The sequence below is a fragment of the Rutidosis leptorrhynchoides genome, chromosome 5 (genome assembly GCF_046630445.1).
Source record: "Rutidosis leptorrhynchoides isolate AG116_Rl617_1_P2 chromosome 5, CSIRO_AGI_Rlap_v1, whole genome shotgun sequence".
In the NCBI taxonomy this organism is placed as follows: Eukaryota; Viridiplantae; Streptophyta; class Magnoliopsida; order Asterales; family Asteraceae; genus Rutidosis; species Rutidosis leptorrhynchoides.
The window spans coordinates 458,216,450-458,288,538 of NC_092337.1; positions in this window are offsets into that span (position 1 = coordinate 458,216,450).

Sequence of the window (72,089 nt, forward strand, 5' to 3'; positions counted from 1 at the left end):
AATTAGGTTATTTATATTATATTAATTAGTTTAGTTATTTTATTATTTGTATTATTTAGTTAAATTAGTTTAAATAAAATATAAAATTAATAGTTTTATAAAATAAATAATATAAAAATAATATTTTTATAAAAAATTGTACTTTTTACAACTTTTAGTATATTTTTATATTTTGTCCCTTTTTATTTGTTTTTAGCATAACTTTTATATTTTCCATTCATATTTAGTTTTAAGACATAGTTTTTGCCATAGTTATTTTTACTTCTAGATTTTTAGGCTTTGCCGTAAAATTCCTTAAGTACTTTTTCTTTAGACTAAGATTTAGGTGCTTTAGAATTTTGTGACATCTTTTTAAGTTTTAATACCTTTTTAAGATATTGCCATTTGGGATATATTTTTACTTGTAAGCTTTAATAGTTTTAGACGCAATTTTTAGTTTTTAGTTTTTAGTTCCTTTTTAAGTTTCAACGCGCTACTTTCTTATTTTTATTTTTCGACGCCTTTTACCTATGTATCAATTATCACTCCAATTAGTAATCTCAATTTGCGATTATAATTTTAAGTTAGTGATAGTAATAAGGTTGGGCTAGTCGAGTGTTTTTAAGTTCTATAAGTCATTTTTTTTATTATTTCTTATTTTTCGACGCCTTTTATTTTCCAACCCTTTTCTTTTTCGACGCGCTCTTTTTCTTTCTTATTTCTCGCTATTCTAGTTTTAGGACATAGATTTTTATTCTACTTCTTATCTAAATTTCTTAAAATTACGAAAATTTATTTTAAGTGGTTAAATTGATAGACATCAAAATTTTCTGGTTCGTTGTAATAGTTGGATTTGTACGTGGACCGAGTTATTGGAGCCAAACAGTACTCAATTATATTGAGACCAAACGAATCCTGCCCCTCTGCTGCATCTTTTGGCTATTCGAAACGTGGGCAAAATCAGAAAAGTCTATTAATTGGATAACTTATATAATTTTTCTTTCCTTTTAAAAACTAATAGGATATTCAGTGAATGCACCGAGCAAGACGTTCACCACCTTTTGTACGTTCACCACCTGTAACTAGATCAAGACATCTAGCAAATATTACCGCCGTTGATTTTTCTTTAGAATCGTCATCCAGTCAACCAAGTACTCCAAGTTAAATTTTCGATAATCCATTTTTTGAATCCGATCTCACAATTGAGAATCCGGAGAATATTCAGGGACGATTCGTAGATCCTGAACCATTAATTTTTCCTCCAGAACCACCAATCATTCAAACAGTGATTGTTGAGGAACGAACCATTAAATCAGAATCCTCTAGTGATTCCGATTCAACAAATTCAATTATGGAGAATCTGGAACCTTTAAGTATGGAAGACCGAATGAGAGCTAAACGCACTGGCCAGGGTCACGCAATTACTCATCCAGACATTAATGCGCCAGATTATGAAATCAAAGGACAAATTCTACATATGGTGACTAATCAATGCCAATTTAGTGGTGCGCCGAAGTAAGATCCAAATGAACATCTTCATACCTTTAATAGGATCTGCACACTATTTAAAATCAGAGAAGTGGAAGATGAACAGATATATCTCATGTTATTTCCCTGGACTTTAAAGGGAGAAGCCAAAGATTGGTTGGAATCGTTACCTGAAGGGGCGATTGATACATGGGACGTTTTAGTTGAAAATTTTCTTAAACAATTCTTTCCGACATCTAAAGCCGTAAGACTTCAAGGAGAAATTGTTACGTTTACACAGAAACCAAATGAAACTCTATATGAGGCGTGGACAAGATTTGGAAAGTTATTAAGAGGATGTCCGCAACATGGTTTAGACACCTGTCAAATAGTACAAATATTCTACCAAGGATGCGACATCACTACAAGGAAAGACATCGATATAGCAGATGGTGGTTCTATTATGAAGAAAACCGAAACTGATGCTTACAAAATTATTGATAACACTGCTTCCCACTCACATGAGTGGCACCAAGAAAAAGATATCGTTAGATCATCTAAAGCAGCTAGAGCCGATTCTAGCCATGACTTAGATTCCATTTCTGCAAAGATAGATGCTGTCGAGAGACGAATGGAAAAGATGACTAAAGATATCCACTCAATACGAATTAGTTGTGAGCAGTGTGGAGGACCACATTTGACAAAAGATTGTCTCAGTATTGAACTAACAATGGAACAAAGAGAGAATGTTTCATATCTAACCCAAAGGCCTGGAAATAATTATCAGAATAATTATCAACCGCCAAGACCTATTTACAATCAAAATCAGAACTATAACCGAAATATTCCATACAACAACCAACAAGGTCCTAGTAATCAACAAGTATCCAACAATACTTACAACCAGCAAAGACCTAATTTTCAAAACAAACCACAACCCGATGATAAAAAGCCGAATTTAGAAGATATGATGACGAAGCTAGTTGAAACTCAAACGCAGTTTTTCACATCTCAGAAACAAACGAATGGACAAAATGCTCAAGCATTTAGAAATCAACAAGCTTCTATTCAAAATTTGGAACAAGAAGTAACCTAGCAAGGTTAATAGGTGAAAGAAAACCGGGAAGTTTACCTAGTGATACAAATGCAAACCCCCGGAATGAAACAGCTAAAGCCATTACCACAAGAAGTGGTACAACACTTAAACCACCTGAAATACCTGTAATTTCTGATGAAGCTATTCCTACTCCACAAGAACCACAATCTGAACAAGATAAGGAAAAAGAACCGATAGTTGAAAAGGTTAATGAAGATAACACAGTTAAGGCTAAACCTTATGTTAAACCATACCAACCACCACTTCCTTACCCGAGTAAAATGAAAAAAGAAAGACTTGAAGCCGAGCAATCCAAATTCTTGGATATGTTTAAACAGATAAATATAAATCTTCCTTTCATTGATGTGATTTCAGGAATGCCTAGATATGCTAAATTCTTGAAAGATCTAATCACAAATAGAAATAAAATTGAAGAACTCTCGGCCGTTACTATGAATGCTAATTGTTCAGCAGTGCTGTTGAATAAGATACCAGAAAAATTATCTGATCCAGGAAGTTTCACAATTCCATGTTTTCTGGGTAGTCTTAGTTTAATAGAAGCATTGACAGACTTAGGTGCTAGTATACATTTAATGCCGTATTCATTATACGCTAAACTAGACCTTGGAGAATTGAAACCAACAAGAATAGGCATACAACTAGCCGATAGATCAATAAAATATCCTAGAGGGATAATGGAGAACATGCTATTCAAAGTTGGTACTTTAGTATTTCCAGTAGATTTTGTTGTTCTGGACATGGAAGAAGATTCTCAAGTTCCTCTCATATTAGGAAGACCATTCTTAAACACGGCTAAAGCAATGATAGACGTGTTTGGTAAGAAACTGACCCTAAGTATAGAGGACGAGAGTGTTACCTTTTCAGTTGATATAGGAAAGCAACAACCGCAATCTGTAGATGATACATGTTATTATATTTAAACTATAGATTCGCATGCAGAATTGTTAGAAGAATTTCCAGAATTACAAGGAACAGGAGAATGTTCTTTAGGAGAAGGAACTGAACCAATTGATGAAGCTGAAATGTTAGCTACACTAATAGCTAATGGATATGAACCAACAACAGAAGAAATTCAAATGCTAAAAGAAGAAGACAGATATCGATATAAATCATCGATAGAAGAACCTCCAACATTAGAGTTAAAGCCACTTCCAAACCATTTGGAATACGCTTATTTACATGGTGAATCTGAATTACCTGTAATAATATCGTCTTCTCTTACTAAAAATGAGAAATCACAACTCATTTCTGTGTTGAAAGCTCATAAACCAGCCATTGCATGAAAGATTCATGATATTAAAGGAATAAGTCCTTCATATTACACACATAAAATCCTTATGGAAGAAGGTCATAAAATGTATGTGCAACGCCAATGAAGACTAAATCCGAATATGCAAGATGTAGTAAAAAAAGAAATTATTAAACTGCTAGATGCAGGTTTAATTTATCCATCTCTGATAGTCCATGGGTAAGCCCAGTTCAATGCGTGCCTAAGAAGGGTGGCATAACTGTCATTACAAATGAGAAAAATGAGCTTATTCCTACTAGGACTGTAACAGGATGGCGTGTATGTATTGATTATAGAAAATTAAATGACGCCACCAGAAAAGATCACTTCCCCTTACCTTTTATTGATCAAATGTTGGAAAGATTAGCCGGAAACAGTTACTATTATTTTCTAGATGGTTTTTCCGGATATTTTCAAATTCCAATAGCACCCGAAGACCAAGAGAAAATCACATTCACATGCCCTTATGGTACTTTTGCTTACAAACGCATGCCATTTGGACTTTCAACGCCCCTGCAACCTTTCAAAGGTGCATGATGGCGATTTTTCACGACATGATAGAAGAATGCATGGAAGTTTTCATGGATGACTTTTCAGTCTTCGGTGATACTTTTGAATCATGTCTAGTTAATCTGGAACGAATGCTTATTAGATGCGAACAATCAAATCTAGTACTTAATTGGGAGAAATGCCATTTCATGGTTAAAGAAGGCATCGTTCTTGGTCATAAAATTTCAAAGGAAGGAATTGAAGTGGATAGAGCTAAAGTAGATGTAATTGCTAAACTTCCACATCCCACCAATGTTAGAGGAGTTAGGAGTTTTCTAGGGCATGTCGGTTTTTACCGACGTTTCATAAAGATTTTTCTAAAATTGCCACTCCTATGAATAAACTCCTAGAAAAGGATGCTCCATTCATCTTTTCAGATGAATGCATCAAATCTTTTAATATTCTTAAAGATAAACTTACTAATGCGCCGATCATGATAACACCAAATTGGAATCTACCGTTTGAACTTATGTGCGATGCAAGTGATTTTGCAATGGGAGCCGTTTTAGGACAAAGGATTGAAAAACGATTTCAACCTATATATTATGCTAGTAAGACGTTACAAGGAGCACAAACAAATTACATAACTACTGAAAAAGAACTCCTTGCTATTGTCTTTGCTTTTGACAAATTCCGTTCATATCTCGTTCTAGCTAAAACGGTGGTCTATACCGACCATTCTGCTCTTAGATACCTATTTTCGAAACAAGATGCCAAATCAAGACTAATCCGTTGGATCTTACTCTTACAAGAGTTCGATATTGAAATCTGAGATAAAAGAGGAGCAGAAAATCTCGCCGCTGATCATCTTTCTCGTCTTGAAAATCCCGAATTAGAAGTTCTAAATGAATCGGCCATACAAGACAACTTTCCTGATGAATATCTATTGAAGATAGATTATAATGAAATTCCATAGTTTGCAGACTATGCAAACTACTTAGTATGTGGATTCCTTGAAAAAGGATTGTCGTACCAAAAACGAAAGAAATTCTTCAGTGATATAAAACACTATTTCTGGGAAGATCCACATCTATTTAAAAGTTGTCCAGATGGAATAATACGCCGATGTGTATTCGGAGATGAAGCTAGTAAAATTTTAAACCATTGTCACACAGGACCAACAGGAGGGCATTATGGGCCTCAACTAACAGCAAGAAAAGTTTATGATGCTGGATTCTATTGGCCTACAATTTACAAAGACGCACACCTTCTTTGCAAATCCTGTGATGCTTGTCAAAGGGCCGGAAAAATAAGTCAACGTGATGAAATGCCACAAAATGTCATTCAAGTATGTGAAGTATTTGACATTTGGGGTATTGACTTTATGGGTCCATTTCCAAAATCTCATAATAATCTCTATATTCTCGTAGCCATTGATTATGTATCTAAATGGGCGGAAGCACAAGCTCTCCCAACTAACGATGCACGAGTTGTAGTCAACTTTTTAAAACGTCTTTTTGCAAGGTTTGGAACACCGAAAGCTTTAATAAGTGATCGGGGAACTCATTTCTGTAATAATCAACTTGAGAAAGTTCTTAAAAGATATGGAGTAACTCATAAAATTTCCACCGCATATCATCCACAAACAAGTGGACAAGTTGAAAATACCAACCGAGCTTTAAAACGTATTCTAGAGAAAACCGTAGGATCAAATCCGAAGGAATGGTCCATTAAATTGGAGGATGCACTATGGGCTTTTAGAACAGCCTACAAAACTCCAATTGGAACCACACCTTTTAGACTCGTTTATGGAAAAGCATGTCATCTTCCAGTTGAAATTGAACACAAAGCATTTTGGGCTTTGAAGACATGTAATCTTGATTTACATGAAGCTGGACATCTACGGTTAAGTCAACTAAACGAATTAGAAGAATTAAGACATGAAGCATACGAAAATTCATTAATCTATAAGGAAAGAACGAAGAAATGGCATGATAAAAGAATCAGAAGTTCAAAAGAGTTTAAAGAAGGAGACAGAGTTCTTCTTTTCAATTCACGATTCAAGCTATTTCCTGGAAAATTGAAATCAAGATGGTTTGGACCATTCATAGTGAAAAGAGTTTTCCCATACGGAACAGTAGAATTGATAAATTCAAATGGGATTGAATTTAAGGTTAATGGTCACAGAGTTAAACACTACATAGATAGTCCGATGGAATTCGACAACGTAGTTAATCACAATTTCGATACCACAGCTAACTAAGTGTGGGGAGAATCAAGTCTTTAAAGGATAATATGTATTTCTGTTAGAGTTAGATTGTCTATTTTCGTGTAGTTCTCGAAAATGGAACCCGAATGGTCTTTCCCTAGCAGAACCTAAAGAACTAGTCTTCTCCCCCCATTCTGAATTTTTATTTTTTTTAGATTTTTACGAAATGAAGACTTCCTGTGAACTAAACCATGGTCTAATGCTACACGCTTTGATCATTAAACGTAATAATGACACACTTCCGAGTGAAATAGTATCAGTAATCAGAGAAAGATTGGACGGAGTAAGAAAAGAATCTAGATGCGAAGATAATAAGTTACAATTTGGTAAAGGAAAATCAAAATCTGCAGCGAAAAGAAGAGCACGACACCTAGAAAGATGTCACAAATGCGGAAAATGGTCACATGGAGGTAAATGTTCAAATAATCAAACCTATTCAAACACCGAATTTGTTACTTTATGCAGAGACGGACCGTTCATATGTTTAGAAGAAAAAACACTGAATGCTCGAGGTTACGCCTCTGTAGCCATGGAAAATCAATTAAACCGACTATCATATGAATGGGATAGATCATATCACTAAGAATACTATCTCACAGGTAAGTCTGTACAGTTTTTATTTTTTTTTTTTTTCATTTTTAACCTTTTGATAATAAACGCTAATTTGTTCGCTATAAAGTATTAAATTGGTATTCAATAAAATTAGGTTTGGCGACCGAAATTGTTCATATCATAAAAAAATTTATTACATCACTGCGAAATTTAATGTTTATTCTTAAGGTATAAATATCTTTAATCAATCAACCCAAAATATTTCAAAAATTCGTCATGAGTTAAATTAGGTCATGGAACCGAAATTACTTTACCAAAAAGAGGGGCGTATGTTTTTGATAATATTTGATTGATTAAAGTGGGATAAAAAGCCAAAAAGATTTTTAATTTTATTTTTACCATGTTTTAAAATTAATATATAAAAATTAAAATAATATTGTAAACTTTTTAAATCAATATATTTAAAATTGTAAATATTTGAAAAATTAATATTTTTAATATAAGTTTGTATGTATAAAAAAAAATATAATATAAGTTTGGTGTGAATTTATAATATGAATTTTTAATTAAGTTTGGTGTGAATTTTTAATTTTATGCATTTTAAATTTAAGTTTGGTGTGAATTTAAAAACAAAAATTTACTTTATGTCACTAAGTTAAAAATATGATTTTTAAAATTCGTCGTAAGTTGAAGACTAGGTCTTTGAACCGAAATTGCTTTACCCGAGGGAGGGACGAGAACTTTTATTATCATTATTTTTAATCTTATTGAATTAAAGTATGCCAAAAACATTAAAAAACCCAAAAATCTTAGCTTTTAAAACAATCGCTACAAAAAGACAAATTTTAAAATTTTGTCGAAGGACGGACTAGGACATCGATCCGAAACGACCTCGTCCTAAAACAAAGGAAAACAAAATTTTAAATTTATTTTATATTTGTTTTATAAGTTAAGATTTATAAAAAAAAAAAACACCGCGACTCGCGGAGTTTGATGGGCAAAATCACCGCGACTCGCGGAGTTCAGAAATTACAGAAAAAAATAAAAATGCTAGAATCAGCTCAGTCCACACACAACACCCACATAAACTGCGAAAAATACAGAAAAATTACTCCCAAAATCGAATTTTTTCACCGAAAATCATCAAATCTTTTACTAAAATCATGTTGAGAAGGATGCTATCAAGGAATTACTCAAGAAAAACGGTAAATTTCTACACCTAAACACCATTTAATCCGAAAATTAGTGTTCTTGAGCAATTTTTTCCCCAATTCGATTTTAATGCTTTTTAGTGTAATTATGCTTAAATTGCTTGTGTATTATGCTGGTATAACCTAGATTGATGTTATTTAACATGATTAGAAGCCTTAAACTTCAAATTTTGAGTAATCTAGGGTTTGTGTTCTTGAGTAAATTTGGGGTTTTTTGATATAAACAGGTTATGGCCGATTTTTGCCATGAATTATTGCTAAATTAAATAGTGTAACATGTTTAGGTAGTTAAATGATCCAAACTTTGAGCCTAAACATGATTTTGAGAATTAAAGTGGACTTTTTCAAGTCTAAAATTCATGAACTTGATTTTTGAGAGATAATGCCATTTGAAACTTGTTTAATTGCTAGTAATGATTATTTTGACATGTTATTTGAGTTGAATGCTTATGAACTTGGTGATCATTTTCGTATATGCTTATTTAAAAAAGTGTAGATTTGATAAAAATATGAAAATGAGCATAAGTTTGATATAAATTGGACATGTCATTGTAATTATTTTGATTGATGATTTTGCTGACACTAATGCATATTTGGATGCACAAAAATTGTGTTTGATGTGTTTTGCAGACTGAAAGGGGTGAATCTTCATCCCAAGCTCGCAATGCTCCTCCTGAGAATGCGGAACATCAGGATGTTGATAGCTATTATAAACAAGATATACCTCATCCAGTTATGACGTTTTCAGATATGCACTTGGAAGATTTGCACCCGAACCTGAGATTTGACAGACTTTGGAGAGATTATCCAAAATACCAAAGGGGCTTGCATACTCTTCATTCTAAAGCTGTTGAAGTACCTAGGGTAATAGAATGGGAACCGTTAGAAGCTGTAGAATTGGCCGGGTCAATTAGAGAATTACTTACACAGAGGTATGGTAATTCTACTTTTAACGATTGGGTACGATTATTCAGCATGCGTAGACCTGTATATAAAGTATGGTGTGAAGAATTATTGTGTAGTATAGAAATAAATGATCGGGTAGTTAGTTTAACCGATCGATCTTTTATTAGATTTTTGTTAGGAGGTTCGATGCGCCACATGTCTCTACTAGACATGGCTCAGGCCTTACGTATATATACGCCTGAGGAGTTAGCATCTGCCGGTTGTAGAGGGTTGATATTAAATGGTAGAAAGATTGATGAAAATTTTGATACGCATGATGTATGGAGTCAAATGACTAGCCATCACCGATTTAAAGGGGGAAATTACTCTTATTTGGATATAGATAGAGCAAAGTTAAGAGTAATTCATACGTTTTTAGCTAATTCGATTACACAAAGAGGTAAGAATAAGGAAAAGGTAAATGAACAGGATTTGTTTTACCATATGTGTATTTGAGACCCACAAAGCGCTGTAAGTATACCGTATTGTGTGGGTTATTATTTATCAGCTATGGTTAGGGGGATGAGAGCGCACAGTATAATAGGAAGTGGTATATTTATTACACTAATTGTTGAGTATCTCAATGTGGATATAAGTCCGGGGGGGGGGGGGGATTATTAGTCGAAGAACCAGAACCCCGCGATACAATTGGTTTAAATGTATACCATGGTACGAAGGTTTTGAAGAGACGAAATAACGCCGCAGTACAATACCATGGTAGACATCCACAGGTTGAGAGAAACCAACAGCCAGGTAATGTGGGAGGAGGAAATGAAATGACAGAAATGCAAAGGTTTATAGCTTCACAAGAGTATGAAAATGCTAGACATCGAGCATTTGAAGATTGACAAGTTCATCAAAACCAAATCATAGCTCATTGCCAATATGTAGGTAGAAACTATATTCCTACTCCATCGCCCGTATTTCCTCCCTGGTCTATAGAGATCCAACCACCGTATCCTACGTATAACCCAGCCGAAGCATTTTATAACACATATGGTTATGCATGGAACCCCTACTGGTATCAGTATCATCCCTAGTCTACTTAGTTTTATTTATTTTATTATTTGTAATGTTGATACATTTAATACTTATGTTAATATTGTAATAGTTTTTATAATTTTCTAATTTTTTTTTATTAGATTTTAATAATTTTTGAATGTGGGGTAATATACCAAACTTCAAAAATATGTATATATGTTTGCAGTTTATCTTATGTACACAACAGGGTAAAACAACGCATTTTCAAAGACTGGCATTAAGTTCAGCAAAAGCAACTAATTTTGAAAACAAGATGCAAAATATATGTGAAATAACAACAAGACGGAATGAACAAATGATGTGCACCATTTATCATTCAACACAAACAACAATATGTTTGGAAACTTTGGTAAAATTTAATCATTTCTACGCTAATCACCCTCAATAATTTAAATTGTTACTGATTTCTTGCAAATGAGGGCATTGCAAGATCTTAAGTGTGGGAAGGGGTTAAATTCTTTCGGATTTTTAAAAATTTTTATCTTAAACAATTGGTTACCATTAAAAATACTAGTAAAGCAGTAGTTGTATTAGAATCTAGTGCTCTCTGATAATAAAGAACAGCCCTAGTCTTATATACTGAATACCCAATTCTAGTAAAAATTTTCAAAATTTTCAATTAAATGAACTCAAAATCATATTTATACATATTTATGAATGATAAAATTAGGTATTAACACCGAAATTATTGTTACCTCGGAAAGGACATAAATTGAGAAACAAACCAAAATGTTAAAATTCATTTAAAATGGAATAGAGGACAATAAAAAGGAAAATAAAAGCCAAGTGTGGGAAAAATTACCAAGTTATCTTAAACATATGTCACATATTTCTGTAACAAATAATTGAAAATACTTTTGTTTTGGACTAAATTAACTGTTTTACCCGATTTACTGTAATGAAAGATGGATCTACACGATGAATCAATTCCATCATTAAAAGGAAGTAAAGTCTTCCGAAAAAGACACGCGCTTCTTGATTTAGGTCATGAAGTTGTCGTCCAGACCAGCTGTAGGTTGATGAAAAATCTAGAAAAGTCATCTCTAAAATCAGCAGGAAATTCACGGACCTCAGCATAAAACAGGGTCGCCAAGTGGTCAGATTTATCCTAACCATGAGAAGGATTTATCTCGTACAATGGGGGGCACCGTGCAAATTAGCTGGATAAGACTAATGAATCAGATCTCCAGAAAGGATAATCTCCTTAAAGATCAAAAATCAGCTTTTAAGACTGATATTACTCAATCCTTGAGATTGACCTTAAAGATTGAGAATTCAAACTCATGGAATTCAATGATATCTAAACTCGAGCTTGAACGAGAAAATATTTTGATCAAATTATAAACTGATTTGTTTTCTGAAAACCCATTTTCAATGCGTTCATTACCTTTGAACGTAAAATCCTAGGAATTCACCTGGAATTCATTAGGTCACCTGAACCAAATCGGGTGTCAACCGTAAGAACGGTGGTTGCATAGCATGGTCAAAGACAGGACCTTGTGCCAGACCGAAAAATTATAAGGGTGAGCTTTACTATTGCTCCTACCAAGGATAGTAATTGCGTCCGACACGTTATAGACCATAATTAAAAGCATGTCAGGGGACATTGCCTTAACAGTTGCTTGTTCAACGCTTTCCTTTACAACCGGACGGTAGTTTACCAAAAGGTAATATACGGAGCAAGTATACTGGACGTGTTGCTTTCTTAATGCAAGGTTAGCAAGTGGGTGACACAAAACCACAAGTTTTAAGCTAAAATTTTCAAATCTGAAACCCACCAAACCCACAAAAAGAATTTGCAAACACCGGTGAAGGGTTATTCCGGAAAACTTATCTAGGGTAAAAACTAGATTTAATTTTCAAAAGATCAAATGTTTTCATAAAGATCCAATTTCCTTAATGGATCTAAATTTTTATAGTCATGTGAGACTGTAAACCATATCGTTACTACCATTGTTTATACCGCCGTATAGAAATCACTGATGTACAAAGTGTGAAGAATAAAGAAGTGATTCTAGTATTTCAAGACTATATTGCTTGAGGACAAGCAACGCTCAAGTGTGGGAATATTTGATAATGCTAAAAACGAACATATATTTCATAGCATTATTCCTCAAGAAAGACAAGCTTCTAGTTGCAATTGTTCTATTTACAAGTGATATTCGTTTAAATAATAAAAGGTGAAGACAAAAGACAGATTCGACGAATTGAAGACGCAAATGACCAAAAAGCTCAAAAGTACAAAATACAATCAAAGAGGTTCCAATTATTGATAAGAAACGTCTCGAAATTACAAGAGTACAAGATTCAAAACGCAAAGTACAAGATATAAAATAGTACGCAAGGACGTTCGAAAATCCGGAACCGGGACATGAGTCAACTCTCAACACTCGACGCAACGGACTAAAAATTACAAGTCAACTATGCACATAAATATAATATAATATTTAAATAATTCTTATAATTATTTATATATTATATTTATATTTAAATCCGTCGGCAAGCTAGGAGCCAAGGCTTTGTGAGCTGGATTTGATATCTCCGCGACTCGCGGAGTTTGAGGAACGAGAGGGCCGCGACTCGCGGAGCCCCAAAAAATGAAACTGCCTATAAGAGCAAACGCAGTTTGATCGATCAATATATCATAAAAATCAATCTCTCTCTATATATGTATACGTAATATTTATATTTATATTTTATATTTTAATTTTAATTTTATTTTTAATCCTAATAATAAGGGTATGTTAGCGAATGTTGTAAGGGTGTAAGTCAAAATTCTGTCCGTGTAACGCTACGCTATTTTTAATCATTGTAAGTTATGTTCAACCTTTTTAATTTAATGTCTCGTAGCTAAGTTATTATTATGCTTATTTAAAACGAAGTAATCATGATGTTGGGCTAATTACTAAAATTGGGTAATTGGGCTTTGTACCATAATTGGGGTTTGGACAAAAGAACGACACTTGTGAAAATTAGACTATGGGCTATTAATGGGCTTTATATTTGTTTAACTAAATGATAATTTGTTAATTTTAATATAAAGATTTACAATTGGACGTCCCTATAAATAACCATATACACTCAATCGGACACGATGGGCGAGATATTTATATGTACGAATAATCGTTCAGTTAACCGGACACGGGAATAGATTAATAGCCACTAGAATTATTAAAACAGGGGTGAAATTATATACAAGGACACTTGGCATAATTGTTAACAAAGTATTAAAACCTTGGGTTACACGCAGTCGATAACCTGGTGTAATTATTAAACAAAGTATTATAAAATCTTGTTACAGTTTAAGTCCCCAATTAGTTGGAATATTTAACTTCGAGTATAAGGATAATTTGACGAGGACACTCGCACTTTATATTTATGACTGATGGACTGTTATGGACAAAAACCAGACGGACATATTAAATAATCCAGGACAAAGGACAATTAACCCATGGACATAAAACTAAAATCAACACGTCAAACATCATGATTACGGAAGTTTAAATAAGCATAATTCTTTTATTTCATATTTAATTTCCTTTATTTTATATTTAATTGCACTTCTAATTATCGCACTTTTATTTATTGTTATTATATTTAATTGCATTTTTAATTATCGTACTTTTTAATTATTGCAAGTTTATTTTATCGCACTTTTATTTATCGCAATTTCATTATCGTTATTTACTTTACGCTTTAAATTAAGTCTTTTATTTATTTAATATTTTTACATTTTGTTTTAACTGCAACTAAAGTTTTTAAAATCGACAAACCGGTCATTAAACGGTAAAAACCCCCTTTATAATAATAATATTACTTATATATATTTGTATTTTTATAAAATAAAACTAATATAGCGTTAAGCTTTGTTTAAAGATTTTCCCTGTGGAACGAACCGGACTTACTAAAAACTACACTACTGTACGATTAGGTACACTGCCTATAAGTGTTGTAGCAAGGTTTAAGTATATCCATTCTATAAATAAATAAATATCTTGTGTAAAATTGTATCGTATTTAATAGTATTTTCTTGTAAAATTTAATAGTATTTTATACCTCTTAGCTTTAACATCACTAGTATCTATCAAAGAGATGATGTTAAACAAAAATGAGATACGAGAAAGATGTCGATAATGAGAAGAAAAGGATTTATAGGATTTAACGATTAAGTTAATGATATAAAAAATTAATAAAAGTAACGAAGGTGGTGACATAAAGTAGAAGTGTCGGTTGAATTGTGATAGTGGAAGAAGTGTGGGACAAATTTTTCTTGGATTCTATAAAAACGTACACCTTTTCCATGTTAGTTCCAAATCTATGAATTTGGATTAGGCCATAGACAAACCCATGAAATCCCATCTAATTTTTTTTGTCTATTGGGCTTATCTTTTACAGTGGACCAAAACCCACAGCCCACCATCGAAACCACCAGCCATCATTGTCTTTCCTTCTTCACTATACAGGTCACTGCTGCGACTATAAATTTTTGTTACCTATCGACTAAAACGCTACTCATTATTATATGAGCATAATTCTGTAAACTACTGCTTGCTTTCCGTTCCTGTCCGAGACAAAACCACCATCGCTACTATATTTTTTTCTAGTCGATCACATACAACCCAACACCATGATTTTTCTTTTACTATTCAACGAAAAACAGGAATTTAGTATTGCTATAGCTGCGTTACTATTCTATTTCTATTCTATTCACGATGAAGAAAACATTATGGAAATGATAACAATGTGGACGTTGCAAGATAACCGAAGTTTATTTGGTTTTGTCGCTGCTATGATTACTTTGGTTCTTAGAAAATCACGAAACTCATCTAATATTGATGATGAACTTGAACGAAAAGAATGATGTTATGATACTAGGATTTCGATGATGATTTCAGTGACAATGATATTAGATGATGATTTTGATAAGGATGAATAGTTCTGGGTTTGTATGTTGAAGATGAAGGAAACTGAAACAGAATAAAGCGAGTTAAATATATATAAATCGGTAATAATATCAGAAAAATGGAAGTGGTACAATGGTTAAGGAGGTTAATGAGTTAGCGGGAGGTCTTGGGTTCGAGTCCGGGCGGAGTCCGTTTATTTTCTATGTGGAAGCTTTTTCTTTTAAAGGTAGTTTTTATGATTATCATTATTATTTTTATCATAAATATTAGTATTATTATTAGTAGTATTATTATCATTATAGTTATTAATATAAATATTATTATCATTATTATTATTAATTCTATCATTATTAATATTACTATCATGATTATTATTATTAATTTATTATTATTATTATTATTTTTACAAATAGAAGATATTTATATAAAAATATATATATATTTATTTCATATATTATAAGTATACTAAAATTCTAATATATTAACTAATATAGTATTATTTATATTAATATAACATTTATGAAAGTATATACATATAAGTATTATAACAAATCATAATGATTAATATAACTACATATAAGGATATTAATCTATATATATTATAAAATATATATAAATTTTGTTGATTAAAATTACAATGTCTTAATATATATATTTGATATAGGTTCGTGAATCCGAGGCCAACCTTGCATTGTTCAGTATCGTCGTATGCATATTTTTACTACAAAATATCGTATCGTGAGTTTCATTACTCCCCTTTTAAATGCTTTTGCAATATATATTTTTGGGATTGAGAATACATGCGCTGCTTTTATAAATATTTTACGAAATAGACACAAGTAATCGAAACTACATTATATGGTTGAATGATCGAAGCCGAATATGCCCCTTTTGCTTGGTAGCCTAAGAATTAGTAAACCAGTCTACTAATTGACGCGAATCCTAAAGATAGATCTATTGGGCCTAACAAACCCCATCCGTTGTAGCGAATGCTTTAGTACTTCGATGTTGTTTTATCATGTCCGATGGATGTCCCGGAATGATAGGGGATATTCTTATATACATCTAGTTAATGTCGGTTACCAGGTGTTCAATCCATATGAATGATATTTTTGTCTCTATGCATGGGACGTATATTTATGAGAAATGGAAATGAAAATCTTGTGGTCTATTAAAATGATGAAAATGATCGATTATGATAAACTAATGACCTCACCAACCTTTTGGTTGACACTTAAAACATGTTTATTCTCAGGTATGAAAGAAGTCTTCCGTTGTGCAATTGCTCATTTTAAAGATATTACTTGGAGTCATTCATGACATATTTCAAAAGACGTTGCATTCAAGTCATTGAGTTCAACAAGATTATTATAAGTCATTTATAGTTTGATATATTATGAAATGGTATGCATGCCTGTCAACTTTCGTTGAAATGAAAGTTTGTCTTTTAAAAACGAATGCAATGTTTGTAAAATGAATCATATAGAGGTCAGAACCTCGCGATGTAATCAACTATTGTGAATCGTTTATAATCGGTATGAACGGGTGCTTTCAATTGGTATCAGAGCTGGTTTAACACCGTTGGTGTGGTTTAGTCATAAAGGAGGTTCTCACAGTGTGACCTGTGGCGAAGCATTGGCTCTTACTCCTTGCGATCCTTACGAGGGTTGGCAGTTGCCGAGAGGCAGGCCCTAAATCAGTATCTGAGGTACACTCAGTGGTCGCCGGATAATTAAGGCACTGGGTGGGACGGTGGTTGTCCCCACCGTATTTACAACAACTATCAGTTAGACACACTCATGCAAGACCTGATTCGCTAGGACCAACGCTCTGATACCAACTGTGACGATCGCTCCAAATCTATATGGACGAATACGTCATTCATCGATTTCATTGCGAGGTACTTGACCTCTATATGATACATTTTATAAACATTACATTCTTTTGAAAAGGTATATCATAAATGAATATTTAAATCCAAGGTTTTCGACATCTGATGATCTCTACATATAGACAATCACTGTAAATAATGGTTTACAATAATACTTCCGTTGACTATGCAGTCAAAATAGATACATGGTGATGATTTTGTGAATGCAACATTTTCTCGAATAAAGCATGTATGACTCCATGCACATAGCTTGTCTAACATATAAGCAAACAGCGGAAGACTTCTAGGAACCTGAGAATAAACAAGCTAACAAGTCTCAACACAAAGGTTGGTGAGTTCATAGTTTTAATGTTTCGCATAATCTGTATATAAAGGTGGATCACAAGATATCAGTTGTTTCATCCAGAAACGTTTATTAAAATATTCTACGAAATTGAGCACCCTGGTAACTAAACTTTAACGTTATAATAAGTACCCCTATTTTAACATACATGCAACCAACATGTACAATACACGCAATCCAACGTGTACTAAACTCAAATATCCACGTCTTTTATATAGTTCAGGCTAGAGTTTCTATACCTGGAACATGTAGTAACCCATCCTAATACATCTGGACGAATACATTACATTTGGTTACATCGCGAGGTACTTGACCTCTATATGATACATTTTACAAACATTGCATTCATTTTTAAAAGACAAACTTTCATTACATCGAAAGTTGACAGGCATGCATACCATTTCATAATATCCAACTATAAATGATCTAAACTGTCATTCTCTTAATCATAATCTTTACTGAACTCAACGACTTGAATGCAACGTCTTTTGAAATATGCCATAAATGACTCCAAGTAATATCTTTAAATTGAGCAAATGCACAGCGTAAGATTTCTTTCATACCTGAGAATAAACATGCTTTTAAGTGTCAACCAAAAGGTTGGTGAGTTCATTAGTTTATCATAATCGATCATTTTCATCATTTTAATAGACCACAAGATTTTCATTTCTATTTCTCATAAATATACGTCCCATGCATAGAGACAAAAATCATTCATATGGATTGAACACCTGGTAACCGACATTAACAAGATGCATATAATAATATCCCCTATCATTCCGGGACATCCATGGAACATGATAAAAATGAATTCGAAGTACTAAAGCATCCGGTACTTCGGATGGGGTTTGTTAGGCCCAATAGATCTATCTTTAGGATTTGCATCAATTAGTAGATCGGTTTACTAATTCTTAGGCTACCAAGCAAAAGGGGCATATTCGGCTTCGATCATTCAACCATATAATGTAGTTTCGATTACTTGTGTCTATTTCATAAAACATTTATAAAAGCGCATGTATTCTCAGTCCCAAAAATATATATTGCAAAAGCATTTAAAAAGGGAGTAATGAAACTCACAATACTGTATTTTGTAGTAAAAATACATATGACGATACTGAACAATGCAGGGTTGGCCTTGTCTTCACGAACCTATATCATTTATATTTATATTAACACGTATAATTGAAATCAAACGAAGCTTTATATTTTTAGTGATATATTTGTTATTTTAGTAAATTATATGTTATATGTATTAAATAGGATTTTATGTAACTAATTGTTATTTGGTAAATTAATATTAATAAAAAGTTGTATTAGCTTATAATAATAATAATAATAATTTTTAATAATAAAAATAATTACAATAATAATAATCATGATAATAATAATATTAAAATAATATAATAATAGTAAGATAATAATATTAGTAAATAAATGAATAGATAAGTAACTACCTCAAAGGAGTAACCCAAAAACAAAAATGCCCAAGTCCGGGTTTGAACCCGCGACGTCCCGCTAACCCTATAACATACCCAAACGGTTCCTCTACCCGATAGATTCTGTTATAACACGTAGTCTATATCTATCTAACCCGTATCTCCTTATTGGCTTCTCAACACCACAACCCCATCGTCATCATTATTTTAATTTCCATCATTATCATCATCATAATCTAATCATAACATCATCCTTATCATAACCATCATTAAGGGCTAATCATCATCATTTTATTATCGAATCGTAAACATAACCATTATCAACATTATTTTTATTACGGATTCATCATCAATCATAAAAACCGTAACACCAATCATCATCATCTCATAACCATAACCTCATCATATTCATTATTAGCGTCATCATCACTAATGAATACTTCGGTATATTAGCAAAAACCATGAGCCCATATCATTAACATCATTACTACATCCTCACGAGCCCAACTAGTCAATCCTATAACACACGATTCAATAGCCCATAATTTACGGCCCATATGCTAAATTAACGTCCAACTTTAATTTAGATTGGTTATATGGCTCGTGAAATAAACATCTGGAAGTGGGGTTCGTTCATATTCATAAGCTTCACTTAATTATTAAAAAAAACACGTCCTTTTACTTGTTCCATTTTGGTTAGCCATCCAATTCCTATCATACTCCACTTGCCTAATCTTTTAAAAAGTGATGTATATTAAATCCTATATGTCCATGTTGACAAAACTCTAGTGTGTAGATATAATACTCATTTCACTTTGTTAAAATTCCCAATAGAAGGACAGCTAGTTTACAGCAGTAGTTAATATAATTTTAGGAGCTTACGAGCAGCAGTAGCAGTCGAAATAACAGCAACAATTTAATAGTCATCATCTTCTCATCATGTTCTTCCAGGTATTGTTACTGTACCATCAAAATTATAATCATCATCGTCGAACAAAACATTAGTAGCAACGGTTTCGCGGGTGGTAATGATTCATGAACATAAAAAAAAAATCGTGGTTGCAGGTTGTTTTTCGAAGGTTGTTCAATAGTGATAACCGGTGGTTATATGGTGGTTTTTGTGGTGTCTCTTTGGTGGTTGTTGCACGAAGATGGTGGCGACAGTGGTGTTGATGGGTGTGGTATATAAATGAATAATCGTTTAAGTGGGTTTGTGGATGGTGATTGTTTGAAACATAATTAGAAATAGAAGATTAAAGTGATGGAAGGTTGTAGGTTCATGATGGTAGGGGTGAAGAATAGTGGCGGTTCAGGGGTGTCCAAAAGGTGTTGGTTGTTCATGATATAACTAGAAGAAGAAATAAATATAGATGAGAGATAGATAGGATGAGAGAGAGAAATGGAATGGATGTGATATTTGTTTACGGTTGAGACAGAGAACATATTAGGGTGGCGGTATTGTAAATTTCCATGGCAATGAAGTGGTGATGGAAGTAAAGGGTGGCGGACATGGTGTATGGGTGGTCGATTATGGTAGCCGGAGGTGTGTAGCCTGATGTTGATGAAGTCGCCATAGCCATGGTGTAGTTATGTGTGAGTGGGTCGGTATCTTTGTTCTTTGTTGGCGTAAACAAGATGGGTTTGTTTTTTTTTGGGTGTTCTTTAAATATAGCAAAATTAAAGTGGGTTATGTGAAGGTTGTTCTTGGTTGTTGGACATAAAAATAGAGTTAGATAGATGATGGGATAGATAAATGGTGGGTTGAGTTGTGTGTGATCAAACACCATATATAAGTTGATGCATATCAAGTTACCCGTACAAGAATATTTATAATTATAATCTATGAATAAATAATAATCATATAACATTAATAATGAAAGTGAGTGACATGATTTGCAAAGCTAGATAGGTTCGTTTAAATGCCTAACACATATATGTATATCCAAACACAGTAATCATATATCAATCACGGATTGAGATTCCTAACTATAAAATAAAGTAATATAAATAATATAATACTAATAAACAAGTATCTAATAAAATATCCTACCGACAATTTAATAAGGTTATTAAATCGTACTCCGTTGTTCACTCAGTGGCGAATAAAAGTGTTCAGAAAAATTCCATATTTTTAAATTAACTATATTTATTTATTTTGGTCATTATAGTATAAAATTTGATCATTAACTATAAAATAAATATTACATTAATTATTCACTCCCAATCCCAAGTAAAATATAAAAAGTTTTGAAATTTAATAACTCGGTCCTAAATACACTATAATGACCAAAATAATAATCAGTCCACTAGCAAGTCCAATAATTTTCCAAGCCCAACAGGCTAATGCTTAACATGCTAATGCTTAACAAGACAACTTCTTTTATAAATAAAATGTTTGCAGTTGCCGAGATTCGAACCCAGGACTTCTCGTTCCCCGACCACACTACTAACCATTGAGCTGTCTGTTGCTTTCTGGATTAATTTAGATTTTAAATTCTTTTAACCTGATTTCTGTCTATTTCCCATATAACATCATCATCTTAATTCTAATATCTATCATAATCTTATCATCGATACATACATCATCATCATGATCATTGTATCATCATCAACATTGTCATCTCCGTTTAACAACATCATCACCACATCATCGACCTCATCATTGTCTTCAACATCGATCACCATTACTATTCATCATCAACAACCTCACGTCCCTCATCATCATCATACACTGTAGCTGTTTTATCATCAAACACGATCATTATCATCATGCAATTAGCTGAACCGAAACAGAAGTAAACACGCAGTAGAAGAAGCTGAACCCTAATTGAGCAGTTGTAGGTTTTTGGACTGTTTTGAGATGGAAAATAGCAGCAAGAAGAAGCTGTAACAGGAACGAGCAGGTGCAGCAGTAACAAACAATAGGTACTGTATAGTAGTGGTACGCTTTAGCAGTAGTGTAGCAGCGATAAGTGGCGGTTTTGTGGACTATTTTCGAACAGAAAACAAATAGAAGCATGAACAATTAACAGGTGGTTAAGGTGGTTTGCTTCTGTAAGGATTTGCAGGTGGCGGTGGAAGGTGTTGTATGGTGGTGGTTGGTTTTATCCGACAGAAAATATTAATCATCAATCGGGGTTGGATGTTTTGATGCTCAACGTAAATGATGAAGGTGATGGAAGGTTTAGCGATTGTAAGGGTGAAGGGGGTGTCACAATGGTGTAGTAGTGGTAGCCGGTCGATCATGGTGAAGGATGGGTGGTTCATGGTGGTCGTTAACCGATGGTTGAAGATGGTAGTGGATTTGTCATGGTTCAAGAGAGGGTCGATGGCTATATATACTAATAAAATCAATTACCATGAATAATAATAAATAATTAATAACAATAATATCATAATAATTTCTACTCACAAGGGGAATAGAAACTAATAGGATATGATACAGTTAAGCAGCCGGAGGTTTGTCCTATTAGGGAGTGTTATATCGTGTCCATTGCTAAACAGTTAACATATAAAGTTGTTCCTAAAAATCCCAAAATTTTAAATTAAGACCATTTATTTATTCTGGTCATTACCTGTTTGAAACCTGATCAAAAAGATTTATTAATTATTTATTTTCTGTTTCAAATAATATGTACGGAGTACTAAAATTTAATCTAGAAAGGTAAAAATATTTTTATCAAATCTAAAATCTTCGTAATCGATTTATAGTTAAATTTTTATTTTAAATCTTCATAAACTTGTATTAGATCTATATGAACACTAATGAAACGCAAATCGAGTATTACAAACATTCATTATTTATGCTTAAAATCATTTATTTTTATTATATTTTCTTTCTATATAGAAACAGTTTTAGATAGCAAGTTTACCTACTAAAATAAATATGTTATATATCTTTAAACCATTAGATTTAATATAATTTTATATATTTACAAGTAATATTTATATACATATTTGTGTGTGTATATATATATATATATATATACATTTATAATATTAGTTTTCATTACATCGCATATTATTTTACATATTGGTTTTCTCAAAATTAAATCGTATATTATTTCAAATAATATTTCAATTATTATATATATATATATATATATATATATATATATATATATATATATATATATATATATATATATTTAAATATATATGTATCTATTTACAATTAGTTGTTCGTGAATCATCGAGAGCAGTCGAAGGGTATTTGAAACAGTTCAAGAATTTTGAGACGCAACCTAAAAGACTTTTTCTTATCGTGTCAAAAACACTAAATCGTATCAAGAGTTTGATTTAAAATTAGTCGAAATTTTCAGGGTCGTCACAGTACCTACCCGTTAAAGAAATTTCGTCCCGAAATTTGAGTGAGGTGGTCATGGCTAACAATAAAAATGTTTTCATGACGAATATGAGTTGATAAATTGAGTTTTATCATCATTGAGTAATATGGATAAAACAATTCAATTATTCGAAGAGTACGAATGAAGCTATCACAAAAGAGTGACATAAATGCAGATTCGTCTTGTCTGGTGATGTAGTCATGGTTGATTTCCTGGGTTTAAGGAATTAAAGAAAATATGTCTCGATTGTTACGTCTGATTTTTCCTTTATAAACTCTTAAGTTTCATTATTCCCACCATTTCTATACTTCCTTTATTAGTTCGTTCATGCAAAAGATTGTGAAAATGCTTAATCCAATTCTAATCCTTGATATTTTCCTAATTATCATTTCTGTCATCCTTCTTTTCAATATTCCACCAGAAAAATCAGTTTACTTCTACTATTACTTTGGGGTGATACTATTCTTAATTCTATCGTGTCTTTATATTGCTATTCGTATTAATATCAACGGTTTGTAACCTTCGTGTTGTTATGGGGTTTTATATTTTCTCTTATATTTTGGAGCTCTTTGCCTTTTTATTTTCTTCTCGACCTCTAGTAAAGCGAGTAATGGTCCAGAATTCGTAAGTATGGAGTTTCGAATGAACTTAATGTTCTAAACAAGAAAGAACGTAATAGCACGATTTGATTTGTCAAAATACCAGAATCACTGAGGATAGAACTATCAAGATTATATTTTCTTGATATGTTCAGAAGTTAAGCAGAATGAAAGAGTTATTTAACATGATACATGATGACGGTATAATCTGTGAGTCATCATGTTTTATTAGAACTTTCAGCATGACTTACTGTAATATAATCACGTTGGTCAAGTTTCATTATATTATACTAACTCATGCTTAAATTCTTAACACTTCTCAAGAATTCATTCATAATTATATTTAAATTTTACAGAAGTTTCCAATATAAAGTAATACATAAAGCACGAAGAGGTATATAATTTCAGACAAGAATACTTATGAAAATATCCTCAGAAATATCGAGGATATTTATGATGATATTTTGGAATTTCTAAGTTCGAAGGTTGATGAATAAAGATTTTTCGCAAGATTTTAACATGAGTACGGAGCAAGATATTCCATTCTTTATTATCAAACTTTTGGCCATTTAGACCATCTACAACATGTTGCTTCGTCAGTATTTTCAAAGTTAACGGATTTGGATTACCGGTTATCAAACCGAGGGTTTTCAAGAATATTGAAGGTTTTTAGATTATTAATCGCTGGTTGTGATCGTCAAGATACAATTGAGGTTTAAGATGAAATCAAGTGGCAAACTTGAAGAATTGTTTAGTTTCATATGTTATAATCAATATTTTAATTCATTTTAATTGTCCAATGTTGGTAGTCCACAGTTAGTAGTCCATAGTTAGTAATTCAATAATTCATATATAATATTCGAATTAATTAATACATATCGTGACCCATTATATACATGTCTCAGACTCGATCACAACTCAAGGTATATATATTATTTTAGAATCAACCTCAACCCAGTATAGCTAACTCGATCATTACCGCATATAGAGTGTCTATGGTTATTCCAAATAATATATATAGATGCGTCGATATGATATGTCAAAACCTTGTATACGTGTCCCGATATTTGAAGTGCGTAAAATAAATAACAGAAATTAAATGACGATAAATAAAATTGAGAGAATATAAATTGCGATAAATAAATTGCGATAAATAAAACATAATCAGTTAGCAATGAACAGTTAGCTAGGAACAGTTAGCGTGGATTCTTAACAGAATTTCTCATAGTTAATTTGTTTGTTTCTAACAAATTTTATTTTTGTCCAATATTTTCTTCATTATGCCACTTGTTGGATTCTGATAGATCAAAATCCAAATATGAAATTGAATGAAAATGGTTATTCTGTGGTGAACGGATTCGTATATCTGTGGATGTAAGTAGGATAGTAAATGACCGTTGAATCAGATTCGAAGAATGTACAGTGTAACTTATCAATGTGAAATCTAAATATTCCTAGGGTATTACCTACCCGTTAAAATATTTTCACCATTAACAGTTTGTACAAAAGAATTTTTAATTACAATCTTTATGAAAACGTATATACATATATATTTTCTTCAGATGTAATACATATTTAATGAGTTTATATCATATTAAGCTCATTCGATTTTCGACTGGAATTAGAATAAATAATCTCTAAGACTTTATAGATTACATAATCACTACCGAATGTTTCTCCAATGATGTTATAGATTAATACTTCATTGGTTGTTGTTGTTGGTACTCCTTGGTATCTATGGTGCGTATGACGTTGATGCTGGAGATACAGATTGTGATGTTGAATCATGGGATGTAGATGTTGTGGATGGTGGTATTGGTTATGCTGCTGCTGCTGGTGCTACTGATGGTGGTACTGTTAATGCCGGTGTTGCCGCTGGTGCTTGTAATCTTTGCACCCTATTCTCCAAAATCACTACCCGAGCGCGAAGCTCGTTGACTTCTTCTATTACGCAAGGATGATTGTCGGTTCGGACGAGTGGATGAATAAGATCTAGAATTTGAGATAGAATATAATCGTGACGGGATACTCTGGAAATGAGAGAGAAAATGGTATTACGAACAGGTTCGCCGGTAAGTGCTTCAGGTTCTTTGCAAAGAGGAGAATGCGGTGGATGGAAAGGATCACCTTCTTCTTGTCTCGAATGATTGAGTAGACTATGAACCCATCCCCAACTCATCCAGAATTGATGATAGTTGATTGGTTGGTCCATCCCGGTTACACTGTCTTCGGAGCTCGAGTCGAAATCCATAACGGAATAGTTGTCAGAATCTAAAGAATTTGAACTAGTTGCGAGTTTTGTCTTGTTCGGTTAGATACAGGGTTTTCGATATGAAATGATTTTTGGATATCGGATGATATTCTAATTACATAGAATACTTACATATAGTACAGAAGATTCCGTAGATTACAGTGGGAATTAAGGAAACGTGTCAGACAAGATTTAATGTGATGGGATATGAATTTGTCTGTACACCATCTATGCAATAATTGCAATAAGACGTGTCGAGAGTGAAAATGATAAGTAGATATTTTTCGACAAAGAACGGTAAGCAAAACTTTTGACATGCAAACCAGGTTCAAGTCCAGAATTATTAATGTATCCTAACAACTACTAGGCCGAAGTCCAGACTCATTAATGTATCCTAACAACCACTAGTTAGACACACTAATGCAAGACCTGGTTCGCTACGACCACCGCTTTGATACCACATGTGACTACCCGTCCTAATCCTCCTGGACGAAGTCTTCAACATCTGGTCCCATTGCGAGATACTGACCTAAATATGTCATGAATGACTCCAAGTAATATCTTTAAAATGAGCAAATGCACAGCGGAAGATTTCTTTCATACATGAGAATAAACATGCTTAAAAGTGTCAACCAAAAGGTTGGTGAGTTCATAGGTTTATCATATACAATCATAAAATTCAGTAATTTTTATAGACCACAAGATATCAGTTTCATAAATATATGTACACACGCAAGTGTATAAAAGTATTCTATAAGTTGTTGAGCACTTCGGTAACCATACTTAACAATTAATGTGGCATATTCCTTTTATTATGAAATCTCCCTACACTGTACCAAGTGTAGTAAAAACGAAGTACTATGCAACCGTTTATGATAGTAGAGCGACTAGCCTGGTTGGGGTGGTCAAACCCGATAGATCTATTAATAGGATTCTCGCTCACATGTTCTTCCAACATGTAAATATTAGTTACCAAGCTATTAGGGAAGATATGCAAGGTGGTACAACTCAACGTAGAATATATTTTAAGTACTTGTGTCTATTACGTCAAACATAAAAGCAGCGCATGTATTCTCAGCCCAAAAATATATATTATAAAAGCAATTAAAAAGGGAGCAAATGAAACTCACGATACTGTATTTCGTAGTGATTTACGCATATGACGGCACTGAACAAGTGCAGGGTTGGCTTCGGATTCACGAACCTATATCATTTATATATATTAACACATATATTTGTAATCGAACAAATTTATATATTATATCTTAAAATATATATTATATATATATATTTAATTTGTATGTATATTTAAATTAACTAATATTTATATATTTATATTAATAATATTTATTTAGTAAATTAATAATAATAATAATCTTAATACTGATAATGAGGATAATAATTTTGATAATAATAATAATAATAATACTAATAATTAGATTTAATAACGATATTGATAATAATAATTTTGATAATAAAATTTGTCATTTTGTATGTAGTAATAATATTTATATTAATAAAAATAATAATAATAATAATAATAATAATAATAATAATAATAATAATAATAATAATAATAATAATAATAATAATAATAATAATAATAATAATTGTAATAATAATCATTTAAATTTAAATTTAAATAACAATAATAATATAAGTAAAAATAATTATTACCTTTAATAAAACAAATGGAGTTAATATTAGTCCATCACATATATTACTTGAAGCCCACTAGGATAATCCATTTAGCAAAACTCATAATAATCAGTCCACTAGCAAGTCCAATAATTTACCAAGCCCAACAGGCTAATGCTTAATAAGACAGCTTCTTTTATAAAAAAAAATGTTTGCAGTCGTCGGGATTCGAACCCAGGACTTCTCGTTCCCCGACCACACTACTAACCATTGAGCTATCTGTTGCTTTCTGGATTAATTTAGATTTTAAATTCTTTTAACCTGATTTCTGTCTATTTCCCATATAACATCATCATCTTAATTCTAATATCTATCACCATCATTATCATCGATACATACATCATTATCATGATCATTGTATCATCATCAACATCGTCATCTCCATTTAACAACATCATCACCACATCATCGACCTCATCATTGTTTTCAACATCGATCACCATTACTATTCATCATCATCAACCTCACGTCCCTCATCATCATCATACACCGTAGCTGTTTTATCATCAAACACGATCATTATCATCATGCACTTAGCTGAACCAAAATAGAAGTAAACACGCAGTAGAAGAAGCTGAACCCTAATTGAGCAGTTGCAAGTTTTTGGACATTTTTGAGATGGAAAATAGCAGCAAGAAGAAGCTGTAACAGGAACGAGCAGGTGTAGCAGTAATAAACAATAGGTACTGTATAGTAGTGGTACACTTTAGCAGTAGTGTAGCAGTGATAAGTGGCGGTTTTGTGGACTATTTTGTAACATAAAACAAATAGAAGCATGAATAATTAACAGGTGGTTAAGGTGGTTTGTGTCTGTAAGGATTTGCAGGTGGCAGTGGAAGGTGTTGTATGGTGGTGGTTGGTTTTATCCGACAGAAAATATTAATCATCGATCGGGGTTGGATGTTTTGATGCTCAACGTAAATGATGAAGGTGATGGAAGGTTTGGCGATTGTGAGGGTGAAGGGGGTGTCACGATGGTGTAGTGGTGGTAGTCGGTCAATCATGGTGAAGGATGGGTGGTTCATGGTGGTCGTTAACCGATGGTTGAAGATGGCGGTGGATTTATCATGGTTCAAGCCAAGGGTCGATGGCTATATATACTAATAAAATCAATTAACATTAATAATAATAAATAATTAATAACAATATTATAATAATAATTTCTACTCACAAGGGGAATAGAAACTAACAGGATATGATACAGTTCAGCAGCCGGAGGTTTGTCCTATTAGGGAGTGTTATATCGTGTCCATTGCTAAACAGTTAACGTATAAAGTTGTTCCTAAAAATCCCAAAATTTTAAATTAAGATCATTTATTTATTCTGGCTGTTACCTGTTTGAAACCTGATCAAAAAGATTTATTAATTATTTATTTTCTGTTTCAAATAATATGTACGGAGTACTAAAATTTAATCTAGAAAGGTAAAAATATTTTTATCAAATCTAAAATCTTCGTAATCGATTTATAGTTAAATTTTTATTTTAAATCTTCATAAACTCGTATTAGATCTATATGAACACTAACGAAACACAAATCGAGTATTACAATCGTTCATTATTTATGCTTGAAATCATTTATTTTTATTATATTTTCTTTCTATATAGAAACAGTTTTAGATAGCAAGTTTAACTACTAAAATAAATATGTTATATATTTTTAAACCATTAGATTTAATATAATTTTATATATTTACAAGTAATATTTATATACATATTTGTGTGTATATATATATATATATATATACATTTATAATAATAGTTTTCATTACATCGCATATTATTTTACATTTATATATGTATCTATTTACAACTAGTTGTTCGTGAATCATCGAGAGCAGTCGAAGGGTATTTGAAACAGTTCAAGAATTTTGAGACGCAACCTTACAGAATTTTCTTATCGTGTCAAAAATACTAAATCGTATCAAGAGTTTGATTTAAAATTAGTCGAAATTTTTCGGGTCGTCAGAGTACCTACCCGTTAAAGAAATTTCGTCCCGAAATTTGAATGAGGTGGTCATGGCTAACAATAAAAATGTTTTCATGACGAATATGAGTTGATAAATTGAGTTTTATCATCATTGAGTAATATGGATAAAATAATTCAATTATTCGAAGAGTACGAATGAAGCTATCACAAAAGAGTGACATAAATGCAGATTCGTCTTGTCTGGTGACGTAGTCACGGTTGATTTCCTGGGTTTAAGGTATTCAAGAAAATCTTCAAAATCTATAAGATCTGATTCTTCGAGATTTGAGGGAATTAGGACCTCTTTAATTAAATGCGGTCATCTGTCTCGATTGTTACGTCTAATTTTTCCTTTATAAGAGTTTCATTATTATCACCATTTCTATACTTCCTTTCTTAGTTCGTTCATCCAAAAGATTGTGAAAATGCTTAATCCAATTCTAATCCTTGATATTTTCCTAATTATCATTTCTGTCATCCTTCTTTTCAATATTCCACTAGAAAAATTAGTTTACTTCTACTATTACTTTGGGATGATACTATTCTAAATTCTACCGTGTCTTTATATTGCTATTCGTATTAATATCCACGGTTTGTAACCTTCGTGTTATTATTGGGCTTTATATTTTCTCTTATATTTTGGAGCTCTTTGTCTTTTTATTTTCTTCTCGACCTCTAGTAAAGCGAGTAATGGTCCAGAATTCGTAAGTATGGAGTTTCGAATGAACTTAATGTTCTAAACAACAAAGAACGTAATAGCACGATTTGATTTGTCAAAATACCAGAATCACTGAGGATAGAACTATCAAGAATATATTTTCTTGATATGTTCAGAAGTTAAGCAGAATGAAAGAGTTATGTAACATGATACATGATGACGGTTTAATCTGTGAGTCAACATGTTTTATTAGAACTTCCAGCACGACTTACTGTAATATAATCACATTGGCCAAGTGTCATTATATTATACTAACTCATGCTCAAATTCTTAACACTTCTCCAGAATTCATTAGTAATTATATTTAAATTTTAGAGAAGTTTCCAATATAAGGTAATACATAAAGTACGAAGAGGTATATAATTTTGGACAAGAATACTTATGAAAATATCCTCAGAAATATCGAGGATATTTATGATGATATTTTGGAATTTCTAAGTTCGAAGGTTGATGAAGAAAGATTTTCCGCAAGATTTTAACATGAGTACGGAGCAAGATATTCGTTGAAGGTTTCATCGGATCCAGAATTACCTGGATTCTTTGAATATATGGTTTGGTCCTTGTATTTTTCCTTGGTCTCCTTCATGTTAGTTCAATCCGTTTTTCAGTACCAAATTTTCTATCGAGCATTCCCAACATTCCATTCTTTATTATCAAACCTTTAGCCATTTAGACCATCTACAACATGTTGCTTCGTCAGCATTTTCAAAGTTAACGGATTTGGAATATCGGTTATCAAACCGAGGGTTTTCAAGAATATTGAAGGTTTTTAGATGATTAAACGCTGGTTGTGATCGTCAAGATACAATTGAGGTTTAAGATGAAATCAACTGGCAAACTTGAAGAATTGTTTAGTTTCATATGTTATAATTAATATTTTAATTCATTTTAATTGTCCAATGTTGGTAGTCCACAGTTAGTAGTCCACAGTTAGTAATTCAATAATTCATATATAATATTCGAATTAATTAATACGTATCGTGACCCATTATATACATGTCTCAGACTCGATCACAACTCAAGGTATATATATTATTTTAAAATCAACCTCAACCCTGTATAGCTAACTTGATCATTACCGTATATAGAGTATCTATGGTTATTCCAAATAATATATATAGATGCGTCGATATGATATGTCAAAACCTTGTATACGTGTCCAGATATTTGAAGTGCGTAAAATAAATAACAGAAATTAAATGACGATAAATAAAATTGCGAGAATATAAATTGCGATAAATAAATTGCGATAAATAAAATATAATCAGTTTGCTAGGAACAGTTAGCGTGGATTCTTAACAGAATTTCTCATAGTTAATTTGTTTGTTTCTAAAAAATTTTATTTTTGTCCAATATTTTCTTCATTATGCCACTTGTTGGATTCTGATAGATCAAAATCCAAATATGAAATTGAATGAAAATGGTTATTCTGTGGTGGACGGATTCGTATATCTGTAGATGTAAGTAGGATAGTAAATGACCGTTGAATCAGATTCGAAGAATGTAAAGTGTAACTTATCAATGTGAAATCTAAATATTCCTAGGGTATTACCTATCCGTTAAAATATTTTCACCATTAACAGTTTGTACAAAAGAATTTTTAATTACAATCTTTATGAAAACGTATATACATATATATTTTCTTCAGATGTAATACAGATTTAATGAGTTTATATCATATTAAGCTCATTCGATTTTCGGCTGGAATTAGAATAAATAATCTCTAAGACTTTAGAGATTACATAATCACTACCGAATGTTTCTCCAATGATGTTATAGATTAATACTTCATCGGTTGTTGTTGTTGGTACTCCTTGGTATCTATGGTTCGTATGGCGTTGATGCTGGAGATACAGATTGTGATGTTGAATCATGGGATGTGGATGTTGTGGATGGTGGTATTGGTTATGCTGCTAGTGCTGCTGATGGTGGCACTGTTGATGCCGGTGTTGCAGTTGGTGCTTGTAATCTTTGCACCCTATTCTCCAAAATCACTACCCGAGCGCGAAGCTCGTTGACTTCTTCTATTACACCGGGATGATTGTTGATTCGGACGAGTAGATGAATAAGATCTAGAATCTGAGATAGTATATAATCATGACGGGATACTCTGGAAATGAGAGAGAAAATGGTATTACGAACAGGTTCGCCGGTAAGTGCTTCAGGTTCTTCACCAAGAGGAGAATGTGGTGGATGGAAAGGATCACCTTCTTCTTGTCTCCAATGATTGAGTAGACTTTGAACCCATCCCTAACCCATCCAGAATTGATGATGGTTGATTGGTTGGTCCATCCCGGTTACACTGTCTTCGGAGCTCGAGTTGAAATCCATAACGGAATAGTTGTCGGAATCTAAAGAATTTGAACTAGTTGCGAGTTTCGTCTTGTTCGGTTAGATACAGGGTTTTCGATATGAAATGATTTTCGGATATCGGATGATATTCTAATTACATAGAATACTTACATATAGTACAGAAGATTCCGTAGATTACGGAGGGAATTAAGGAAACGTATCAGACAAGATTTATTGTGATGGGATATGAATTTGTCTGTACACCATCTATGCAATAATTGCAATAAGACGTGTCGAGACTGAAAATGATAGGTAGATATTTTTCGACAAAGAACGGTAAGCAAAACTTTTGACATGCAAACCAGGTTCAAGTCCAGACTTATTAATGTATCCTAACAACTACTAGGCCGAAGTCCAGACTCATTAATGTATCCTAACAACCACTATTTAGACACACTAATGCAAGACCTGGTTCGCTACGACCACCGCTCTGATACCACATGTGACGACCCGTCCTAATCCTCCTGGACGAAGTCTTCAACATCTGGTCCCATTGCGAGATACTGACCTAAATATGTCATGAATGACTCCAAGTAATATCTTTAAAATGAGCAAATGCACAGCAGAAGATTTCTTTCATACCTGAGAATAAACATGCTTAAAAGTATCAACCAAAAGGTTGGTGAGTTCATAGGTTTATCATATACAATCATAAAATTCAGTAATTTTTATAGACCACATGATTTCAGTTTCATAAATATATGTACACTCGCAAGTGTATAAAAGTATTCTATAAGTTGTTGAGCGCTTCGGTAACCACACTTAACAATTAATGTGGCATATTCCCTTTATTATGAAATCTCCCTACACTGTACCAAGTGTAGTAAAAACGAAGTACTATGCAACCGTTTATGATAGTAGAGCGACCAGCCCAGTTGGGGTGATCAAACCCGACATATCTATCAATAGGATTCGCGCTTACATGTTCTTCCAACATGTAAATATTAGTTACCAAGCTATTAGGGAAGATATGCAAGGTGGTACAACTCAACGTAGAATATATTTTAAGTACTTGTGTCTATTTCGTCAAACATAAAAGCAGCGCATGTATTCTCAGCCCAAAAATATATATTGCAAAAGCAATTAAAAAGGGAGCAAATGAAACTCACGATACTGTATTTCGTAGTGATTTACGCATATGACGGCACTGAACAAGTGCAGGGTTGACTTCGGATTCACGAACCTATATCATTTATATATATTAACACATATATTTGTAATCGAACAAATTTATATATTATATCTTAAATTATATATTATATATATATATATTTAATTTGTATGTATATTTAAAATAACAAATATTTATATATTTATATTAATAATATTTATTTAGTAAATTAATAATAATAATCTTAATAGTGATAATGAGGATAATAATTTTGATAATAATAATAATAATACTAATAATTAGATTTAATAACGATATTGATAATAATAATTTTGATAATAAAATTAGTCATTTTATCTGTGGTAATAATAATAGTAATAATAATTATATTAATAAAAATAAAAATAAAAATAATAATAATAATAATAATAATAATAATAATAATAATAATAATAATAATAATAATAATAATAATAATAATAATAATAATAATAATAATAATAATAATAATAATAATAATAATAATTGTAATAATAATCATTTAAATAACAATAATAATATAAGTAAAAATAATTATTACCTTTAATAAAACAAATGGACTTAATATTAGTCCATCAATTATATTACTTGAAGCCCACTAGGATAATCCATTTAGCAAAACTCATAATAATCAGTCCACTAGCAAGTCCAATTATTTACCAAGCCCAACAGGCTAATGCTTAACAAGACAGCTTCTTTTATAAAAAAAATGTTTGCAGTCGCCCAGATTCGAACCCAGGACTTCTCGTTCCCCAACCACACTACTAACCATTGAGCTGTCTGTTGCTTTCTGGATTAATTTAGATTTTAAATTCTTTTAACCTAATTTCTGTCTATTTCCCATATAACATCATCATCTTAATTCTAATATCTATCACCTTCATTATCATCGATACATACATCATTATCATGATCATTGTATCATCATCAACATCGTCATCTCCGTTTACCAACATCATCACCACATCATCGACCTCATCATTGTCTTCAACACCGATCACCATTACTATTCATCATCATCAACCTCACGTCCCTCATCATCATCATACACCGTAGCTATTTTATCATCAAACACGATCATTATCATCATGCACTTAGCTGAACCGAAACAGAAGTAAACACGCAGTAGAAGAAGCTGAACCCTAATTGAGCAGTTGCAGGTTTTTGAAATGTTTTAAGATGGAAAATAGCAGCAAGAAGAAGCTGTAACAGGAACGAGCAGGTGCAACAGTAACAAACAATAGGTACTGTATAGTAGTGGTACGCTTTAGCAGTAGTGTAGCAGCGATAAGTGGCTGTTTTGTGGACTATTTTCGAACAAAAAACAAATAGAAGCATGAACAATTAACAGGTGGCTAAGGTGGTTTGCATCTGTAAGGATTTGCAGGTGGCGGTGGAAGGTATTGTATGGTGGTGGTTGGTTTTATCCGACAGAAAATATTAACCATCGATCGGGGTTGAATGTTTTGATGCTCAACGTAAATGATGAAGGTGATGGAAGGTTTGGTGATTGTGAGGGCGAAGGGGGTGTCACGATGGTGTAGTGGTGGTAGTCGGTCAATCATGGTGAAGGATGGGTGGTTCATGGTGGTCGTTAACCGATGGTTGAAGATGGCGGTGGATTTATCATGGTTCAAGCCAAGGGTCGATGGCTATATATACTAATAAAAACAATTAACATTAATAATAATAAATAATTAATAACAATAATATAATAATAATTTCTACTCACAAGGGGAATAGAAACTAACAGGATATGATACAGTTCAGTAGCCGGAGGTTTGTCCTATTAGGGAGTGTTATATCGTGTCCATTGCTAAACAGTTAACGTATAAAGTTGTTCCTAAAAATCCCAAAATTTTAAATTAAGATCATTTATTTATTCTGGTTGTTACCTGTTTGAAACCTGATCAAAAAGATTTATTAATTATTTATTTTCTGTTTCAAATAATATGTACGGAGTACTAAAATTTAATCTAGAAAGGTAAAAATATTTTTATCAAATCTAAAATCTTCGTAATCGATTTATAGTTAAATTTTTATTTTAAATCTTCATAAACTCGTATTAGATCTATATGAACACTAATGAAATGCAAATCGAGTGTTACAATCGTTCATTATTTATGCTTGAAATCATTTATTTTTATTATATTTTCTTTCTATATAGAAACAGTTTTAGATAGCAAGTTTAACTAATAAACTAAATATGTTATATATTTTTAAACCATTAGATTTAATATAATTTTATATATTTACAAGTAATATTTATATACATATTTGTGTGTGTATATATATATATATATATATATATACATACATTTATAATAATAGTTTTCATTACATCGCATATTATTTTACATATTGGTTTTCCCAAAATTAAATCATATATTATTTCAAATAATATTTCAATTATTATATATATATATATATATATATATATATATATATATATGATAATGCTAAAAACGAACATATATTTCATAGCATTATTCCTCAAGAAAGACAAGCTTTTAGTTGCAATTGTTCTATTTACAAGTGATATTCGTTTAAATAATAAAAGGTGAAGACAAAAGACAGATTCGACGATTTGAAGACGCAAACGACCAAAAAGCTCAAAAGAACAAAAGACAATCAAAAAGGTTCCAATTATTGATAAGAAACGTCTCAAAATCACAAGAGTACAAGATTCAAAACGCAAAGTACAAGATATTAAATTGTACGCGAGGACGTTCGAAAATCCGGAACCGGGACCAGAGTCAATTCTTAACGCTCGACGCAACGGACTAAAAATTACAAGTTAACTATATATATAAATATAATATAATATATAATTAATTATATTAATTATATATATATTATATATATATATATTTAAAACCGTCGGCAGCAGGAAACTCCAAGGGTGTAAACTGTAAATACCTCTCCGCGACTCGCGGAGTTTTAAGGGTATTTGGCCGCGAGTCGCGGAGCCCCAAAAATCAAGTCTGGCTATAAATCAACCCGAATTCTGATCAAAATCATCATCCTTTTTCTCTTCCTCTTCAACGTAAATATATTTATATTTATAATTTATATTTTAATTTTAATTATAATTCTAATAATAAGGGTATGTTAGCGAATGTTGTAAGGGTGTAAGTCGAAATTCTGTCCGTGTAACGCTACGCTATTTTTAATCATTGTAAGTTATGTTCAACCTTTTTATATTAATGTCTCGTAGCTAAGTTATTATTATGCTTATTTAAAACGAGGTAATCATGATGTTGGGCTAATTACTAAAATTGAGTAATTGGGCTTTGTACCATAATTGGGGTTTGGACAAAAGAACGACACTTGTGGAAACTAGACTATGGGCTATTAATGGGCTTTATATTTGTTTAACTAAATGAAAGTTTGTTAATGTTAATATAAAGATTTACAATTGGGCGTCCCTATAAATTACCATATACACTCGATCGGACACGATGGGCTGGGTATTTATATGTACGAATAATCGTTCATTTAACCGGACACGGAAATGGATTAATAGCCACTAGAATAATTAAAACAGGGGTGAAATTACATTCAAGGGTAATTGGTGTAATTGTTAACAAAGTAGTAAAACCTTGGTTTACACGCAGTCGATAACCTGGTGTATTCATTAAACAAAGTATTAAAACCTTGTTACAATTCGAATCCCCAATTAGTTGGAATATTTATCTTCGGGTATAATAATAATTTGACAAGGACACTTGCAATTTATATTTATGACTGATGGACTGTTATGGACAAAAACCAGACGGACATATTGAATAATCCAGGACAAAGGACAATTAACCCATGGGCATAAAACTAAAATCAACACGTCAAACATCATGATTACGGAAGTTTAAATAAGCATAATTCTTTTATTTCATATTTAATTTCCTTTATTTTATATTTAATTGCACTTCTAATTATCGCACTTTTATTTATTGTTATTTTATTTTATCGCACTTTTAATTATCGTACTTTTTAATTATCGCAATTTAATTTTATCGCATTTTTATTATTCGCAATTTCATTATCGTTATTTACTTTACGCTTTAATTTAAAGTCTTGTATTTATTTAATATTTTACATTAGGTTTTAACTGCGACTAAAGTTTTAAAATCGACAAACCGGTCATTAAACGGTAAAAACCCCCCTTTATAATAATAATATTACCTATATATATATTTATATTTTTATAAAAGTTAACTTATATAGCGTTGAGCTTTGTTTAAAGATTTCCCTGTGGAACGAACCGGACTTACTAAAAACTACACTACTGTACGATTAGGTACACTGCCTATAAGTGTTGTAGCAAGGTTTAAGTATATCCATTCTATAAATAAATAAATATCTTGTGTAAAATTGTATCGTATTTAATAGTATTTTTCTGCTAAAAATTAATAGTATTTTATACCCCTCTGCTTTGACATCAAGTATTTTTGGCACCGCTGCCGGGGAACATCTTAAAAGCCGGAAGCGCAACGCTAATATAAAAAAAAAAAAAACAAGATTTTTAGTTACTTTTATTAAAAATTTGCTTTTGTAGAAATACGTTTTAATTATTCAAAAATATAAAAAACAAAAATATAAGCATTTTTAAGATTTTGTTAAATATTTAAGTTTTATAAGTTTCTTTATTTTTATTTTAGTTTATAAAAATATAAGTTTTAATTTTAATATCTTTTATTTAATTAAAAAAAAAAACAGAAAACAAAATAAAAAGAAAAAAAAAAATAAAAAGAAAAACGCGTAAAAAGACAAAGCTGTCAACTGAATTCCTGAACCCCGCGACTTGCGGGGTTTTCCTCTTTATTTGCCGCGACTCGCGGAGGTCTTCTGACACACGGACAAAAACCCTAATCACGGGTTATTTTTAATTATTATTATTATTAAAACCTAAATATTATTATTATTATTAATTTTAGTTTTATTTTTACTTTTTACTTTACATTTATGTATTTAGTATTAATTAAGTTTTTATTAAATTGTAAAATTAATAGTTTAGTAAAATAAATAATATAAAATAATATTTTTATAAAAATTGTACTTTTTACAATTTTTTGTATATTTTTATATTTTGTACCTTTTTAATCGTTGTAGCGTAACTTTTGTATTTTTAGCTCATATTTAATTTTAAACTTAGTTTTAGCTATAGTTATTTTTACTCCTAGATTTTTAGGCTTTGCCGTAGAATTCCTTAAGTGCTTTTTCTTTAAACTAAGATTTGGGTGCTTTAGAATTTTGCGACGCCTTTTTAAGTTTTAGTTTCTTTTTAAGTTATTTCCATTTGGAATTTAGTTTTTCCTGTAAGCTTTAATATTTTTAGACACCTTTTACTATGTATCAATTATCATTCCAATTAGTAATATCAATTTGCGATTATAATTTTAAGTTAGTTGTAGTAATAAGGTTAAATTAGTTAAGTATTTTTAAGTTTTTATAAGTTTCTTTTATTTTTCCGTCACCTTTTATTTTTTAACCATTTTTCTTTTTCGACCTTTTGCGACGAACTCTTTTTCTCTCTTATTTCTCGCTATTCTAGTTTTTAGGACTTAGAATTTTTTTTCTACTTCTTATCTAAATTTCTTAAAATTACGAAAATTTATTTTAAGTGGTTAAATTGATAGACATCAAAATTTTCTGGTTCGTAGTAATAGTTGGATTTGTACGTGGACCGGGTTATTGGAGCCAAACAGTCCTCAATTATATTGAGACCAAACGAATCCTGCCCCTCTGCTGCATCTTTTGGCTATTCGAAACGTGGGCAAAATCAGAAAAGTCTATTAATTGGATAACTTATTATAATTTTTCTTTCCTTTTTAAACTAATAAGATATTCAGTGAATGCACCGAGCAAGACGTTCACCACCTTTTGTACGTTCACCACCTGTAACTCGATCAAGACATCGTTTAACAAATATAACCGCCGTTGATTTTTCTTTAGAATCGTCATCCAGTCGACCAAGTACTTCAGTTCAAATTTCCGATAATCCATTTTTTGAACCCGACCTCACAATTGAGAATCCAGAAAATATTCAGGAACGGTTCATAGATCCTGAACCATTAAACTTTCCTCCGGAACCACCAATCATTCAAACAGAGATTGTTGAGGAACGAACCATTAAATCTGAAGCATCTAGTGATACCGAGTCAACAAATTCAATTATGGAGAATCTGGAACCTTTAAGTATGGAAGACCGAATGAGAGCTAAACGCACTGGCCAAGGTCACGCAATTACTCATCCAGACATTAATGCGCCAGATTATGAAATCAAAGGACAAATTCTACACATGGTGACTAATCAATGCCAATTTAGTGGTGCGCCGAAGGAAGATCCAAATGAACATCTACGTACCTTTAATAGGATCTGCACACTATTTAAAATACGAGAAGTGGAAGATGAACAGATATATCTCATGTTATTTCCCTGGACTTTAAAGGGAGAAGCCAAAGATTGGTTGGAATCGTAACCTGAAGGGGCGATTGATACATGGGATGTTTTAATTGATAAATTTCTTAAACAATTTTTTCCTGCATCTAAAGCCGTAAGACTTCAAGCAGAAATTGTTACGTTCACACAAAAGCCAAATGAAACTCTATATGAGGCGTGGACAAGATATGGGAAGTTATTAAGAGGATGTCCGCAACATGGTTTAGACACCTGTCAAATAGTACAAATATTCTACCAAGGATGCGACATCACTACAAGAAAAGACATAGATATAGCAGCTGGTGGTTCTATTATGAAGAAAACCGAAACTGATGCTTACAAAATTATTGATAACACTGCTTCCCACTCACATGAGTGGCACCAAGAAAAAGACATCATTAGATCATCTAAAGCAGCTAGAGCCGATTCTAGCCATGACTTAGATTCCATTTCCGCAAAGATAGATGCTTTCGAGAGACGAATGGAAAAGATGACTAAGGATATTCACTCTATACGAATTAGTTGTGAGCAGTGTGGAGGACCACATTTGACAAAAGATTGTCTCAGTATTGAATTAACAATGGAACAAAGAGAGAATATTTCATACATAAACCAAAGGCCTGGAAATAATTATCAGAATAATTATCAACCGCCAAGACCGATTTACAATCAAAACCAGAATTATAACCGAAATATTCCATACAACAACCAACAAGGTCCTAGCAATCAACAAGTATCCAATAATACTTACAATCAGCAAAGACCGAATTTTCAAAACAAACCACCACAACAAACCGATGATAAAAAGCCGAATTTAGAAGATATGATGACAAAGCTAGTTGAAACTCAAACACAGTTTTTCACATCTCAAAAACAAACCAATGAACAAAATGCTCAAGCATTTAGAAATCAACAAGCTTCTATTCAAAATCTAGAACAAGAAGTAAGTAACCTAGCAAGGTTAATAGGTGAAAGAAAACCGGGAAGTCTACCGAGCGATACAAATGCTAACCCCCGGAATGAAACAGCTAAAGCTATTACCACAAGAAGTGGTACAACACTTAAACCACCTGAAATACCTGTAACTTCTGATGAAACTATTCCTACTCCACAAGAACCACAACCAGATCAAGATAAGGAAAAAGAACCGGTAGTTGAAAAGGTTAATGAAGATAACACAGTTAAGGATAAACCTTATGTTAAACCATACCAACCACCACTTCCTTACCCGAGTAAAATGAAGAAAGAAAAACTTGAAGCCGAGCAATCCAAATTCTTGGATATGTTTAAACAGATAAATGTAAATCTTCCTTTCATTGATGTGATTTCAGGAATGCCAAGATATGCTAAATTCTTGAAAGATCTAATCACGAATAGAAAGAAAATGGAAGAACTTTCGGCTGTTACTATGAATGCTAATTGTTCAGCAGTGCTGTTGAATAAGATACCAGAAAAATTATCTGATCCAGGAAGTTTCACAATTCCATGTTTTCTGGGTAGTCTTAGTTCAATAGAAGCATTGGCAGACTTAGGTGCTAGTATAAATCTAATGCCGTATTCACTATACGCTAAACTAGACCTTGGAGAATTGAAACCAACCAGAATAAGCATACAACTAGCCGATAGATCAATAAAATATCCTAGAGGGATAATGGAGAACATGCTAGTTAAAGTTGGTACTTTAGTATTTCCAGTAGATTTTGTTGTTTTGGACATGGAAGAAGATTCTCAAGTTCCTCTCATATTAGGAAGACCATTCTTAAACACGGCTAAAGCAATGATAGACGTGTTCGGTAAGAAACTGACCCTAAGTATAGAGGATGAGAGTGTTACCTTTTCAGTGGATAGAGCCATGCAACAACCACAATCTGCAGATGATACATGTTATTATATTCAAACTATAGATGCACATGCAGAATTATTAGAAGAATTTCCAGAATTACAAGGAACAGGAGAATGTTCTTTAGGAGAGGGTAATGAACCAATTGATGAAGCTGAAATGTTAGCTACACTTATAGCTAATGGATATGAACCAACAACAGAAGAAATTCAAATGCTAAAAGAAGAAGACAGATATCGATATAAATCATCGATAGAAGAACCTCCGAAATTAGAGTTAAAGCCACTTCCAAACCATTTGGAATACGCTTATTTACATGGTGAATCTGAATTACCTGTAATAATATCATCTTCTCTTACTGAAAATGAGAAATCACAACTCATTTCTGTGTTGAAAGCTCATAAACCAGCCATTGCATGGAAGATTCATGATATTAAAGGAATAAGTCCTTCGTATTGCACACATAAAATCCTTATGGAAGAAGGTCATAAAACGTATGTGCAACGCCAACGAAGACTAAATCCTAATATGCAAGATGTAGTTAAGAAAGAGATTATTAAGCTGCTAGATGCAGGTTTGATATATCCAATTTCTGATAGTCCATGGGTAAGCCCAGTTCAATGCGTACCTAAGAAGGGTGGTATGACTGTCATTACAAATGAGAAAAATGAGCTTATTCCTACTAGGACTGTAACAGGATGGCGTGTGTGTATTGATTATAGAAAATTAAATGACGCCACCAGAAAAGATCACTTTCCCTTACCTTTCATAGATCAAATGTTGGAAAGATTAGCCGGAAATAGTTACTATTGTTTTCTAGATGGATTTTCCGGATATTTTCAAATTCCAATAGCACCCGAAGATCAAGAGAAAACCACATTCACGTGCCCTTATGGTACTTTTGCTTACAAACGCATGCCATTTGGACTTTGCAACGCCCCTGCAACCTTTCAAAGGTGTATGATGGCGATTTTTCACGACATGATAGAAGAATGCATGGAAGTATTCATGGATGACTTTTCAGTCTTCGGTGATACATTTAAATCATGTCTAGTTAATCTGGAACGAATGCTAATTAGATGCGAAAAATCAAATCTAGTACTTAATTGGGAGAAATGCCATTTCATGGTTAAAGAAGGCATCGTTCTTGGACATAAAATTTCAAAAGAAGGAATTGAAGTGGATAGAGCTAAAGTAGATGTAATTGCTAAACTTCCACATCCCACCAATGTTAGAGGAGTTAGGAGTTTTCTAGGGCATGCCGGTTTTTACCGACGTTTCATAAAAGATTTTTCTAAAATTGCCACTCCTATGAATAAACTCCTAGAAAAGGATGCGCCATTCATCTTTTCAGATGAATGTATCAAATCTTTTAATATTCTTAAAGAAAAACTCACTAATGCACCGATCATGATAACACCAAATTGGAATCTACCATTTGAACTAATGTGCGATGCAAGTGATTTTGCAATGGGAGCCGTTTTAGGACAAAGGATTGAAAAACGATTTCAACCTATATATTATGCTAGTAAGACGTTACAAGGAGCACAAACGAACTATACAACTACTGAAAAAGAACTCCTTGCTATTGTCTTTGCTTTTGACAAATTTCGATCATATCTAGTTCTAGCAAAAACGGTGGTCTATACCGACCATTCTGCTCTTAGATACCTATTTTCAAAACAAGATGCTAAACCAAGATTAATCCGTTGGATCTTACTCTTACAAGAGTTTGATATTGAAATCCGAGATAAAAAAGGAGCAGAAAATCTCGCCGCTGATCATCTTTCTCGTCTTGAAAATCCCGAATTAGAAGTTCTGAATGAATCAGCCATACAAGACAACTTTCCTGATGAATATCTATTGAAGATAGATTATAAAGAAATCCCATGGTTTGCAGACTATGCAAACTACTTAGTTTGTGGATTCCTTGAAAAAGGATTATCGTACCAAAGACGAAAGAAATTCTTCAGTGATATAAAACACTATTTCTGGGAAGATCCACATCTGTTTAAAAGTTGTCCCGATGGAATAATACGCCGATGTGTATTTGGAGATGAAGCTAGTAAAATATTAAACCATTGTCACACAGGACCAACAGGAGGGCATTATGGGCCTCAACTAACAGCAAGAAAAGTTTATGAAGCTGGATTCTATTGGCCTACAATTTACAAAGACGCACACCTTCTTTGCAAATCCTGTGATGCATGTCAAAGGGCCGGAAAAATAAGTCAACGTGATGAAATGCCACAAAATGTCATCCAAGTATGTGAAGTATTTGACATTTGGGGTATTGACTTTATGGGTCCATTCCCAAAATCTCATAATAATCTATATATACTCGTAGCCATTGATTATGTATCTAAATGGGCGGAAGCACAAGCTCTCCCAACTAACGATGCACGAGTTGTAGTCAACTTTTTAAAACGTCTTTTTGCAAGGTTTGGAACACCGAAAGCTTTAATAAGTGATCGGGGTACTCATTTCTGTAATAATCAACTTGAGAAAGTTCTTAAAAGATATGGAGTAACTCATAAAATCTCCACCGCATATCATCCACAAACAAGTGGACAAGTTGAAAATACCAACCGAGCTTTAAAACGTATTCTAGAGAAAACCGTAGGATCAAATCTGAAGGAATGGTCCATTAAATTGGAGGATGCACTCTGGGCTTTTAGAACAGCCTACAAAACTCCAATTGGAACCACACCTTTTAGACTTGTGTATGGAAAAGCATGTCATCTTCCAGTAGAAATTGAACACAAAGCATTTTGGGCTTTGAAGACATGTAATCTTGATTTACAAGAAGCTGGACGTCTACGATTAAGTCAACTAAACGAATTAGAAGAATTAAGACATGAAGCATACAAAAATTCGTTAATCTATAAAGAAAGAACGAAGAAATGGCATGATAAAAGAATCAGAAGTTCAAAAGAATTTAAAGAAGGAGACAGAGTTCTTCTTTTCAATTCACGATTCAAGCTATTTCCTGGAAAATTGAAATCAAGATGGTCTGGACCATTCATAGTCAAAAGAATTTTCCCATACGGAACGATAGAATTAATAAATTCAAATGGGATTGAATTTAAAGTTAATGGTCACAGAGTTAAACATTACATACAGGGTCCGATGGAAGTCGACAACGAAATTAATCACAATTTCGACACCACAGCTAACTAAGTGTGGGGAGAATCAAGTCTTTAAAGGATAATATGTATTTCTGTTAGAGTTAGATTGACTGTTTTCGTGTAGTTCTCGAAAATGGAACACGTATGGTCTTTCCCTAGCAGACCCTAAAGAACTAGTCTTCTCCCCCCATTCTGAATTTTTATTTTTTTTAGGTTTTTACAAAATGAAGACTGCCTGTGAACTAAACCATGGTCTAATGCTACACGCTTTGATCACTAAAAGAAATAATGACATACTACCGAGTGAATTAGTATCAGTAATCAGAGAAAGAATGGACGGAGTTAGAAAAGGATCCAGATGCGAAGATAATAAGTTACAATTTGGTAAAGGAAAATCAAAATCCGCAACGAAAAGAAGAGCACGACACCTAGAAAAATGTCACAAATGCGGAAAATGGTCACATGGAGGTAAATGTTCAAATAATCAAACCTATTCAAATACCGAATTTGTTACTTTATGCAGAGACGGACCGTTCATATGTTTAGAAGAAAAGACAATGAATGCTCGAGGTTACGCCTATGCAGCCATGGAAAACCAATTAAACCGACTATCTTATGAATATAATAGATCATATAACTAAGAAATCTATTTCACAGGTATGTCTGTACAGTTTTTATTTTTTTATTTTTATTTTTAACCTTTTGATAATAAACGCTAATTTGTTCGCTAAAAAGTATTAAATTGGTATTAAATAAAATTAGGTTTGGCAACCGAAATTATTGATATCCTTCAAAAATTTATTACATCACTGCGAAATTTAACGTTTATTCTTAAGGTATAAATATCTTTAATCAATCAACCCAAAATATTTCAAAAATTCGTCATGAGTTAAATTAGGTCTTGGAACCGAAATTACTTTACCGAAAAGAGGGGCGCATATTTTTGATAATATTTGATTGATTAAAGTGGGATAAAAAGACAAAAAGATTTTTAATTTTATTTTTACCATATTTTTAATCTTAATATTTAAATCTTAAATTAATATTGTAAACTTTGTAAAAACAATATTTTTAAAATTGTAAATATTTGAAAAATTAATATAAGTTTGGTATGAATTTATGAATTTTTAAATTAAGTTTGGTGTGAATTTTTAATTTTTAAAATATGAAATTTTAATTTTATGCATTTTAAATTTTGAGTTTGGTGTGAATTTTTAATTTTAATTTTGAATTTTATATTTAAGTTGTGTGAATTTAAAAAAAAAAATTTTATCTCATTAAGTTAAGAATATGATTTTTAAAATTCGTCGTAAGTTGAAGACTAGGTCTCTGAACCGAAATTGCTTTACCCGAGGGAGGGACGAGAACTTTTATTATCATTATTTTTAATCTTGTTGATTTAAAGTATGCCAAAAACATTAAAAAAAACCCAAAAATCTTAGCTTTTAAAACAATCGCTACAAAAAGACAAATTTTAAAATTTTGTCGAGGGACGGACTAGGACATCGATCCGAAACGACCTCGTCCTAAATAACAAGGGAAACAAAATTTTAAAATTAATTTCTTAATTGTTTTATAAGTTAAAGATTATAAAAAAAAAAAAAAAAAAAAAAAAAAAAAAAAAAGTAACTCCGCGACTCGCGGAGTTTTAAGTGAAAACCTCCGCGACTCGCGGAGGGACAAAATTACAGAAAAAAAAAAATAAAACTAGCTGCACGATCAGTCACTCCCACACACACAAAACACAGAAAAATACTGCGAAGAAGAGCTCGAAAAAACCCGAAAATCACCCCCAAAAATCTCAATTTTTAACCGTTAATCACCAAATTTTTTGCTAAAATCATGTTGAGAAGGATGATATCTAAGAACTACTCAAGAAAAACGGTAAATTTCTACACCTAAACCCCATTTAATTCGAATTTTAGTGTTCTTGAGCTATTTTTCCCCAATTTGATTTTGATGCTTTCTATTGTAATTAGACTTAAATTGTTTATGTATTATGCTTGTATAACCTAGATTGATGCTGTTTAACATGATTAGAAGCCTTAAACTTCAAATTTTGAATAATCTAGGGTTTGTGTTCTTGAGCAATTTGGGGCTTTTTGATATAAACAGGTTATGGCCGATTTTTGTCATGAATTGTTGCTAAATTGAGTAGTGTAACATGTCTAGGTAGTTAAATGATCCAAACTTTGAGCCTAAACATGATTTTGAGAATTAAAGTGGACTTTTTCAAGTCCAAAATTCATGAACTTGATTTTTGAAAGATAATGCCATTTGAGACTTGTTTATTTGCTAGTAATGATTATTTTGACATGTTATTTGAGTTGAATGTTTATAAACTTGGCGAAAATTTTTGTATATGCTTATTTGAAAAAGTGTAGATTTGATAAAAATGTGAAAATAAGCTTAAGTTTGATATAAATTGATAATGTCATTGTAATTATTTTGATTGATGATTTTGCTGACACTAATGCATATTTGGATGCACAAAATTTGTGTTTGATGTGTTTTGCAGAATGAAAGGGGTGAATCTTCATCCCAAGCCCGCCATGCTCCTGCTGAGAACTTGGAACAACAGGAGGTAGATAACTACTACAAGCAGGATGTACCTCATCCAGTCATGACCTTTTCAGATATGCACTTGGAACAGTTGCACCCGAACCTGAGATTTGACAGACTTTGGATAGATTATCCAAAATATCAACGGGGTTTGCATACTCTTCATTCCAAGGTTGTTGAGGTACCAAGGGTCATAGAATGGGGACCCTTGGAAGCTGTAGAATTGGCCGGGCCAATTAGGGAATTACTGGTACAGAGGTATGGTAATTCTTATTTTAATGACTGGATATGTTTATTCACCATACGCAGACCTGTATATAAAGTATGGTGTGAAGAGTTGTTATGTAGTATAGAGTTGAATGATCGGGTAGCTAGTTTAACCGATCGTTCTTTTATTAGATTTTTGTTAGGCGGTTCGATGCGCCACATGTCTTTACTGGACATGGCTCAGGCTTTACGTATATACACGCCTGAGGAATTAGCGTCTGCCGATTGTAGAGGATTGATACTAAACGGTAGGAAAATAGATGAGAATTTTGATACACACGGTGTGTGGAGTCAAATGACAAGCCACCACCGTTTCAAAGGGGGAAACTACTCTTATTTGGATATAGATAGAGCCGAATTAAGAGTAATACATAGGTTTTTAGCTAATTCGATTACACAAAGGGGTAAAAACAAAGAAAAGGTAAATGAACAAGATTTGTTTTACCATATGTGTATTCGAGACCCACACAGCGCTGTAAGTATACCATATTGTGTGGGTTATTATTTATCAGCTATGGTTCGAGGGATGCGTCCACATAGCATAATAGGAGGTGGTATTTTTATTACTTTGATTGGTGAATATCTCGGTGTGGATATAAGTCGGGGGGGATTATTAGTAGAAGAGCCGGAACCCCGCGACACTATAGGTTTAAATGTATACCATGGTGCGAAAGTGTTGAAGCGGCGAAATAACGCCGCAGTACGATACAATGGTAGACATCCACAGGTAGAGAGAAACCAGGAACAAGGTAATGTAGGAGGGGGGAATGAGATGCAAGAAATGCATAGGTTTATAGCTTCTCAGGAATACGAAAATGCTAGACAGAGAGCATTTGAAGATTGGCAAGTTCATCAGAACCAGATCATAGCGCATTGCCAACATATAGGTAGAAACTATATTCCTACACCGAAACCCGTCTTCCCTCCTTGGTCGATAGAGATGCAGCCACCATATCCTACGTATGACCCTGCCGAAGCATTCTATAGCACTTATGGTTATGCGTGGAACCCCTATTGGTACCAATATCATCCTTAGTTTATTTATTATTTTTTATTATTTTGTAATTTGTAATTATTGATACATTTAATATTTTTGTTAATATTGTAATCATTTTTATAATTATCTAACTTTTATTCTTAGATTTTAATAATTTTTGAATGTGGGGTAATAAACCAAACTTCAAAAATATGTATATATGTTTGCAGTTTATCTTATGTACACAACAGGGTAAAACAACGCATTTTCAAAGACTGGCATTAAGTTCAGCAAAAGCAACTAATTTTGACGACAAGATGCAAAATATATGTGAAATAACAACAAGATGGAATGAACAAATGATGTGCACCATTTATCATTCAGCAAACAAACGCCAATATATTTGGAAACTTTGGTAAAAATTTAATCATTTTCACACAAATCACCCTCAATAATTTAAATTGTTACTGATTTCTTGCAAATGAGGGCATTGCAAGATCTTAAGTGTGGGAAGGGGTTAAATTCTTTCGGATTTTAAAAATTTTTACTTTATACACTTGGTTACCATTAAAAATACTAGTAAAGCAGTAGTTGTATTAGAATCTAGTGCTCTCTGATAAAAAAGAACAGCCCTAGTCTTATATACTGACTACCCAATTCTAGTAAAATTTTTTCAAAATTTTCAATTAAATGAATTCAAATCATGTTTATACATATTTATAAACGATAAAACTAGGTTTTAACACCGAAATTATTGTTACCTCAAAAAGGACATAAATTGAGAAACAAACTAAAACGTCAAAATTCATTTAAAATGGAATAGAGGACGATAAAAAGAAAAATAAAAAGCCAAGTGTGGGAAAATTTACCAAGTTATTTTAAACATATGTCACATATATTTGTAACAAATAACTGAAAATACTTTTGCTTTGGACTAAACTAAACTGTTTTACCCGATGAAAGAAAAGAAGAGATGGATCTACACGATAAATCAATTCCATCACTAAAAGGAAGTAAAGTCTTCCGAAAAAGACACGCGCTTCTTGATTTAGGTCATGAAGTTGTCGTTCAGACCAGCTGTAGGTTGACGAAAAATCTAGAAAAGTCATCACTAAAATCAGCAGGAAATCCACGGACCTCAGCATTAAACAGGGTCGCCAAGTGGTCAGATTTATCCTAACCATGAGAAGGATTTATCTCGTACAATGGGGAGGCACCGTGCAAATTAGCTGGATAAGACTAATGAATCAGATCCCCAGAAAGGATAATCTCCTTAAAGATTAAAAATCAGCTTTTAAGACTGATATTACTCAATCCTAGAGATTGACCTTAAAGATTGAGAATTACAAACTCATGGAATTCAATGATATCTAAACTCGAGCTTGAACGAGAAAATATTTTGATCAAAATTATAAACCGATTTGTTTTCTGAAAACCCTATTTTCAATGCGTTCATTACCATTGAACGTAAAATCCTAGGAATTCACCTGGAATTCATTAGGTCACCTGAACTAAATCGGGTGTCAACCGTAAGAACGGTGGTTGCATAGTGGTCAAAGACAGGACTTTGTGCCAAACCGACAAATTATAAGGGTGAGCCTTACTATTGCTCCTACCAAGGATAGTAATTGCGTCCGACACGTTATAGACCATAATCAAAAGCATGTCACGGGACATTGCCTTAACAGTTGCTTGTTCAACGCTTTCCTTTACAACCGGACGGTAGTTTGCCGAAAGGTAATATACGGAACAAGTAAACTGGACGTGTTGCTTTCCAAATACAAGGTTAGCAAGTGGGTGACACAAAACCGCAAGTTTTGAGCTAAAATTTTCAAATCTGAAACCCACCAAACCCACAAAAATATTTTGCAAACACCGGTAAAGGGTTATTCCGGAAAACTTATCTAGGGTAAAAACTAGATTTCAAAAGATCAAATGTTTTCATAAAGATCCAATTTCCTTAATGGATCTAAATTTTTATAGTCATTTGGGACTGTAAACCATATCGTTACTACCATTGTTTATACCGCCGTATAGAAATCACTGATGTACAAAGTGTGAAGAATAAAGAAGTGATTCTAGTATTTCAAGACAATATTGCTTGAGGACAAGCAACGCTCAAGTGTGGGAATATTTGATAATGCTAAAAACGAACATATATTTCATAGCATTATTCCTCAAGAAAGACAAGCTTTTAGTTGCAATTGTTCTATTTACAAGTGATATTCGTTTAAATAATAAAAGGTGAAGACAAAAGACAGATTCGACGATTTGAAGACGCAAACGACCAAAAAGCTCAAAAGAACAAAAGACAATCAAAAAGGTTCCAATTATTGATAAGAAACGTCTCAAAATCACAAGAGTACAAGATTCAAAACGCAAAGTACAAGATATTAAATTGTACGCGAGGACGTTCGAAAATCCGGAACCGGGACCAGAGTCAATTCTTAACGCTCGACGCAACGGACTAAAAATTACAAGTTAACTATATATATAAATATAATATAATATATAATTAATTATATTAATTATATATATATTATATATATATATTTAAAACCGTCGGCAGCAGGAAACTCCAAGGGTGTAAACTGTAAATACCTCTCCGCGACTCGCGGAGTTTTAAGGGTATTTGGCCGCGAGTCGCGGAGCCCCAAAAATCAAGTCTGGCTATAAATCAACCCGAATTCTGATCAAAATTATCATCCTTTTTCTCTTCCTCTTCAACGTAAATATATTTATATTTATAATTTATATTTTAATTTTAATTATAATTCTAATAATAAGGGTATGTTAGCGAATGTTGTAAGGGTGTAAGTCGAAATTCTGTCCGTGTAACGCTACGCTATTTTTAATCATTGTAAGTTATGTTCAACCTTTTTATATTAATGTCTCGTAGCTAAGTTATTATTATGCTTATTTAAAATGAGGTAATCATGATGTTGGGCTAATTACTAAAATTGGGTAATTGGGCTTTGTACCATAATTGGGGTTTGGACAAAAGAACGACACTTGTGGAAACTAGACTATGGGCTATTAATGGGCTTTATATTTGTTTAACTAAATGAAAGTTTGTTAATGTTAATATAAAGATTTACAATTGGGCGTCCCTATAAATTACCATATACACTCGATCGGACACGATGGGCTGGGTATTTATATGTACGAATAATCGTTCATTTAACCGGACACGGAAATGGATTAATAGCCACTAGAATAATTAAAACAGGGGTGAAATTACATTCAAGGGTAATTGGTGTAATTGTTAACAAAGTAGTAAAACCTTGGTTTACACGCAGTCGATAACCTGGTGTATTCATTAAACAAAGTATTAAAACCTTGTTACAATTCGAATCCCCAATTAGTTGGAATATTTATCTTCGGGTATAATAATAATTTGACAAGGACACTTGCAATTTATATTTATGACTGATGGACTGTTATGGACAAAAACCAGACGGACATATTGAATAATCCAGGACAAAGGACAATTAACCCATGGGCATAAAACTAAAATCAACACGTCAAACATCATGATTACGGAAGTTTAAATAAGCATAATTCTTTTATTTCATATTTAATTTCCTTTATTTTATATTTAATTGCACTTCTAATTATCGCACTTTTATTTATTGTTATTTTATTTTATCGCACTTTTAATTATCGTACTTTTTAATTATCGCAATTTAATTTTATCGCATTTTTATTATTCGCAATTTCATTATCGTTATTTACTTTACGCTTTAATTTAAAGTCTTGTATTTATTTAATATTTTACATTAGGTTTTAACTGCGACTAAAGTTTTAAAATCGACAAACCGGTCATTAAACGGTAAAAACCCCCCTTTATAATAATAATATTACCTATATATATATTTGTATTTTTATAAAAGTTAACTTATATAGCGTTGAGCTTTGTTTAAAGATTTCCCTGTGGAACGAACCGGACTTACTAAAAACTACACTACTGTACGATTAGGTACACTGCCTATAAGTGTTGTAGCAAGGTTTAAGTATATCCATTCTATAAATAAATAAATATCTTGTGTAAAATTGTATCGTATTTAATAGTATTTTTCTGCTAAAAATTAATAGTATTTTATACCCCTCTGCTTTGACATCAATATATATATATATATATATATATATATATATATATATATATATATATATATATATATATATATATTTTTAAATATATATGTATCTATTTACAATTAGTTGTTCGTGAATCATCGAGAGCAGTCGAAGGGTATTTGAAACAGTTCAAGAATTTTGAGACGCAACCTAACAGACTTTTTCTTATCGTGTCAAAAATACTAAATCGTATCATGAGTTTGATTTAAAATTAGTCAAAATTTTCCGAGTCGTCATAATCATAAACTATTTAACGACGAAAATTAGCATACAAGCATGCATAAACATATATACTCGAGCACTAGACATGTATACACTATTAATATATAAAAGATAAGATATGAATGCTTACGTATCAATATTGTGATTCAATATTGCAGGAAAGTACGTAGACGCAACAGAGATGATAAACACTAGGTTTGACTTGTGAATAATACCCATGAACATTACCCATAACCTCCATAGCTATAACCCATAATTTCTTTAGCTCTATTCCGCTCAAAACTCGTTTTGAAAATAACCCGCTCATAACCTCGTCGTAATATTTTATGTAATAATAATAATACTAATAATAATAATAATAAGATTAATAATAATAATAATAATAATAATAAGATTAATAATAATAATAATAATAATAATAATAATAATAATAATAATAATAATAATAATAATAATAATAATAATAATAATAATAATAAATATAATTATATATATTGAGATAGAGATGTCGAGAGATTGAATGAAATGAATCAGAAACTAAAAAACGTCAAACTATATAGCACTTGGCCTGCCCCCTCCCTCCATGCGATCGCATGGTTTCATGGGCATATGGCCATGCGATCGCATGGCCACCTGTGTCCAGCGTGGTTCCTTTGTTTGCTAGCTCGTCGACATATTATTTAATTATATATATAATATATATAATTTATATTAATTATATATATACTATATTATATTCTCGTGTATAGGTGACTTGTAATTTTTGTTCCGATAAGTCGTACGTCGTCACTCAACTTATGTCCCGGTTCCGGTTTTTCGAACGTCCTTTTGTACACTGAGAAAACTGGCACTTTACCTTTCGTGACTCGTACCTTTGTCAAAATATAGACTTAAATTATCCATAAACTATATTACTCAAAGTGTATCTTGAATGTTCTTGTGTTTTGGTCATTTACTTCTATAAATCATGTTCTCGTTATTTACTAATATAATAGTATTATCAAACGTTTTATAACCAAGTTAATATCTATTCGATAAACATGTTTTAATTACACGTCGCAAATTATTCATACAATTAATATTCCAACCTATCATAAATATTTAAATAGATATTTAAACCAACAAGTTTAATGCACAGTATCATATACTTAATACTTTGTTAATGTTTTCCAGTTTTAGTGTATATATATGTATCTATTTACACATATTAGTTCGTGAATCTTCGAGAACAGTCGATGGGTAATTTGAACATATGAAAGTAGTTCAAAAATATTGAGATTAAGTTTTATAGACTTTGCTTATCGTGTCAAAAACGTTAATCATACAAAGATTAAGTTTAAATTTGGTCAGAAATTTTCGGGTCATCACATTAATCATTAGTGACAAGAAGAAGGTGATCCCTTCCATCCACCACATTCCCCTTTTGGCGAAGAACCTGAAGCACTTACCGGCGAACCTGTTCGTAATACCATTTTCTCTCTCATTTCCAGAGTATCTCGTCACGATTATATAATATCTCAAATTCTAGATCTTATTCATCCGCTCGTCCGAACCGACAATCACCCCGGAGTAATAGAAGAAGTCAACGAGCTTCGCGCTCGAGTAGTGGGTTTAGAGAATATGGTGCAAAGGTTACAAGCACCAGCAGCATCACCGGCATCAACAGTACCACCATCATCAACACCAACAGTATCATTACCACCACCAACAACAACCTCCGCATCCCACACCTCAACATCACAATTTGTTCCACGAGCATCAACGTAATACTCACCATAGATACCAAGGAGTACCAACAACAATAACCGATGAAGTATTGATTCATAACTTCATTGGAGAAATATTCTGCGGCGATTATGTAATCTCTAAAGTCTTAGAGATTATCTATTCCAGCTGTAACTGCAAATCAGATGAGTAGACCGAAATGATAGAAGGAAGAGTAGAAACCCTGACCAGAATGGTGCACGATTTACAAGCTAGACTTGTTTTACCAGCAGCATCAACCGTACCGTCAGTATCACCAACACCGGCAAAACCTGTAGCACAACAAGCTCCGCGAATTCCATAATCACCAATATCATTACAAATCAACAACGCGTATATTGTATCAACGAGTTATGAAGTATTAACTCATTTTCCCTGAATAAATTATATGTATATTTTAATATATGTGAATTTTGAGATCAAAATAAATCTTTTCGTACTAAGCTATTACGTGTGAATCTTAACTACTCGGTTAGTTCATGTTACTGATATGCTATGATGTACATCCTTCGTTAACCACAATCTCCGTTTCAACTCAATGAATTCCATTTCATAATAAACTATGTATATTATTCAATTATATGTTTGATTTTATACTTTTATCTTCGATGTATTCGAAACTTTCTAGAAAACATCATTCGTACCTTGCGAAGTTAGCAAGAGTTCCATGAGCACCAACATCATTCACTGAGGAAATATCAATAAAACTTAATAATGAAGTATTGAGTACATTAGTGAAATACTCCGCGAAGATTATTAAATCTTTAATGTTTTAAAGATTATTCATTTCTAATCCAGCTGAAAATCAAATGAGCTTAATATGATATTAACTCACTAAATCTGTATTACATCTGAAGAAAATATACATACATATATTTTCATAAAGTTTGTAATAAAATTCTCTGGTACAAAATGTTACTTGTGAAATTTTTAACGGGTAGGTAATACCGGGGAAATATATAAGTTCACAAATAATATGTTACACTGTACATTCTTCAATTTTGATTCAAGAATGAATAACTATACTCACTACATTCACAGCGATATATATTCTTCCATAAGAATCATAACAACCATTTTCATACAAATTCGATTACACATTCTGATTTTTGACAGATCAGAATCCGAGTCAAGATTTAACAGAAAATATCACTATTAGATTTTCACATCTTACAAAACCATATTTGAATTCAAAACTGTGCTAGATCCTTTGACATTATTATTATTGAAAATAACTTTGCAATTCCTTTTCAAAGTAGTCAGTTTTGTCACACCTCCAGCAAATCAACTTCAATTTTTCATTCGAATAAGCCTCATTATAACCTTGATATAAGTTTGCCCTTAGTCATCGTTACCGGGGAACCGTTTATATCCCACCACATTAGCAGTAAAACTATCAACAACTTTATTGATCTTTAACTTTTCGAAAAATCCTTATATTCATTGAAACCCTATCATGTACTCATCTGCATCTTGTAACGATAATTGTCATACCAAAAAGCTTCAATCATTATTCTCGAATTTTCCAGCAATTCTACACCAACAGTTATATATGTACATATAATGTCTATTTCCTAGACTTACACACTTCGAATGTGAAGTTTCTGAAAAACACCCTAAACTGCGAACTAGTTCTTTGAATTTTTGAAAAAATGCTAATGAAGCAGCAAAAACCGTAATTGACCTTAATAGTCAAAAGTTTGATGATAAAGAATAGTGTGTTGGCAAAGCTCAGAAAAAGAGAAGGTTTGGAACTGGAAAACAGATTGAGCAAACCATGACGGAGGCTGTGGACAAATCACAACGACTAAATCTGCCTTCAAAGAATCCAAATGATTCAGTATCTACTGAAGTCATTAACGAATACCTTACTTCTGACTCTAAACCTTTACGAACAAATCTTCTTCATCATCCATCGATATTAAAAACTTTAAGATATCATCGTATCTTTCATTATAAATATCCTCGATATTTCTGAAGATATTTTCATAACTATTCTTATCTGAAATCATTTATCTCTTCGCGATATCAGTATTACATCATACAGAAAACTGTTTAGTTTCTATATTCTGTAAACCTTCGAGTTTAAATTATGAATGTTTTTGAAGAAGTGTTAGGAATTGAAGCAAGAGTTAGTATAATATAATGACACTTGATCAACGTGATTATATTACACTAATTCATGCTGAGTTTCTAATGGAACGTGATAAAGGTTCACAGATCATATCCTCATCATGAACCATGTTACATAACTCTTTCATTCTATTTAACCTCTAAACTATCAAGAAAAATATTTTTCTTGATGATTCGGTCTTTTTCGGATATTCTGGTAATTTGACAAATCAAGATCGTGCCATTACAATTTCTTTCTTAGAACATTAACTATGTTCATTCCGAAAGGTATAGCTACGAATTCTGGACCATTATCCGCTTGACTTAAGGTCGGGAAGAGAAATGAAAGCATGAAGCTCCGAAATATAATGGAGAATATAAAGCTCGATAACAACACCGAAATTACAAACCGTGTATATCAATACGTATAGCAATATAAAGACACGGGATAATGAAAAACACTATAACACCAATGTAATAGTAGAAGAAAATAAATTCCTCCGGTGGCAGATGAAACAGAAGAATGAAGGATACGATAGCCAAGAAAATATCAAGAATCCGAACAGGATTTAGCATTTTCACAATCTTTTGGAAATAAGAATTGAGGAAGAGATTATAGGAATGATGAAAATAATGGAACGGAAGAGGACAATTTATAACAAAATATCAGACATAGCAATCGAGGCAGATTATGCACCAAATCGAAGAAAATCCTAATTTCCTTAATTATCGAGGAATCAAATCTTATATAGATTACAAAGATTTTCTTTAATCCGAAGATCAACCACGATGACGTCAAAAGATAAGACGAATCCCTATTTTCTCGTTACGATAGCTTCACTCATACGCTTCGAGTAATCGAATTATTTTATTCATATTTCTCAATCATTATAAAACCCCACATATCAACTCATATTCGTCATAATAACATTCTTATTGTTAGCCATGACGATCTCGATCAAATTTCGGGAAGAAATTTTCTTTAACGGGTAGGTACTGTGATGAACCGGAAATTTCCAACCAATTTAAACTTAATCTTTATATGATTCCGACACGATAAGCAAAATCTGTTAGGTTAAATCTCAAACATTTCGAACTATATTCATGTAATCAATTACCCTTTGACTATGCTCGACGATTCACGAACATTTATGTGTATATAGATATGTATATATAATATATAAGTTTATATTTTTTAAATAATAATATCATTATTTTACAAAGTGATAAAATATAATATTAACTTAGTCGTAAAACGTTTTGGATTTAAAATAATATTATTATAATATATATTGGTAAATAACGAGACGTCGATTTATAGAAGCAAATAACCAAAACACTCAAATGAATAAGTTATACTTTGAGTGGGATAATTTTTCTTTGATTTGAGTCTTGTTATTGATAAAGGTACATTACATGAAACGTAAAGTACCAGTTTTCTAAGCGTACGAAAATGCGTTCGAAAAATCGGAACCGGTACGTAAGTCGAGCGTCAACGTACAATTCATCGGTGTAAAAATTATAAATCAACTATACACGAGAATATAATATAATATTTAATTAATTCTAAAGATTAAATATTAATATATATATTTATGTTAAATAATAGTGTCGGTAGAGATTTTTAATCAATTATGAGCAATAATAGAAGCTCATGCGATCGCATGGCTTCTTCCCTTGCCTCCCATGCGATCGCATGAGGGGTTAGGTGGAGTCAGGTATTATAAGTTCGAACGTCTGCAGTTTGTGAGATGCATTCTTCATCAAGCACTCCTAAATCATTACTATTATTAATTTATTATTATAATTATAATTATTATCATTATTATTATTATTATTATTATTATTATTATTATTATTATTATTATTATTATTATTATTATTATTATTAATATTAAGTTTATTAATTTTATTAGTATTAGTATTAGTATTATTAGGAGCGATATTATTAGTGTTATACATACAATACTACGACGAGGTCATGGACAAGTTATTTCAAACGTGTTTTACGAGCGGGATAGAGCTAAGGAAAATATGAGTTATAGCTATGGAGAATATGGGTATTGTTCGGGGGTTTTGCTCGTGAGTCAAACTAGTGTTTATCATCTCCGTTGCGTCTACGTACTTTTCTGCAATATTGAATCACAATATTGATACGTAAGCATTTATATCTTATCTTTTATATATTAATAGTGTACCCATATCTATTGCTCGAGTATATATGTTTATGTGCGCTTGTATGCTTTAATTTTGTCGTTAGATAGTTTATGATGAATCACGAATTTGATACATATGTTATTGATAAAAGGTATATGATATGCATGTCGTTGGAAAGCTATCGAAAAATTAATAACTTTTCATTTAGAAATCGCGTGATTTCGATGAACGGATTAAAAGATATGGTCAACTGAATTATGGTTAATGTTAATTGAAATTGTGTTTGAAACTATGAATTAATGTTTAAACAACTTGTCTATGAGATTGATAAATTGGATTTTTAGATGTTACTAATCGAGTAAATGAATTTCTATATAAGGGACGTTTTGTTTTGTTGATCAATTGTCAAAGTTGACTGTCTTATCATGTTTTAAAGCTTTATAAACACTATAATCTGATTTTACATGTATTGAAAAACTATGTGAAATAGTAAAGTATGTTCGATTGCCATGATAATTCAAATATAACATAGCTCCTGAAATAAATAATGTTTTGAATTTGATAAACTATAAATTCGTTCAATTATCAAGACTTATACTATGTTAATAGACATGTATAGATTTAAAGATCATATTGTGTCAGATTAACTTTTGAGATGACTTTTGTTAACTTCTGCATGTTGGTCTCGAGCATTAGGATTGTGATACACTATGACCTGACCTAGCTTGTTAGACATGTATTGACCAACATATGTTCTCTAGGTTGAGATCTACGGTTATTTTGTATTCCGAGTTTCGGTCACATTTCAGTGAATGACCTTATGTGCTGCTAAGGTGAGTTTCATTTGCTCCCTTTTTAATTGCTTTTGTAATCTATATTTTTGGGCTGAGAATACATGCACTTTATTTTAAACGCAATGGATACAAGTACATACTAAATTCTACACCGAGTTTGAACCGAAAATCCCTTAGCTTTGGTAACTAGTAACTGCCGGTTATAAGAACTGGTGGGCGCGAGTAGTTATATATGGATCCATAGGGCTTGACATCCCCGTCTGTTCCAGGTATAGAAACCCTAGCTTGGACTATAAAACAGACGTATGCTATTTGAGGTTAGTACACGTTGGATTGCGTGTATTGTACATGTTGGTTACATGTATGTCAAAACATGGGTACTTATTATAACGTTAAAGCTTAGTTACCAGGGTGCTCAATCTTGTAGAATATTTTGATAAACGTTTCTAGATGAAACAACTGAAATCTTGTGATCCACCTTTATATGCAGATTATGCGCAACACTAAAACTATGAACTCACCAACCTTTGTGTTGACACTTTTAAGCATGTTTATTCTCAGGTTCCTAGAAGTCTTTCGCTGTTTACTTATACGTTATACAAGATATGTGCATGGAGTCATACATGCTTTATTCGAAAAAACTTTGCATTCACAAAATCATCATCATGTATCTTATTTTGACAGCATTGTCAACAGATGTATTATGAAAAACTATTATTTACGGCGATTGTCTATATGTAGAAATCATCAGTTGTCGAAAACCTTGAAATTTGATATTCAATTACGGTGTGCCTTTTCAAAAGAATACAATGTTTACAAAACGTATCATGTAGAGGTCAGTACCTCACTATGAAATCGATGAATGATGTATTCGTTCAAGTGGATTTGGACGGATCGTCACATTAAATACTAATCTGCAGGTATTCAGTTTGACCAGATTATCGAGGTTGGCCCGATACAAAATCGTGTCATTTATCAAATCTATATTTTAGGCGTTCGATTTCAGTACAAACTGATGGTCAATTTCGGAACCAAATTGACCGAAATCACAAAATCGTTGAAACATACCTCGTCTGAAGTTGCACGTTTCCGATAAAGGGACGTCGATAGTTGATCTAGGGAAAATGGTGGTGACGGATGTTGTGCTTTAATTTTCAAGTTCGGATGAAAACTTAATTTCTGATTATTGATCTCTACAGACGTGATAAATGTCAAATTTTCACATTATTAGTGGTTTTTAGTTCATTGAGAAGGTATTTGAATTTGAAAGCTCAATAGAGACGGCGAATGTCGCTACAATTTGTGAAAGTTCGTTGATGGGTCTAGGTTGTAACACTCTTTAAAAATGATTGCATTTTATGAATCTACAAAAGTGAATCTGAGTTTAAATTTAGTTAGAAAATTGTCGCTATGTTAGAGACAGAGAATGGAAGAATGATATATAAGTAAATGAGAGAGAAAGAGTGAAAATAACGGATTTAGTCTCATATGTTTGGCATGTGATGCGACTTAACGATCTTTTTAATGATCGTCAGTGGCAGGGACTTTGTGTGCAAAAGCTACAAAACATGAGGACTATTGGCACACGAAAAATAATTTAGGGACTGAGCGCGTAATATATACAACCGACAAGACTGTCCATGTAATTATGTGTTTTTACATATTTATATTTTAAATGTTATAAAAGTAATAATTGGATGATAATTTTATTATTATTATAGATATTGCATAGTATATTTTTTTGAGTATAAATAGGTGTGTTGAGTTAGAGTTTATGTGATGTATTTTTTGGTTAACAAAAACACTCTCTCTCTCTAGATTCCAAATGCCACCAAACTCTCATTGTACATTTTTCTATAAATAAAAAATCAATTACTCATACCTTTTGTTCAACCTCTTGTTTTCTCCGTTTTACAGTATCTCTATCTCTATATACCTTCTACAGTCAAGAACCACTAAAGGTAGTTATAAGCCTACTGAATTATAACACGTTATCAGCACGAAAAGCTTAGTGTAATTAAAAGATATCTCAAACGATCACGAATCACTAATCAAGGTATGAAATTATTAATAATTTTCAGACTCGAATATATCAAATTTTGGACTACTAACATTTATATTTATGTTATTTAAGTTATATATGGTCGGTTATACCACCTGAATTATATTTCTGTAATCTAACTTTTACTAACTTCACTAACATTTATATTTATGTTATTTAAGTTATATATGGTCGGTTATACCACCTGAATTATATTTCTGTAATCTAACTTTTACTAACTTCACTAACATTTATATTTATGTTAATAAGACCTCATGATTGTACGCAACACGTCATTTGACAACACGGTACTTTATGTACGCAACACGTCATTTGACAACACGGTACCATGGGTCGAGATTAATTCCGATCAATACGAATACGACGGGGTCTTTATATGTTATCTAACATTTATGATTACTTATGCAATTAATCATTATTTATTTCATGCATACTAATGTTTATTCTTAAATTTATAATTTTAAAAGTTAAAATAAAAAAATAGTTTGTATTTTTATTAAAAGTAAATCTTAAAAGTTAAAATAAGAAAAAGTAGTTTGTACTTTTATTAAAAGTAAATCTTAAAAGTTAAAATACAAAAAGTAGTTTGTATTTTTATTAAAAGTAAATCTTAAAAGTTAAAATAAGAAAAAGTAGTTTGTATTTTTATTAAAAGTATAAATCTTAAAAGTTAAAATAAGAAAAGTAGTTTGTATTTTTATTAAAAGTAAATCTTAAAAGATAAAATAAGAAAAAGTAGTTTGTATTTTTATTAAAAGTAAATCTTAAAAGTTAAAATAAGAAAAAAAATCTTGTCCTTTATATTACTCATACGCGTTTTGATATAGTGACTTTATTCGTTAACGTCAACTAATGACGTTACAACGGTCATATATACATAACGGTTGTTAACGTCAACTGACGACGTTACAACAACTATATTTTTCAAATATAAAATAAACATCTCCGTTTTCACATTTTCACAAATCAATCTTTATTTTTCAGATTACTACTCTCAAAAGGTTTTTGTAAAAATGATTCACACAAGGATGATTTTTCCTATTGTATTGGTCATATTAACTATCATCATTGTTGCTAATATACCACCGGGTGAACCTATATTCTATCCTGCCCTTGTGATTTTATTATTTGTAATCATACCATTATTCTGTTGTTTGCTACTTATGAATTTAAAATGATTCTAATTTCATTTTATTATTTGTCTATGAATAGAAGTTGATTATGATTATAATTTATGTTATTCATCTTTTTTATAATAGAAAATGTCGAATTTGAAAAGGCTTAAATTTGCTCATTTAGAACAAGTGGGAACAACTACTTAACATGGGTTATGAATGTAGAAAAACATCTCGAATCAAACGGTATTTTAGAAACCCTGAATGAAAATAACAATTATTCCGAACAAGAGAAAGCAATAGTAAGTATTTTTCTTAGCAAACATATTGACGAGTCCTTAGAATCTACATATTATATGATCGAAAATCCAAGTGTATTATGGAAAATACTCAAAGATAGATACGTTAATAATTATCAAAAAAAAAAATAATAATAATAATAACGGTGATCCATGAAAGAATAAAATTAAAGATATTAGTAGACGCTCTTATAAGAATTCCGGAGATTCTTATTAATGATCTGGTAACGTGGATCATCAGTCTAGTATTTCTTGAATACATGAACATCTTGTTTAGCTCTACAAATAAGTCCCAAAAGAAAAGAAAACGAGAGTGAATCTGTTGACAAATCTTGATTAAATTAACCCTGAGCTACCTTGAGACTTGAATGGTTTGAATTTTCTAAGATGCCTAGTTTTTTTTATGTATCACTCATAAATAAATGGTTTTAGACCATAACGCATATGTTTTATTAAGTGTTATCTTTTATGTACTTCAGATTATAACTTATTTGCAGGTAATATAATTTGATTATCTTGCTGAAATATAACTCATTATTTGCTTATCTTATTTGAAGTCTTAGTATGAATCCTGCAGAAATACAACATCAATTAAATGGTAAAGACCTATGTATTGCAGATAATAGTAACATACACACTATGATCAAATCTAAGAAATATTTCATTGATTTAAATCAAATGAAGGAATTATAAATACTATACCAGCTCTTGCAAACTTGATATAAGAAACGAAAAAAGCAAAATTTCATATTACCAAATGGTACGAATTTTTTGGTAAACAATGTCTTGTTTTCTCCCAAATCAAAGAGAAATTTGTTAAGTTTCTCTGATATATATCATAGTGGATATGATTATCAGTCAATGATAATCGAAAATGAGAAATATCTATGTAGCACCGAAAAGCGCATAGGATTAAAAGCGCATATGATAAAAAGCGCATATGATGAAAAGCGCAGCGCATATGATTAAAAGCGCATATGATAAAAAGCGCATATGATGAAAAGCGCATCGCATATAATTAAAAGCGCATATAATGAAAAGTGCATATGACGAAAAGCGCAGCACATATGATGAAAAGCACATATGGTGATTAATGAAAATCACATATGGTGATTAATGAAAAGCACATATAGTGATTAATGAAAAGCACATATAGTGATTAACGAAAAACACATATGGTGATTAATGAAAATCACATATGGTGATTAATGAAAAGCACATTGAGAAAGAATCACCAATATTTCTTGAAAGAATTCAAGGGAATATATATGGACCAATTCATCCATCATGTGGACCATTTTGATATTTCATGATTCTAATAGACGCATCTAGCGGATGGTCTCATATTTGTATGTTATCAAGCCGTAATATGGCATTTGCAAAGTTTCTTGCACAAATTATTAAATTGAGAACACATTATTCTGATTACACCATTAAAAGGATGAGACTTGATAATGCTGGTGAGTTAACATCTCAAGCATTTAATGATCATTATATATCTACAGGGATTGTTGTTGAACATCCAGTTGCTCATGTGCATACACAAAATTGGTTTAGCTGAATCAATAGATAAACGCTTACAGCTAATAACTAGACAATTGATAATGAGTACAAATCTCTCAATATTTATATGTGGACATGTAAATTTACATGCTGCGACATTAATTCGCATTATACCATGTGGAAGTCGTAAATATTTTCACTTAATACTTGATTTTGGCCAAGAGCCAAATATTTTCTACCTTAAAACATTGGTTGTGCAGTGTATGTTCCAATTGTATCACCACAACACAATAAAATGGTTCTTCAAAGAAAGATGATAATATATTTTGGATATAAAACATCTTCAATCATAAGATATATTGAACCCATGATGGGTGATGTTTTTACAGCACGTTTTGCTGATTGTCATTTTAATAAAACATTGTTCCCTAGATTAGGGGGAGAAATAAAAATAAAAAATAAAATGATGCTTCATGATGTGAACATCAATTAAGGTATATTGAACTCGCACAAAAGAATGTGAAACGAAAGTTCAAAAATAATGCATATGCAAGAACTTGCAAATTAATTACTTTATGCATTTACAGATATAAAAAAGTGACTAAATCATATATACCAGCGATAAATGCTCCAGCTCGAACTGAAATTCCAAAAGCTGGCAATAATGTCACTGTTGAGTCTTTGCCACGCATCAAACGTGGAAGATCAATTGGTTCCGAAGATAAAAATCCTCGAAAAGAAAATCAGCTGATAATGAGGTAAGAGAAAGTGTTCAAGAAGAACCACAAATCAATATTCCTTCTGCAGAGGATATTGATAAATGTAAATTCATAAATTGCAATAAATTATGCAATATTATGGAACCGAAATGAAATGAAAAATCTTGATGAGATATTTTCATATAATGTTACAATGACATCATGAATAAAGATGATGATCTGGAACCAAAATCTGTCATTGAATATCAAAATAGACATGATTGAGCTCAACAGAAAGGAGCAATACGAGCTGAAATAGAATCACTCAATAAAAGAAAAGTTTTCGGATCAATCGTTATCACTTTTAAAGATGTGAAACGTATGGGATATAAATGAATTTTTATCCGAAAAAGAAATGTGCAAATGAAGATACAAGGAAAAACTAGACTTGTAACTCAAGGTTTCCCACAAAGACCAGAAATGAATTATGAGGAAAACTTATCCTTATGTAATGGATACAATTACTTATTAGATACTTAATCAACCTGGTAGTTACTTAAATGCATCTCATGGATGTTGTTACTACTTATCTATATGGATCACTTGATAGTGATATATATGAATATACCTGAAGGGTTTAAGGTATCAGAAACATCTAACGCAAAACCTAAAGAAATGTATTCCATTGAATCACAAAGATTTTTATATGGGTTGATACAATAGTATAACGGATTAAATGACTACTTGATAAAAAAAAAGGGTATAAATATAAACTTATTTTGCACGTATGTTTTATAAAAATAATGTTCGGATATGAGATCGTAGTTGTTTATGTCAATGTTCTTAACATCATATGAACAAATAAAGAGATCTATGAAATCATTCAACTTCTAAAGAATTATTTTGAAATGAAAGATCTTGAAAAAACCAAGTATTACCTTGGATTGCAAATTGAGCATATGCCTAATGGTTTACTTGTACATCAAACAACTTATACCGAAAAGATTTTAAAACATTTTTTTTTAAAGACAAACTCATTGTTGTTAGATCACTCAATATTGACACTGATCTATTTCATCCCTGCGAAGATCATGAAAATTTTAACAGATCGGAAGTTCTATATTTTAGTGCAATTGAGGTTCTTATGTATCTTATAGATTATACAAGATCTGACATTTCTTTTGCAGTTAATTTGTTGACAAGGTTCAGCTCAGCCCCTACCAAAAGACATTGGAATGGGATCAAACACATATTTCGATACCTTCGAGGAACTACTGATTTAGGATTATTTTATTCTAACGAATCAAAACAAGATTTGGTTGGTTATGCAGATGCAGGTTATTTATCTGATCCACATAAAGCTAAATCTCAAAATGGATATGTATTCCTAAATGGAGGTACCGCAATATCATGGCGTTCTCAAAAACAAACACTTGTTGCAACATCATCAAATCATGCCGAAGTAATTGCATTACATGAAGCCAGTCGGGAATGTTTTTGGTTGAGATCAATGACACAACTCATTACTGATTCTTGTGGACTAGAACGCAATAAAAGTTCAACAACTATCTATGAAGATAATGTAGCTTGCATAACACAGATGAAAGAAGGGTATATCAAAAGTGACCGAACAAAACACATACCCCCTAGATTCTTCTCATACACTCAAAATCTCATTAAGGACAACCAGATTGAAATGAGATATGTTCAGTCCAAGCAAAAACTCTGCTGACCTTTTCACCAAAGCACTTCCAACTGCTATTTTCAGAACACACGTTCATAATATTGGCATGAGGCATGTTCAGAAGATGTAACAACTCAGGCGTTGCCTACTTGAGGGGGAGTCAACTCTATGCTGCACTCTTTTTCCCTTAGCTAAAGTTTTATCCCAAAGGGTTTTCTTTAGCAAGGTTTTTAACGAGGCAGTACTAGTTATTCACTAATAAAATTATCATCCAAGGGGGAGTGTTATAAAAGTAATAATTGGATGATAATTTTATTATTATTATAGATATTGCATAGTATATTTTTTTGAGTATAAATAGGTGTGTTGAGTTAGAGTTTATGTGATGTATTTTTTGGTTAACAAAAACACTCTCTCTCTCTAGATTCCAAATGCCACCAAACTCTCATTGTACATTTTTCTATAAATAAAAAATCAATTACTCATACCTTTTGTTCAACCTCTTGTTTTCTCCGTTTTACAGTATCTCTATCTCTATATACCTTCTACAGTCAAGAACCACTAAAGGTAGTTATAAGCCTACTGAATTATAACATTAAATTCTTTTTCCTACACGAATCTATTTTTAATCTTTAAATCACTATTGCAAATTCACAATTTCGTTTTCCTCCCTTTTTTCTTTTTTTTTGAAAAAAATGCATGTATATTATGAAAAAAAGGAAAACTACCAAGAACTTGGCAATAGAAAAAGACACCGCGAAAAAGACAGCTTGCACCATAAAACTTAGACCTAACCAATTACAACGAGAAAAACTAGACAAACTACGCTCTAGAATCTAACAAAACCTCAATCGGATACTTAAATCTAACTCGTTTACGTCTTTTTTAATAACAAACTTCAACTAAAGCAAAAACATTATATATTTATATTCGAATGATATATTGCCGCCTCAGTTACAAATTCTCCAAAATTCTCCTTGGGTGTTTGTCTTCTTCAATTATTGTCGCTAGAATAATATAATGGTTAGTGTAGTTGATTTTAATTTGTTGGTAAAACAGATTTATATGATTATATAACGACGTTGTTAGAGAAACGTTAAAAGACTTGTGATAGGTTTATACTTTGTGTTTTTATCGTAGCTAGGACCTCTAATTTTGGGGGAGTGATATGTACACCACCTCAATTTGTTATGTACACAACCAGAATGCTTTACAGTATTGTACTGTACAATACTGTAAAATATGATGGTTGTGTACATAACAAAAATAGGTTGTGTACATATCATCACCCCAAATTTTGTTGAATTATACTAATATGAACTAGAGTATAAGACAAATTACTAGGCTTCTATTTATCATATGTCAATCTATTTTTACGGTTTGTTTTTACCTTTAATTGGGTACACCAACAAAATATACATATATGACGTACGGCTGAATGAATACATTACTTAAAAACGACTTAAAAACGACTTGAGCGGTTTTTGGTTCGTTTCCATGTTAGTAGTTTTTGGTTTGATTTGGATGTTGTATGCGTTAAGGTTTGTTTGGTTGTGCCACATGTGCGTTTTAGTGTTACGGTTGTTTAAGACTCGGGTTTAGTTAGTTTAGGCTCTTTATTTAGTTTTAGCGATCGTTTTCTACTTCCGAGCCTAGGTTTGCATTTGGATCGATTGTACTTTGTTCGTCTTTTTCATCAATTGATGATAAGACTTGATTATATGTTATCGTTATTTTAGCGAAAAAAAAGAAAAAAAAGAAAAAGAAAAAAGGTATTGTAATTAAAATAGTGTTGTTCACATATTTGTATACCAACGTTTGGTGCTTAATGTGTACCGAATACCGATTAATCTACCTTTCTTAAATATAGATCCCTTCAATCATACAACTCTATTATTACCATCTACATTTCTTTTTGTGGCAAATTTTATTAAAACATTCTCTTAACAATTTAACAATGAGTTTGAGCTTGAGTTAAACAATCATACAATGACTTAACAAACTAATCGTCTCAAAGAATATTACATCTTCCTGTATTGCAAATCCAATACAAAGACGCAATACAAACAAAGTCAAACATACAATTTTCTTCAATGCTTTATTGTCGTGGTAACACGCCGTCAAAATCGTCACTGACGCAGATGTTAACTCTGGTCCCAGTGAACGGCTTGACTTCTAAGTAACATCAAAATTTTAGAGCGGAAGCATAATATATAAGTACCTGAGACAAAACATGCTTAAAAGTGTCAACCAAAAAGGCTGGTGAAGTTCATAGGTTTATCAGTAGTAACTAGAGTCTTTAGACCACAAGATTTAGTTTATAAAACTTTGATATAGACATATCAGTTCGAAAGCAGTGCTGAAGTGTATGATATCGAGACTAAACAAATTTACCCCATAACACTTTATCCGTTCGTGTCGTTAAATCATTATTATGTATCCATTGACCAACGGTCACTTGGATAGAGACGTTGCTCTCAATAGGCCTATTCACAATAATTAAGTTTGCGTTTATACGTAGCAACTAACGATATCATGGCAGAGATTTAGCATGAAACATAGCATGACAGCACAATTATAGTTTGAGCACTTGTGTCTAAAGCGTAAAACAGTTTAAAAGCAAGCATGTGTCTCACCCCAAAGTTTGTAAAACATTTACGAAATAGTAAAAAGCTGGGCTGTGAAGTTCACCTTAACAGCAGATGAAGTTTATTCCATGGATGTAAATGAACGAGAGTAAACGACTGAGATCTCAACCCAGAGATATAAGTTTGGTCATTAGTTTGTTCAATCCTACAAGTAAGAGTTCATAGGTAACTAATGAGTTGTTAAGTGTGCAATCAAGTTTGTGTCCACTATAACCAAGTTTAGATGTTGTACAACTTTGCCCAAACCTCGGTGCTATCAAGTAAGTCAAAATATGACCAGATGCGGGGGTCTGGAACTTTCGGCTAGACTTAGTCTACAACTTTTTGTTTAATCCAAAATCGTATTCCCATAAGCCTCTGAGACATCATCCACATGACCGTAAGTAGCGGTGAAGTTCGTATAAGCCATGCGTTATCGGTATGATTATAGTTTCTACGTTTTATGTGCGTATAGGAATACGACACGCTTAATATTATTCATTATACTTTATAGTTTATTTATGTTATGTTTTACTATTCGTAAAACATTATATGATAAATATAACTTAATTAAACTAGGATGTGATAATAATAGATAAGTTTATGTGTTATAGTATTATTATATAACATTATCTCTTTACTTAATAGCTTAGATATGTTATACTTTAAATGTTTTAGATAAGTTTTAATTCTTCAAACCTTTATCTTATCTAAATTGTAATCTATTTAAAAGTTATCATTATTACCTTATCATATAAACCTTTTAATTATCATACTCATTATTACTTTTACCTTTAATCCGTAATTATCCATTTAACTTAAAATCTTATTATAACAACTTAATCATAATAAAACCTTTATACTTTTCTTTATCATTATCTTTTATTATTTAATATAAAACTTTATCATCTTTTATTTTACATATTCATATTTATTACAATATTATCCTTATTATCAGGTTTAATAAATCAATCATAATACTTATTACAGTATTTTTATCAACATCTTTTATTCATGTGTTCATCATCTTTTTATTCATATTTATAAACATATACTTAAAGATTTTAAACATATAAAAATATAATTAATTCATACATGTATGAGGTACCTTAAGAATGTTTTTAACAAGGATAAGTGGTGTTTGACAGTGGTGTTGAAACCGAATAGCAGCGAGGTCCACCAAAAGTCGCGGTTTTGGTGGCGGTTGAGTGGCAGACAGCAGCAGCCCGAAAACGCAGCAGTAGGGGCTGATTTGGGCGGGATTTTGGGCTATTTTGGACACGTAGGAGCAGCAGAGACTGTAGAAAATTGCAGAAACAAGGTGTTGGTGGTGGTTCACAGCAGCAGCAAAAGGCTGCTGTTTGGGCTGTTTTTGGTGGCGAAAAACAGCAGAAAAAGTTGTTGTAGCTGTAGTGACCCGAACTTTTCCATGTTTATATATATTAATTGAGATTGATATTTACATGACTAAATATTTCCAACGTGTTAAGCAATCAAACTTGTTAAGACTTGATTAATTGAAATAGGTTTCATATAGACAATTGACACCCAAGTTGACCGGTGACTCACGAACGTTAAAACTTGTAAAAACTATACGATGACATATATATGATTATATATATATAGTTAACATGATTTTATTATAAGTAAGTATCTCATTAGGTATTTTAACAATGAGTTATATACATAA